General features: G+C 42.1%; 3 protein-coding genes across 3 annotated transcripts; 1 reads left to right on the forward strand and 2 right to left on the reverse strand.

Moving 5' to 3' along the window:
* Positions 1-2,902: 2,902 nt before the first annotated feature.
* Positions 2,903-13,147, reverse strand: LOC142658786 (germ cell nuclear acidic protein-like). The gene is made up of 11 exons (XM_075834403.1): positions 13,040-13,147; positions 12,641-12,728; positions 8,017-8,071; positions 7,703-7,773; positions 7,491-7,604; positions 6,755-6,794; positions 6,401-6,545; positions 6,083-6,212; positions 5,712-5,919; positions 5,056-5,300; positions 2,903-4,239 (listed from the first exon to the last, which is right to left on the reverse strand). Exons 1-10 carry the CDS (start codon positions 13,118-13,120, stop codon positions 5,069-5,071), a joined length of 1,164 nt encoding a protein of 387 aa, XP_075690518.1. The 5' UTR covers positions 13,121-13,147; the 3' UTR covers positions 2,903-4,239; positions 5,056-5,068.
* Positions 13,148-28,508: 15,361 nt separating this feature from the next.
* On the reverse strand, positions 28,509-37,200 carry LOC142658787 (transcription initiation factor TFIID subunit 9-like). Its single transcript, XM_075834404.1, has 7 exons — positions 37,038-37,200; positions 36,281-36,362; positions 34,467-34,603; positions 33,218-33,352; positions 31,452-31,533; positions 30,228-30,341; positions 28,509-28,883 (listed from the first exon to the last, which is right to left on the reverse strand). The coding sequence occupies exons 1-7, from the start codon at positions 37,170-37,172 to the stop codon at positions 28,717-28,719; spliced, it is 852 nt and encodes a 283-aa protein (XP_075690519.1). The 5' UTR covers positions 37,173-37,200; the 3' UTR covers positions 28,509-28,716.
* A 7,646-nt stretch (positions 37,201-44,846) lies between these two features.
* Positions 44,847-56,976, forward strand: LOC142659997 (growth hormone secretagogue receptor type 1-like). Its single transcript, XM_075836648.1, has 2 exons — positions 44,847-45,603; positions 56,675-56,976. Exons 1-2 carry the CDS (start codon positions 44,847-44,849, stop codon positions 56,974-56,976), a joined length of 1,059 nt encoding a protein of 352 aa, XP_075692763.1.
* The last annotated feature ends 6,282 nt before the right edge of the window (positions 56,977-63,258 follow it).

Here is a 63,258-nt window from a genome sequence, read left to right on the forward strand (position 1 = left end):
AAGTTGTAGTTTTTCATGGCACCATTTATTGTACCGCATAATGTACTGGGAAGCTGAAAGAAAATTATTTGTGGGGTGAAATGCTGCACGTGCATGAGGTTTTGACAAACCCCATTCACATGAGTTGGGGCTTATTCAGACTAACGTGTTAATCGTCCGTGTGAAGGACGTTTTTTTTAATGGCCATAACAGGCTGCGTGTATTTCTATGGGGTTATTCACATGGTCAGTGTTCTAACGGACCGTGTGAAGGGCCTGTAAAAAAATAGGACGTCCTATTTTTGTGCGTTTTCATGGATCCCTCAATAGAATCAAGTCTATGAGGGATGTGTGAAAACGGGTTCCGCAGTATGGGACAGCATTCCCGCGGAGAGGCAGGGACTCCCAACAACATTGATAACTATGATGCTAGGAGTCCGGCTCCATGAATTGTGGTCAGCCTGGGAAATACGACCTATACACGCTCCGTATGTCACGGACTGAACGCGGCCGTCTGAATAAGGCCTTAGTCTAGTTACACAGTGCGGTCAAATCCCATTTTTTAGCCACAATTTTTGCAAAATCGCGGTAAAAACGTGATTTGACCGCACTGTGAGAATATAGCCTAACAGCACTTTTCATGTTTTGTATTCTTTTTTTATGCAATTTTTGTAATTGCGGCACAAATCACGCTGTTTTGCCGCGATTTTTATATAATCGCCATTTTCACGCGATTCACGCGGCCAATAAAAAAAACGCTAGGAAAACGAAAAAATACCAAAAAACATTTTAACATACTTTATACATTCTACAAATTGGTTCAGAGGGAATAGGAAGCAGGATGGATAGGGGAAAATACTCACCAGCCTGCAGGTCCAGCCGGCAGTGTAGAGGAGTCGGCTGAGGGCGGGATCTCCACACGGCGCTTCTGCATATGCTGCATCTTTCCCATCCAGTATGCGAAGCTACAACAGGTATGCAGGGGGTGCCGCGAGTGTGCTAGGGGCGGGGCGCGAGCATTGCTAGGGGCGGGGCACGAGCGTTGCGAGGGGGGCCCGCGAGCGTTGCGAGGGTGGGGCGACAGTCCGAGGGGGGGGGCGACGGTACTGCCCTGATGGCGGCCCTGAGCGTGAGCATTAGATCCCTGGCTGTTTTACCGTGTAAGACATTTAAAAAGGGAGGTGCTGTGGAAAATAGATCTCACGCCAGGAATACTGCAGTCCATGATTAGATGTTACCCCAATGACACTGTGTGATGTGTAAACATAGGTCAGGTTAATAAAAATGACATGTTGTTTGATGCTATAAACCTCACCGACTGTGAGGGAAAAGACACAAAATATGTATATTGTGTGGGGGTAAAAGCAACTGGCAGCACCCAGTGCTCCGAGACAGCTAGAAAATGGGGGATGCAGAGCCTAGAAAGTGCAATACGAGGTAATCTAACTGATAAAGGGGTTGGCATCGATGAATGCCACCGGACGGGACATGATCTTGTTCTCCTGGATTGCAGGAGTGTTCAGGGAGGCGCTTCCACCCAGCACATACTTCATATATGTGGGTTTAAAGCATTTAATTAGTTGCCACCCAGGAGACCAGGAGTATGTACCCTAGTTTAGGCTACATTCAGCTACTTAGATAGAGATATATTATATTTAAACTTGTAACATGTTTGATTGCAAAAGTATCAGCAGTTAAGAAAACAGCACAAGATATTAAAGTGCATGTGGTCCAGACCACCCACCAACCAAAGAACTGAGTAAGGAAACATTCAGAGCCACCTGTTTACATGACACTGAATGCTTCCGCACCTGATAAAGTTATCTGTCAAGCCGTAGCACAACACCAAGATGGATGGCATTGTCCTAATAGTGAAACCTGTAATTCCCTAAATCTTCAGGTGTGTACAGTATGTAACGCTGTACACGCACCTATTGCTAGACACGTATACTGAGTACCTATCCAGAAGTGAATGGCACAACGAGGTGCCCTGATTCAGGGGATCTAATTAGAACATAGTCTCGGGTGAGTATTCTAATACATGGCTAAGCAAATTTATGTGCAAAAGAAGGGAATTGCCAGAAATATTTTAATATCTTTATATGTGTGAACCTAAAAGTGCTATGAATTATCTACTGCTATGAACAGGTGTCACTAGGGCTCACAGAACTGCTGAAAACAACAGCCTACAGGGGGGATGGCTATTCTATTCTAAGTCGTTTGGTTTATGACTTTGCATTCAGCTGTTACAAAGGCAACGTGACAAAATGTGATGACATTGTATTTCTTATGGCTAAAGATATATACTAAAGAGGAGATTGGGATTCTGTATATTACCATATGTAGAATATTTATGTTTGCAAGTTGAGGGTACCGCTTACTCCCATTTTCTTATAAATAAAGATGGATCCGCCCCCTAGGGCAGAGACTGTTTGAACACTGACGCTGCGTGTCATGGTCTCTCTCCGGCCGGCCGGCCTCTCTCAGATCCACCATTGAGAGAGCATTCATTAATTTGGAACTCATAGACAAATGCAGATAATGTCCAAAGTTAACGGACGAAGTAAATTCTGCAGCGACATGGTGGTTTAATGGCTCCAAACCATGACAGGAATAGAATTTCATGCGTTGCCAGAGTAATTTAAGATTGCTTTGTGTGAGCAAGTATATAAAATAAAATAGAGTGATGTACTTAAAGTTTAAACTTTTCTACTATTACCAGTAAACTAATAATCCAAATTGTGAAAAAGAAAAAAATGATTATCCCTTAAGGAAGGTGCTCCTGCACTTGTAGATTAAATTCAACTAAAATCCCAGTCGGGACAAGATATCAAATAAAGGTAAAACATTTTTTTTCATTTTTTAAAAGATATACATGATGTGTCATAAAATTAGAATAAAAGCTACACGTTTCGACCCTCAACCAGGGTCTTCCTCAGGCTTGAAAAAAGACTTTTACTTTACTTTCCATAAAATAGTTCTTCAGACTCCATGATTTCTGAAGGGAAGAAAGTCGGTGTCCTAGAAAAAGATTCAGAATCACTGTAAATTTTGTGTTTTTTTTTTTTTATTGTTATTTAGGAACAGGAGTGGGGTAAGGGTTTTGACCACACTCTTCTTTCCTTACTTCTACAGGCTCATAGCTGGTATTTATGTTTGCTTTTCCTGATGTGATAAGGGATGGGGAAGATAATAACAGTCTATATAGATCTTTGTTCAGTTGTTTCAGGCATAGTCGATAATAAAGCCATGTAAACTGCGATGTTTGCAGAAGCCTTCCCCCAAATCCACAACTTCCAGAAAAGTATCCAGCACCAGAGCATGATGTTTAGTCCTAGAAGAAGAGGCAAAATTCTTGATGTCAAAGTTTTTTTTTCAGTTTTTTTGTGTTTTCTTCACCTAGGCACACTCTTCTCCGTCTACTGCATTAGGCCCATAGCTGGTATCTACATTTGCTTTTTCCTGGCCTGATGGGGACTTTGGCTTAGATTACATAAATGGTGATAAAGCCATGTAGTCTGCGATGTTTGCAGAAGCCAAGTCCCCCAAATCCAAAGCCTTTAGAAAATGATGCAGGGCCGAAGCAAGATCTTCAGTTCTAGTAGACGAGGCGCATTCTTGTTGGAGAAGGTTTTATTAAAGTCTTGATTTTTTTGTTTATCTCCAGGGTACACACTTTTTCCTCTACTGCAGTAGGCCCATAGCTGGTATTTACATTCCTTTTACTGAATTGATGGGGACTTTGGCGCAGATAACAACTGTCCATGAAGATATTTTTATTTTCATTAGCAACAGGCAGACTTGATGATAAAGCCATATAATCTGCGATATTTTCAGAAGCCAAGTCCCCCAAATCCACAGCATTCAGAAAAGCATGCAGGACCTGAGCAGGATCTTTAATTCTACAAGAAGAGGCGCATCTAAATTGGAGAAGGTGGGTTGTTTTTTTTAATTATTTTTTTTCAAATTTTTTTTTTTGGTGTGTTTTCTTCTTTTAGGCACAGTCTCCTTCATCTACTGCTGTAGGCCCATTGCTGGTATTTACATTTGCTTTTTCTGACTTGATGGGGACTTTGGCGCAGATAACAAGTTTCCAGGTAGATAGTAAATTTTCAGTTGTTTCAGGCATAATTGTTGATAAAGGCATGTAGTCTGCGATGTTTTGGAGATGCCAAGTCCCCAAATCCACAGCCGTCAGAAAGCAAGCAGGGCAGGAGCAGGATCTTTAGTTCAGGAGAAAAAGTGCCTCATTGTTGGTATTCTGTGCAAAGATGAGGATAAAAAACAATTGTATGTACAATAGTTAAAAATTAATATATAGTTTATATGTTTCACATTAAACATCATACATATGTATATGATAATAAGTAAAAGCACACATCCAGAAGATGGCCTCTGTGTAAGAACAGTATGTGGGCCCTATATTTCCTAAGAGATAATTTGTTAAGATTAAGGTGGTCATCGTAGATCTCGTCCCTCATGACTGTTTAGCATATCCCACCAATCCTAGTGTGTCAATTTCTTTGGTATATGTTTTGTTCTCTATTGATGGTATTGGCCCTCCTGACCTATTGGGCATATGGTACTTTATGTCTGCCTCTGGGAGTATGTGACCACAGAAAAGACTATGAATATCATAACTTTTCTTTTCAGTACTTATGTTTTTATTTTTTGCTACAGACTTCAGATTTAATCAGAATTTTGGATTCTTGAGCTATTGTGCTAAAGCAGACATGCTTCCTGTTGACCGATATATAATATTCTAGTTCTACAGCAATTTGGTCAGAAAGAGCAAATCTCAGGGACCATGTGTAAATGGGCCATAGTCAGTCATCGAGAAAACGTAGACATATAAAGAGCTCTACATATGCATGACCGGTCCATTGGCATGCTGGATGTAAATATACAGTGCAGTCACTGAAGACCAGGCACCAGAGATTCGCTTTTATGGTGTAAATTGCTGCAGAAGATACTGAGCCCTATGGAGATAAACATGGACCTCAAGATGGTGGTTGATGTTGCTATCTGACTGGTGTTTCTGCTATCATATTGAATGGTAATTAAGACATATACTCACAAAGAAAACTGAATTAGTCAGAAAATTTTCTTTTGATGGGAAATCCAGGACTGACTCTTGGATGGCTGTTTCCATAGGCTGCTTTCCTTGCTGGACCATGGCTCTCCCTATAATTCTTTGTGAATGGACTGACATGACTAGTAGATGGATAGTTGTCATGTTCGGTGGTTTTGAGTATTAACAGTCCACTTTCACAGACACGGCAAAAGGCTTTCTTTGCATTAAGAGCTGCAAAACGTCCAACGCTATGGAGATGTAATAATATTGGTTATCAGAAAGGAATTGGCAAAAAATAATAATACTTAAATGATGAGCATTGATGTACACAACAATAGGACATTTTTCATTTCATGTAATATCTCTGGCTAACAAAATGTAAGCAGCATTACTGGTGTTTGCTGCATTTTTCCTTTGACTACACTATGTAGAAAGTAAGATAAGGGCAGTTTACTCAGTTTTCTTAGAACCATGTAGTGCCGAGGCCATAAGGGCATAGCAGATAATAGTTGTCCAGAGGTTCCCATGATCAATGTAGCAAAAGGCCAAAAATACAAAACCAAAATACCATGAATTTCCCATCAATCATTCCATAGTTATGGTGTTCTTTATAAACTAATGAGCCTTTGTATGTGCACTAAAATAAAATATCACCTTACCTGTGTTGACACCGGACACATTCATAGGTGTATTTGTAGTTTATGTCATATGTGTGACAGCGGGTCACTGCCGGTAATTCTGGGTGCACACGTGCGACGTTTTCAGCATGAGCCGTCCATAATGGACCATGTCCAGCATTTAGAGCTCCATCTATCAGCCAGCAGGCTGCATGACACATTTCATGTATCAAGGTGTCTCGAAGTCGCTCTAAAGACAAAGGGAAATTATATTTACATTGTATAATAAAGACACATACATCACAAGTACCAAACTGTTATTTCTATTGAGGACGGACAATTGTAAAGAAGCTTCCTAACATACGTTAAGGCTCTTTTACAAAGCTGTAAAATGGATGTGATTAGGGACTTACCTACGGAATCACAGACTTTATCCGATAATTCAATGGTGGAAATTCTGTCCATGCCATCCATCCCGCTAATACATTGGCCAGATGTTGATCTCAGCCTTTTGTTCCAGGAAATACGCAAAGTCCGAGGAAGCTAAAAAACAGCAAAAATACAAAATGTAATACAATCAGAAATCATTTTCAACCTCATTTTCAAAATCTTGATGTAAACCCCTGGGATTGATAATAAGATACCTTCTTCTTGGGAGGGGGAGGTTGTTGTTTTCATGTATGTAAAATGTGAAAATGTTAATAAAAAATTATTTGATTAAAAAAACATACCTTGTTCTTAAACACGGTACCGTTGTATAGTTCATATAGCCGTGCTGTCAGGTCTTCCTTTGTCTCCTGGAAATAAGTCCGGTAAATGGATGTGGGCGATGTTATTTCTTCTAGGAAACAGCCATGTATGTTACACTGAGGTCTCCTGGTAAAAATACAGAGAGAATATAAATGATCAAGCTTTGGGTATAGTCTCCGAACACACAAACATCTATTCTGTTCATAATCCCTTTATCCTAAATTTAAATTGAAATTTCCATCCCATCCGTCTCCAGCAAGAAGCAAAGTGGAACCCTAGTCTTTCTAACAAGCTGTGTTGGGTATCAAGAACATAATGTGGTGGACATAACTCACCTTTCCTCTGCAGTAGATCTCTCCATACAGTCAGTTGGTTCTGTATTTATGAAGAAATATAAAGCAATAAAATTAGGTAAAAAATGTGGGTTAATTTTGATAAAATCATTACTATAAGGCTCGATGTGCACCCAGGAGGCCACACCACTACCATATTGGTAAAACCAGAGCTATAACTACGGTATAAGGTGTAAATTGGGTGCTATGCATGGGATCGGAATCCCGCCATGTGTAATAAGAATCGCCTTCCCCAAAGCTATTTATGGCAAAAGTATTTTCTGAATATACATGATGGGATCCTATTCCGTATTTAGGCTCCTACACAAAGCTGTATTACGGGCTTCTAGATGCAGCCATACTGCCTAATAAATACATGTAGTTTTACTAGTTTTGCTGCATGTTTTAAAGACAGAATTTTAGAAAATGTTCCTAGATCTGCTTTTATATAAAATGTTGTTGAAATACCAGATATAAAATCGATAACTACATTTTTTTTACATTTGGTTTTTATTATTGAAGTCAATGGGGAATACCACTGCAAATGTTGATTGTGAAGATGCTCTGAACTGTCAATGGGCTGAAATCTAGCTTGTTTACTTATAGGACAAGGAGAAATCTGTTGAAAGCAGAATATGCTATCAATAAATCCAAATGCGTCTTCTGACTCGTCAAGAGATCTTTAAAATGTAACATGCATCATATTCACATAGTAAATGCTGTATAGTTAAAAATTGACCTGTGACAGCAGTGCCTGGTGTAATGTTGTATTGATCTTCATCACTGTCACTGATGACCATTGGAGAGTCCAGTTGCATTGAGGTTTCTCGAGACCCTGTGTCAGTCCTGATCCCTATAAATAACAGATAACAGTACAGGGGACTGAGCAATGTTCTGTGTCCAATAACATAAACCTGGATTGTAACTAGAAAGCAGCTCATTATAACTTACTTTTACGTGTGGAGGTTTCTCCAGCTCTAGTATCATTGTCATCATCGGATATTACAATGAAATCATTGAAACTGTGAAAACAACATTGAAATATAAATATTTGGGCCTTAAAATTCTTGCATATAAATATAATAAAAGAAGAAACCAGTAGATCAATGCAGACACATAATACAGAACTGAGGAACCATCAGGATCCTTTAAGAGTCTAGATGATGTAATCTCATTGCCTTCTGTTGAAATAAGACCCCAATGGGACCTCAGCTTCTTGGCTCCTGGATTTGTTTAACACCGGAGATAATATATATTTAACATACCTGTCGATTTCATTGTCCAAATCAATTATCGCTGTTGGGATTAGCGCACTCAGATCTGTTAAACAAGGTGATAATTAATGTGTTAGCAAACCTGGCCACGCACATACTGTATACATGACAATCAAACAGCGGAATCTGATCATTTATTAGCGGGTCATATATAGTGAAATAACCCAGTGAACCCATGCATGATGGGTGAAATATCTCACGTTCTCAGACATTAAACTGAGACGTGATCCTCGCTCTCCCGATCAGTCTTGTTTAGTAATTCCCACTATATGTTGCAATTTCTGGTCTGACCATTTACTTATTAAGGCTCAGTTCACATCACACCAAAGCTTTCCGCGTATACGCTAAATGTGTCCATAGGGCTTTATTAGACGAACAGAGTGTCCTTATGGTCTCTATTAGGCTGATATACTGTACGTTCCTATGCCTATTTTTTCAGGTATTGAATAGAGTGAAGACTGTTATTCCATTCTGCAGGATCTTACAAATCAATGTTTACCGCCCGATATACGATTTTTTAACATGGTAGCCCATGGGTGACATATTCTACAGTATGGTATACATCACAGGCATCCGTTTAGCGTGTACATCATGAACTTTTCAACAGCTTTTCATACATATACGTTAAATGGATGACATAATAGTCTAGTGGTGTTGGATAGAGATCGGCAAATTTGAACAAAATTGGTTTGGGGTCAAATTTGGTTGATTCGGCCGTCCAATTTGATTTTGTCCAAATAAATTTGCTGCCATTAAAAGTTCCCCTATAGCCCTTAAAACTTGTGTCTAAATCTCTGATATCTTTTATGACTGTATCCACTTTTAAGCTTTTTAATGCCAAGCTAGCATTAGTAATGTCATCCACCTATACCCCTCATGATTGGCTGTGTTAGAGGGATAGGATAACCGTAGTGCATTCTGCAAAGGCTGCCTGCAAGGCTTTATAGGAAAGTCCGCTCGAGAGCATGTGATCCATTTTTGAACCAGTAAAATGGCGGACGGTGCTCGCAGGTGGCCGCCATTTTGCTGCGATTTGTGCGCTATGAACCTCAAAAGTTTTGCCATTCGCTGAATCTGAAACTTTTTGGAAATTCATACCGAATTCAATTTGTGTAGAATCGATACACTCATCTCTAGTGGCGAATTCCTGTGTGAGAGACGCCTAACAGTGGCCTCCATCACCCATAGAGTACAGTAATATCAGTATGTGTCGTGAAGTCTTATGACCCCTTTTCATGATGTATCCGTTCAATGAATACTATTATAGCCTATGGGTGACGGACCCCACTGTTAGAACTGTGTCACAGCCTAAGTCTAATGCATATGTTGATACCTTATCCCGGCGTATACGTGAAAAATAAGCGAATAAACATCATGTGAATTGGGCCTAGCGCATCTCATACTATTTATCTCACTGGTATGTGATGCGTGAAATTACAATTTAAGATTTGCTGAATCTGTAAACCAAAAACGACACAATACATTGAAAGTGACCAAGTATTTTATTGATATACTACATCCCCATATTGGGCTTCATGTATCAAAGCTGTCTAACACAACATCTAACCTTGTTACCCATAGCAACCAGTCACAGTGCAGCTTTCATTTATACAAAGTAGTTCAAATAGAAGTTGTGCTCTGATTGGTTGCTATGGGCAACAAGGGCATTTTTTTCTGTTAGACAGTATTGATGAAGTTTTTAATCTAATCAGTAATGTCCGCGGCCGCAGACTGCAGACTCCTCCCATTCTGCCAACACCTTCCTTCCTGGAGTTGCCAGCACATGTGGCCGTCCTGGCCCGCAGTGACCACTAGGGTGCCCACGCGAGCTCAGTCCCAGCCTTAAAGGGCCAGCGCGCACAAATGTTTAGAATTGTCTAATCACCCTGGACTATAAGAAGGGCCCTCGCCCCTTCACTAATTCCCTGAGCGTTGTTGTGTTTTCCTGTGTCAGTCTAGCAAATGGCCCCTTAGTGTTTTCTTGTTCCCAGTGTTCCCATTCCTGCTACCTTGTTCCTATGCCTTAAAAGAGTTGGAGTCGTGTTGGGTTACACCACGCCTGGTGTCTGCTGCCAAGGTCCCATCTGAGCCTAGCCATCGCTACTGTCTGTACTACCACAGGTACCCTTGCTCGGACTGTAGACTTTACTTGGTACACTGTTTAGCCAGCTGCTATCCCGCTATGGCGGTACGGCCCAGTGAGTCCACATACCCACAGATCATGACATAATCATTCACAATATTCAGACATGTTTCTCCTCGGAATATCTTTACCATTTTTACATATAGGACATCCATATACCCCCATCAACAAAACCCTTGTGTACAGTATTTTACATTTGCAGTTATCCAAGTTACTACCGTATTTTCCGGACTATAAGGCGCACCGGATTATAAGGCGCACTTTCTATGAGCGCCTTATAAGCAATCATGTTTCATATATAAGGCGCACTGGATTATAAGGCGCAGCACATTACCGTTAAATAAACCATTGCTCAGACTGCAAGTCAAAATTTATTACACTTTTTAACAATAACTTGCAACTGGTTCAGCTGTAATTGCAAATCAAAACGTTTAGGGTATGTGCACACACACTAATTACGTCCGTAATTGACGGACGTATTTCGGCCGCAAGTCCCGGACCGAACACAGTGCAAGGAGCCGGGCTCCTAGCATCATACTTATGTACGACGCTAGGAGTCCCTGCCTTGCTGCAGGACAACTGTCCCGTAGTATAATCATGTTTACAGTACGGGACAGTTGTCCTGCAGCGAGGCAGGGACTTCTAGCATCGTACATAAGTATGATGCTAGGAGCCCGGCTCCTTGCACTGTTCGGTCCGGGACTTGCGGCCGAAATACGTCCGTCAATTACGGACGTAATTAGTGTGTGTGCACATACCCTTACCGTACTTTTTCAGTTCATTCCTCCACCAGAAATCCATCAAATCCGTCATCTTCAGTGTCGGAGTTGAACAGTTGGGCGATTTCGGCATCAAGCATGGGGTCCTCCTCTTCATTATCCGAGTCGGTCTCGTTGCTGCTGCTAGGCTCTTCAGTGGTGATTCCAGCCTTCCTGAAAGCTCGGATGACACTGGAGACTGATACATTCTTCCAGGCATCCACGATCCACTGGCACATAGTGGCATAACTCGCACGGCGTTGCCTCCCTGTTTTGGTGAATGTGTGGTCACCTTCTGTCATCCAATGCTCCCATGCAGCTCGCAATTTAACTTTAAATGACCTGTTGATGCTGATATCTAGCGGCTGGAGCTCTTTGGTTAATCCACCAGGGATGACAGCAAGCTCCGAATTAGTTTTCTTCACTTGGGCTTTGACAGTATCGGTCAAGTGGGCGCGCATCGAGTCACAGACCAATAGGGATGGGGATTTGTGAAAAAAGCCACCCGGTCTCTTGACGTAGACCTCCCTCAGCCACTCACTCATCTTCTCCTCATCCATCCAGCCCTTTGGGTTAGCCTTAATGATGACACCAGCAGGAAAATTTTCTTTAGGCAAAGTCTTCCTCTTGAAAATTACCATGGGTGGTAGTTTCTGGCCATTAGCCTGACAAGCGAGAACTACAGTGAAAGATGACTTCTCATTTCCTGTGGTACGTATAGATATCGTACTGGTCCCTGTTTTCTCAACAGTACGGTTTACGGGGATATCGAAAGTGAGGGGAACCTCATCCATGTTAATAATGTGTTCTGGCTGGATATTCTTTTCATTTATCTTGGTTATGCAGTAGGTGCGGAAAATGGCCAGCTTCTCTTCATAATCCTTTGGTAATTGCTGGCACACAGTAGTTCTGGTGCGAATGGAGAGATGACGCCTGTTCATGAAACGAAAGCACCATGAAGGACCTCCTCGAAAGTCCTTGATCTCCATGTCACGTGCTAAAGCAGTGGCTTTGAGTCGAATAGAGACAGTGGAGACGCTTCTACCTGCGTTTCTCTGTTCCATAACCCACTGTTCTATTTTGTCCTCCAACTGTGGCCACCTTGCTTTGTTTCCTCGGAAACTCAGTTTGGTCTTCTTTACTTGGCGGAGGGCATCTTCTTGTTTTCTCCACTTACGCACCATGGATTCATTAATGTTGAATTCTCTTGCAGCTGCCCTATTTCCATGCTCTACTGCATAACTTATAGCTTTAAGCTTGAAACCTGCATCATAAGCATGTCTCTTAACAGGAGGCATTTTTTGGGGTAGTGGGTATAGTTAACGCTAAAGCAAAGATATATTGCAAGGATCCTACAGAGCTGTAAGTATCACTCAGTGTGGCTCCTGACTACGGTGGCCGTAATGCTCAATCCATTTATGGATACTGTAAAAACCCAAGTGAAGAATAAATTCATAGGCGCACGGGGGGGAGGAGCATGGTGTGTGCTGTGGTATGCCGCCGCCGACCCCTGCCGCCCACGATAGAGGTAAAGGATCCTGTATGAACCCCTCTCTTTACTGTCGGGTTCATATATAAGGCGCACCGGATTATAAGGCGCACTTTCTATTTCTGAGAAATTCTCAGCATTTTATGTGCGCCTTATAGTCCGGAAAATACGGTATATAGAGAGGTGTCACTATATCAGAACCTTTCCTGAATTGGAGCACAGTACCTCGTTCATCGAGTGATATCTGAGTATTGAAACCACATTCCTCTTCCAGGCCTGGAAATTTTGGAATTGGCTTCTTCCTTGGATGAGACTGGAAGAAAGAAATAATAAAAGGCTCAAAACGAAATCTAAGAAATCAGTCTAAATTTTGTTGATTTAAATTGTATTATATATTTGTAGTATAGGGTATAGGGTTGGGGTCTCCTTAATAATAGTTACGAAAGAACTTTACTGCAAAAGTAGCATCATTACTAATAAAGAATGGATTAGGCCGGGTTTACATTTGTAAGTTTATGACCAGTAAATTGAAAACCTCCCGTAAAAACGTGCATCTATTTAAAAATACGCATGCGTTTTTTATATATGTGTTTTTTCCCAACATTTCAAAAACGTGACGCTCACCTGATGTAAGTTGTCATCATCACTGCTGTCCTCTGAGTCGGACATGACTATTATGCGCTTGCAGCGCTTTCTCTTAGCCATAGCTAAATCAATCACACAGAACAATCCTCGCTCTGTAAACTCCTACATACACCCTCAACGGAACTTTGCGTGGCTGGACTTTTATCTCTTCCCGTCATATGTGACATCATTAGAATCATTACTTCTTTTGTGACAAGAATGACATCAACTATGTTGATTTTTTTTTTGTGTGTGTATATATATATATATATATATATATATATATATTCTCTATACTAAAAAGTATATATTTCATATTTACACATATATTTATAGATTTTTTTTTTTAAAAGAATGAAAAGAGAGCAGTACCGTGTCTTATGCAATTACAAGTACAAATGATGAAAACATAGGAAACACTTTAAACTTCAGTGAAAAATGTTATATTCTTTATCCACCCAACATTTCATCCCATACTCATGGGGCATTTCTCAAGCTGTGTAGATATATAATATATAATAGTATACCACCGATGCCTGCTGAACCCCATTGATTTACGATAGGATCTGTCAGGTTCGATCATGATATCCGTTGTTTTGACAGGAAGAATATCGCGGTGTACATCGCTGTTCTTTTAGTCAAGTCTGAAGGAAATTGCAACGGAGCCTTTGATGCACATGTAAACACAGCCTTATTTTCCTACTGTGTTTTTTACACTAAAAGTAAATTTTCTATAGGAATAAAAATATTTGGTGAAGTCTCGAATCTATATTCCAGGGAAACAGGAACAGGTTATAGCCAAGAATGGAGTTCCTGGAGTCTAGAAACAATAAAAAAGACCTAGTTAGTTTCACAAAAAAATCTAATTTCTTTGATTTGATTTAAAATATTCTTTAGGGGTTTCAATGATTTTGACCAACATGTTTTGAAAAAATACTTTAAAAAAAATACTCTTGAAGGAATGCTATTTCAATGGAATGAAAAGCATTACGATTTTTAGGAACATTTGAATCATTCTATGTATTGTTTATTTTATATGACTGCTTTTCCCATAACCATTGCTGCCTGCAACAAATGTTGCACAGGTAACAATAAGGTTTTCCACCCGTCCAGGGTTATCATTTGAGCTCTTGGAGCTCCAGCTCCAGGCCCCGCATTCCCCCTCGCTCAAGGGGGGCCCCGGCCCGGTGACTTCCATGTTCAATTGCATTTGCATCCTCAGGACGCAGAAGCAATTGAAAACAATGGCGTAGCTGCAGGCTCCCTTGTCCGCTATTCACTAAACTAGGCGGCCTGCAGCTGCTGCCTATATCAGGAATTGGATACCTGCGCAGATGCGATTATGTCATTGCGCCTGCACAGGGACTGGATCTCTCAGGCCTAATGTGGTTGAGTAGGCTGGAGCTCCGTTCATCGCAGGAACAGCCCGGACTAGGTGAGTACAGGTGTTTTTTTTCTTATTTCTTGGAACGCTATGTACAGGGAGGGGTGTGTGGCAATCTGCAATCTACAATTTGGGGGTGTCACTATCTTTAAGGGGATGTGTGATACAATCTACTTTTGGTGTGCATGGCACTATCTACAAGAAGGGCATTGTGTGGCACCATATACAGATGACTGTGGAACTATTGACAGGGGACTGTGCTCTATTGACTGTGTGTGGCACTACAAGGAGTGCATTGAGTGGCACCATCTTCAGGGGGTATGCGTGTGTGGCACTGTCCACAACGGGGGTATATGACACTATCTACAAGGGGGGTATATGACACTATCTACAAGGGGGTATGTGTTGCATTATGTACAAGAGGTGTGTGGCACCATCTACAGAGGCCACTGTGGGCACTATTGACAAGGGAGTGGTGTGGCACTAGCTACAAGGGGTTGTGTGGCACTAGCTACAGAGGGCTGTGTGTGACACTAGTTACAGAGGGCTGTGTGTGGCACTAGCTACAGAGGGCTGTTTGTGGCACTAGCTACAGAGGGTTATGTGTGGCACTTGCTAAAGAGGGCCGTGTGTGGCATTAGCTACAGAGGGCTGTGTGTGGCACTAGCTACAGAGGGCTGTGTGTGGCACTACCTACAGAGGGCTGTGTGTGGCACTAGCTACAAGGGGTGTGTGTGGCACTAGCTACAAGGGGTGTGTGGCACTAGCTACAAGGCGGTGTGTGGCACTAGCTACAAGGGGTGTGTGTGGCACTAGCTAGAAGGGGTGTGTGGCACTAGGTACAAGGGGTGTGTGGCACTAGCTACAGAGGGCTGTGTGTGGCACTAGCTACAGAGGGCTGTGTGTGGCACTAGCTACAAGGGGTGTGTGTGGCACTAGGTACAAGGGGTGTATGTGGTACTAGCTACAGAGGGCTGTGTGTGGCACTAGCTACAGAGGGCTGCATGTGGCACTAGCTACAGAGGGCTGTGTGTGGCACTAGCTACAGACGGCTGTGTGTGGCACTAGCTACAGAGGGCTGTGAGTGACACTAGCTACAAGGGGTTGTGTGGCACTAGCTACAGAGGGCTGTGTGTGGCACTGGCTACAGAGGGCTGTGTGTGACACTAGCTACAGAGGGTTGTGTGTGACACTAGTTACAGAGGGCTGTGTGTGGCACTAGCTACAGAGGGCTGTTTGTGGCACTAGCTACAGAAGGTTGTGTGTGGCACTTGCTACAGAGGGCTGTGTGTGGCATTAGCTACAGAGGGTTGTGTGTGGCACTAGCTACAGAGGGCTGTGTGTGGCACTAGCTACAGAGGGCTGTGTGTGGCACTAGCTACAGAAGGCTGTGTGTGGCACTAGCTACAGAGGGCTGTGTGTGGCACTAGCTACAGAGGGCAATGTAACCCTATCATATATGAAAGGTCTGCTTATCCGCTGTATCTAAGCCTATCATGTGATATTGTCTGTTAAGCTGTTGTATCTAATCCTATCATGTCTGATACTGTCTTCTGTATCTATTTTTATCCAGTGGTATAGCTATAGGCGTCGTAGTCTTTTAGATATATATATATATATATACATATATATATATATATACATATATATACTTTTTTTTTGGGGGGGGTGCATGGTTTGGGCCCTGTGCCCTTGATCTTATAAGACCCCTAACAACGCCCCTTGTATAGATACATATTATGTTTCTATACATCGTCTCCCGGCCAGGGAGTTTACAACTGGTGAGTAGATGTTGAACCTATGTGTAGACCGTGTAGCCTTGATCAGAGTGGGGTAGGTCAAGATCACTTTTATCAATTGGAAAGTGATTTTGAGGGATGGGCTCATACTTCATTAGTTTGGTGCAATTGAAGAGGATGCTGCTATGTAAGTAAATCATGAGGTGGGGCAGGTTAGGAACTGACTAATCTGTTGAGGAGTAGCTGTATTAACATATGTAAATTTTTCTTTAGGTGACGTGAAGAACCTGACCACTACTTGGTATGCGTAAAGATTCCAGGCTCCTTCTACCTACATTTCCTGTGTACCGGCTGCCGAGCAGGCATAGAATTGAACTTGTCCCTTCGGTGTAGTTTACAATTGGTGAGTAGTCAATTGGCTTATATATAAGACTGTACTAGATAGGAAGGGGGTGATTTCTATATTGTGTTAGGCTGATGCCATTTATTTCAGCCAAACGCAGGAGTGCATACAAAAGAGAGACATATCCGTTTTTTCTTTAACCCCTTCCCGACATTTGCCGTACATGTACGTCATGGAAAGCATTGACTTCCCGCATCTTGCCGTACATGTACGCCGAATGTTTGGGACCGGCTCAGAAGCTGAGCCGGGTCCATCATCACCGGATCTCAGCTGTATCTTACAGCTGATATCCGGCTGTAACGGCGGGGACCGAAATTAGCTTCGATCCCCGCCATTAACCCCTTAAGTGCAGCGCTCAAACGCGATCGCTGCACTTAAGGTGTTTGCAGCTCATCGGAACCCCAGTAATGAAATTGCCGGGGTTCCGGTGGCTGCAATGGCAACCGGAGGCCTAATACTGGCCTCCCGGTCTGCCTAGCACCGAAGCCGGTCAAGATCCGCCCGGCGGCGGAGCCTGATCGGCTTCCGTAGCTGCCGGCAAGATGGTGCCGGGTCAGGAGCTGATCCGGCGTCATCAGCGGTGGAAGTCAGCTGTACTGTACAGCTGACATCCACCTGTAACGGCAGGAACTGGAGCTAGCTCCGATCCCTGCCATTAACCCCTTCGATGAAGCAATCGAAAGAGATTGCTGCATCGTAGCAGTTACTAGCAGATCGCCAGCCCTGAGAGGCAATCGGGACTGGCGACTGCTGTTATGGCAACAGGAGACACAATGGTCTCCTGCTCTGCCATTACGGAAGCCGATTTAGGCCCCGCCGGGAGGCGAAGCCTAATCGGCTTGCTGTCAGTGAATGACTGACAGATCTAATACATTGCACTACATAGGTAGTGCAATGTATTAGAAAAAAAAAAATCTGACCGTTGGACCTTCAAGTCCCCTAGTGGGACTTGAGAAAAAGTGTAAAAAAAAAGGATAAAAAAGTGTAAAAAAAGTGCAAATAATAAAAGTTTGAAAACAATAAAAGTTTCAAGTAATCAAATAGAACACAATCCCCCTTTTACTCTTATCAAGTCCTTTATTATTGAAAAATAATAATAAACCATATGTGTTTGGTATCACCGCGACCGTAACGACCTGAGGTATCAAAATATTATATCATTTATTGCACGCGGTGAACAGCGTAAAAAAAAAACGTAAAAAACGTTACCAGAGTTTCTGTTTTTTAGTCACTTTGCCCTACAAATGTTAGAATAAAAAGTGATCAAAAAGTCGCACGTATCCAAAAATGTTACCTATAAAAACTATAGCTCGTCCCGCAAAAAACAAGCCCTCATACACCTCCGTCGACAAAAAAATTAAAAAGTTATGGTTCTCACAACTTGGCGACAGAAAAAATACATTCTTTTTACAAAAGTAATTTTATTGTGCAAAAAGTTGTAAAACATAAAAAAGTGCTATAAATTAGGTATCGCCGGAATCGTACTGACCCGCAGAATAAAGTTAACATGTAGTTTATAATGCGTGGTGAACGCTGTATAAAAAAAAACGAAAAAAGCTGTGCCAGAATTGCGTTTTTTTGTTTACCTGGCATCCCAAAAAATAGGATAAAAGGTGATCAAAAAGTTGCATGTACCCCAAAATGGTACCAATAATAACTACAGCTCGTCCCGCAACAAACCAGCCCTCATACCGCTACGTCTATGAAAAATACAATTAGTTATGGCTCCAATAAGTCAGGAAATAAAAAAATATGCAGTTGTGCCCGAGGGGAACATTTCTTCTGTTTGAAGAGGCGCTTTATCAAGGACCTAAAATTAGGGAACCAGGAAAGGGAGGGCCCAAACATATCCGCTGCAAGCGGTGCCCGTATTATACCAGGACAACACTTCCTAGCAAAATTCCCCAAACTACAAAGGCGGATCAAAGTGTGGATCAAAAGGGGGATAATAAAGGACGCCATATATCAGTGCGACACCGGCCTGTGCAGAAAGGATTGCTTCACAGCGTAACACACATCTATGGATTATTTTATTGGTTTTTTTTACCACATTATTATACCACCTGACTATGCCACTTATATACTCCGCCCAGCTTACATATGCCCTACATTATAAACGGAAACACCAGTAAGACTCCAAACAAAACTACTACCAAGCAAAATCCACGCTCCAAAAGCCAAATGGCATTTCCTCCCATCTGAACCCTACAGTGTGCCCAAACAGCAGTTTTCTTCCACATATATGGCACCGTCATACCCGGGAGAACCCTTTTAGCAATTTTTGGGGTGTGTGTCTCCAGTGGCACAAGGCATATTTGCCACTGAATGGTATATCTAGGGAAAAATATAAATTTTTAATTTGCACCATCCACAGCGCATTCATTTATGGAAAAGACCTGTCGGGTGAAAATGCTCACTACACCCCTTAATAAATGCCTTGAGGGGTGCAGTTTCCATAATGGGGTCACTTATCAGGGGTTTATTTTTATTATTTCACATCTGAGCCTCTGCAGTTGTGAACCAATACTTTGTAAATCGCCAAATTAGGCCTCAATTTTACATGGTACGCTTTCACTCCTGAGCCTGGTCGACTGTCCAGGCAAGAGATTAGGGCCACATGTAGGGTGTTTCTAAAACCAGGAAACCCAGCATAATAATTAGAGAGCTGTCTTGTTATGGTGGCACAAGCCGGGCACCACATATTGTCCACATATCTGTGGAAAAAATCCCATTTTCACTCTGCAACATCGAGTTCACACTAATTTCTACAAAACACCTGCAGGGTTAACATGCTCACTACACCCCTAGGTAAATGCATTGAGGGGTGTAGTTTCCAAAATTGGGTCACTTCTGGGGGGTTTCCACTGTTTTGGGCCCACAGGCGCTCAGAAACCAATCCAGCAACATCTGCACTCCAAATGGCGGTCCTTCCCTTCTGAGCCCTGCCGTGTGCCCAAACAGCAGTTTATGACCACATATGGGGTATTGCCGTACTCGGTAGAAATTGCTTTACAAATGTTGGGTTCTTTTTTTTCTTTATTTGTTGCGAAAATGAAAAAATTTGCGCTAAAGCTACGTCTTATTGAAGAAAAAGGATTGTTTTTATTTTCACTGCCCAATTCTAATAAATTCTATGAAACATCTGTGGGGTCAAAATGCTCACTACGCCCTAGATGAATTCCTCAAGAGGTGTAGTTTCCTAAATGGTGTCACATTTTGGGTGTTTTCATTGTTTTTTCCCCTCAGGGGCTTTGCAAATGTGACATGGCCGCCGCAAACCATTCCTGCTCAATGTGATCTCCAAAAGCCAAATAGCGCTCTTTCCCTTCTAAGCCAAGCCGTGTCTCCAAACAGGCGTTTATTACCACATGTGGGGTATTGTTTTACTCGGGAGAGATTGGTTTACAAATTTTACGGTGCTTTTTCTCCTTCAGTCCTTGTGGAAATGAGAAAAAATTAGCTAAACCTACATTTTCTTTGAAAAAATTTAGATTGTAATTTTCAGGGCCTATTTCCAATAATTTATGCAAAAAACCTGTTGGGTCAAAACGTTCACTATACCCCTAGATAATTTCCTCAATGGGTGTAGTTTCCTAAATGGGGTCACTTGTTGGGGGTTTCCACTGTTTTGTCCCCTCAGGGGCTTTGTAAATGTGACATGGCCTCCGCAAACCATTCCTGCTAAACTTGAGCTCCAAAAGCCAAATAGCGCTCTTTCCCTTCTCAGCCCTGCCGTGTCTCCAAACAACCGTTTATTACCACATGTGGGGTATTGTTTTACTCGGGAGAAATTGCTTTACAAATTTTACAGTGCTTTTTCTCCTTTAGTCCTTATGGAAATGAGAAAAAAAATCGCTAAACCTACATTTTCTTTGAAGAAATGTTGATTTTAATTTTCACGGCCTACTTCCAATAATTTCTGTAAAAAACCTGTGCGGTCAAAATGCTCACTGTACCCCTAGATAATTTCCTTGAGGTGTGTAGTTTCCCAGATGGGGTCACTTTTGGGGGATTTTTACTGTTTTGGCACCGCAAGAGCCCTTCAAACCTGACATGGTGCCTAAAATTTATTCTAACAAAAATAAGGCCCCAAAATCCACTAGGTGTTCCTTTGCTTCTGAGGCCAGTGCTTCAGTCCAGTAGCACGCTACGGCCACATGTGGGATATTTCCTAAAACTGCAGAATCTGGGCAATAGATATTGAGTTGTGTTTCTCTGGTAAAACCTTCTGTGTTATAAAAAAAATTGTACTAAAAATTTATTTCTGCAAAAAAGTATGAAATTTGTAAATTTCACCTCTACTTTGCTTTAATTCCTGTGACATGTGTAAAGGGTTAAGACATTTTCTAAATGCTGTTTTGAATACTTTGAGGGGTGAAGTTTTTAAAATGGGGTGACTTTTTGGGGGTTTCTAATATATAAGGCCCTTAAAGCCACTTCACAACTGAACTGGCCCCTGTAAAAATGGCCTTTTGAAATTTTCTTGAAAATGTGAGAAATTGCTGCTAAAGTTCTAAGCCTTGTAACGTCATAGAAAAATAAAAGGATGTTCAAAAAACGATGCCAATCTAAAGTAGACATATGGGGGATGTTAATTAGCAACAATTTTGTGTGGTATAACGGCCTGTCTTACAAGCAGATACATTTAAATGGAGAAAAATGCTAATTTTTGCAATTTTTCGCAAAATTTTGGTGTTTTTCACAATTAAATACTGAACATATCGAGCAAATTTTGCCAGTAACTTAAAGTCCAATGTGTCACGAGAAAACAATCTCAGAATCGCTTGGATAGGTGAAAGCATTCCGGAGTTATTACCACATAAAGTGACACATGTCAGATTTGAAAAATGAGGCTCGGTCAGGAAGGTCAAAAGTGGCTAAAGAGGGAAGGGGTTAAACATTTCCATCTTTCAGGATCCACTTCTGTGTTTAGCTCAAAAAACTATGACACCAGACTCAAGGAAATATGCTAACAGCCCTCTGTCTATGGCCTGTCTCATATTTCAGTTCATCCACCTTTAAATTAATGGAACTGAACAGCAATACCAGACGCAGGCCATGGACCGACGTGATGCTGTTTAAAAAAAAACAAATCTGACACTTTTTTAGAGTCCTGGACAACCTGTTTAAAAATAGAAATATGCTGTCTAAAGTTCATACATTTAGTAAATACATTGCTTATCTTTAACTGATGCTGAGTTACTTTGTATTGGAGTTCAGAGCTGTTTAATATTGGTTGTCTGAGGAATGTTAAAATAACAAAAGCATCAGTACTCGCCTACTTCACATCCTGCCGCTTTACTGCTGTGTCGGTGAGTACTCATGCTTTTTTTATTTTAACATTCCTCCTGCTGATGGGTCCTTTTTTTTTTTTAATCTTGGACAACCCCTTTAAAATCTGAGTTTGGATCTGAAGTCTCCCAACATTCATTTGTGTCTAAATGTCTGAGCTTGCTTTGCTGATTTGCATTTTAACCAGTGTGGTATTTATTTGAATTACTGAGTATTCATTTAATGTATCCTGCATAATTATAGCAGCTCCTTTACACTGTTAGGTTTGGTGTCTTTTAGCCAGAATGCAAACTGACCTATAGAATTGTGAATGCAGCTTTGGACTAGAATACAGGCTGTACAAAATGAGCATCAGTGCAAGTTTCGACCATGCCAAGTTTAATATATATATATATACACTATCGTTAAAAAATTTGGGGTCAGCCAGACAATTTTGTGTTTTCCATGAAAACGCACACTTATGTTTATCAAATGAGTTGCAAAATGACTAGAAAATATAGTCAAGACATTGACAAGGTTAGAAATAATGATTTTTATTTGAAATAATAATTTTCTCCTTCAAACTCTGCTTTCGTCAAAGAATGCTCCATTTGCAGCAATTACAGCATTGCAGACCTTTGGCATTCTAACTGTTAATTTGCTGAGGTAATCGGGAGAAATTTCACCCCATGCTTCCAGAAGCCCCTCCCACAAGTTGGATTGGCTTGATGGGCACTTCTTGCGTACCATTCGGTCAAGCTGCTCCCACAACAGCTCTATGGGGTTGAGATCTGGTGACTGCGCTGGCCACTCCATTACAGATAGAATACCAGCTGCCTGCTTCTTCCCTAAATAGTTCTTGCATAATTTGGAGGTGTGCTTTGGGTCATTGTCCTGTTGTAGGATGAAATTGGCTCCAATCAAGCGCTGTCCACAGGGTATGGCATGGCGTTGCAAAATGGAGTGAATAGCCTTCCTTATTCAAAATCCCTTTTACCTTGTACAAATCTCCCACTTTACCAGCACCAAAGCAACCCCAGACCATCACATTACCTCCACCAGGCTTGACAGATGGTGTCAGGCACTCTTCCAGCATCTTTTCAGTTGTTCTGCGTCTCACAAATGTTCTTCTGTGTAATCCAAACACCACAAACTTCGATTGGTCTGTCCATAACACTTTTTTCCAATCTTCCTCTTTCCAATGTCTGTGTGCTATTGCCCATATTAATCTTTTCCTTTTATTAGCCAGTCTCAGATATGGCTTTTTCTTTGCCACTCTGCCCTGAAGACCAGCATCCCGGAGTCTCCTCTTCACTGTAGACGTTGACACTGGCGTTTTGCGGGTACTATATAATGAAGCTGCCAGTTGAGGACCTGTGAGGCGTCTATTTCTCAAACTAGAGACTCTAATATACTTGTCTTGTTGCTCAGTTGTGCAGCGGGGCCTCCCACTTCTCTTTCTACTCTGGTTAGAGCCTGTGTGTGCTGTCCTCTGAAGGGAGTAGTACACACCGTTGTAGAAAATCTTCCGTTTCTTGGCAATTTCTCGCATGGAATAGCCTTCATTTCTAAGAACAAGAATAGACTGTCGAGTTTCACATGAAAGCTCTCTTTTTCTAGCCATTTGGAGAGTTTAATCGAACCCACAAATGTAATGCTCCAGATTCTGAACTAGCTCAAAGGAAGGTCAGTTTTATAGCTCCTCTAAACAGCAAAACTGTCAAGTTTTAATTTCACAAGGGTTTTCAAGTGTTTTCTAATCATCCATTAGCCTTCTAACACAGTTAGCAAACACAATGTATCATTAGAACACTGGAGTGATGGTTGCTGGAAATGGGCCTCTATACACCTATGTAGATATTGCATTAAAAACCAGACGTTTACAGCTAGAATAGACATTTAGCACATTAACAATGTATAGAGTGTATTTCTGATTAATTTAATGTTATCTTCATTGACAAAAACTGTGCTTTTCTTTCAAAAATAAGGAAATTTCTAAGTGACCCTAAACTTTTGAACGGTAGTGTATATATATATATATATATACTGTATATATATATATATATATATATATATATGTTTAACAAAAAATAGACAAAGTGCCCTATACACTTAACATTACAGGATATCATAATGCAAAGGATATATAAAAGTGGAGCTGTAAAGAGACGCAAACAAAAGGAAAAAGCAGTGAAGATGACTGACTTTCTACAAAAGGTCCCTAGACTGTCAGTATTTTTTTCTAGGTCTAGCCCACATTCTACTAGTGATCAAAACAGAAAATAATCTTTATCTCATGAGGATGCAAGCACAAATACTGGTCATGTAGAAAATGTTGTAGAAGGTGTCCACAATGTAATAGATGATATCATTTCTGAGTTAGATGAAGCAACATATGGCGAGGTCACTCTGCCACCCATCATGATCACTCTACTGCCCATTATGACTCTGACACTTGTAGCGACACTGCCACCCATCATGACTCTACCACTTGTAGCAACACTGCTGTAAATTTTACTGAATGGTCAACAGATCCAGCATTGTGGCCACCTAATAGGAAGGCAGTGCAAAATTAATGGATCACCAAACGTGGTGTTACAGATCAAAATATTTCCAAATACAACTTTAAGGCTGGGTTCACACGACCATGTTACGTCCGTAAAGTACGGAACGTATTTCGGCCGGAAGACCCGGACCGAACACAGTGCAGGGAGCCGGGCTCCTAGCATCATAGTGATGTACGATGCTAGGAGTCCCTGCCTCTGCGTGGAACTACTGTCCCGTACTGTAACATGGTCGTATGAACCCAGCCTAAAGGTTCTGAACGAGAGAAGAGAAAAACCCTCAAAGCCCGCCATTGCTCTTTAAGTTTTTGTACATTTATATCTAAAAATGGCGAAATCCGTAAAAGGTAAGAGACGGAGAACCTATCTTTCAATTCTGGCTGATGGTTTTGATCAAGGAGAATATATCACCTCGAACGGCTTGTGATCTGTTACAATTTCAAATTCAAGGCCATAAAGATGTGTGAAACCTTTCACATCCCCAAATGACCGCTAAAGCTCCTTTTTCAGTCTGACGATAACATCTCTCAACATCAGTTAGGGATCTGCTTGCATAATGACCAGGTCTGTAGTCACCAGCATGTTGCCCCTGAACTAGGATGGCGCCTAAACCCACAGGGCTTGCATCGACAATAATTTGAGTTGGTGCAACAGGATCAAAATAGGCTAAAGTTGTTGCACAGGTAAGCCGTCTCTTTAATTCATTAAATGCACCTTGTGCAGCAGGACCCCACTTCCATGAGGCTGCTTTGTGAGTTAACCGTCTTAGAGGTTCACTGACAGTTGCCATATCCGGAATAAACTTTGCACAGTAATTCACTAACCCAAGAAAACTGCACACTTCTGCAGGGGTTTCCTGGCATCTGAGACAGCCTTGATCTTACTGTCCTCTGGACCAATACCTTTGTCTGACAGTACATGGCCCATCAAAGTCATTTTATTCATTTGAAATTTGCACTTTGTGTCATTGAGCGTTAAACCTTTCTCCTTTTAGCATTGAAGCACTGCACAAAGATGCTCATCTCATGCAGAACATCTTCAATAGTGGGTATTGGGTGCCTTTCTCAGAGCACAGCTTGATTAGCACATCTCATATCTACACAGATCCCAATGTCATTTCCCTTTGGTACAACTAAAGGAGACACCCAGGGAGTAGGTCCCTCCACTGGTTCAATGATATCAAGTTCCAGTAATTCAGCAAGCTTGTGCTCCACAGGGGTCCTTAGACTGTATGGGAGTCTGCGTGTTGGCTGTGCAACAGCCTTTACATGTGGGTCAATGTGAAGCTCCAACTGGAAATCCTTCAACTTTCCAAACCCAGAAAAACAGTCTTTAAATTAGTCTTTCAATTTCTGGATAGGAGACAGCATGTTGATCTCTGCATTGTTTGCATCAGGGCCAATCTTTAGTACCCCTAGTTCTATAGCTGTTTTGCAGCCAAGCACAAGCAGATGGGATTCTTTTCCATCAACCACAAAGAATTCAGTCTACAAAGCAGATCCAGGCCCATGTGTTTGGACAGAGGTGTAGAATTTGCCTTTAAGCTGCCGTGGATTACTGGAGCCATAAGTATAAATCTGCTGGTTGGTGCTGCACAACTTAATGTTGTTTTCTCTGCTTTTCAGAATGTTCCAAGAAGCGAAGTCCATAACATTGCAAGTAGCTCCAGAATCAATCAGGACTTTAAAATCTGTTACCAATCTTAATAGTTAATGTCCCAGCCTCCAGTGAGAAGATAAATTCAGTCTGATGTAGTCTCTGCACCTGTAGACATACGATTTACATTCTCCTCTTGTGCTTTAACCCTGTTTGTACTTTGCAGCTGTATGCAAAAGTGCAGCCTCAGTAAATCAAAGTGACGCATCTTTCCACAAGCCCAGCACGTTTTATTCTGTACCAAAGGGCGGTCCTGTCTCACGTGCCCCTCTCTGCCACATTTATTGCCGTTTGCAGAACTAGCTCTCTTTGGAAAATGTGCTTTTCCGCTCCTGAAGTTCCTATGATAGTAGGTAGGTTGACATTGCATTAAAGGGAAGGTGTCACGAAAAAAAATTTTTTATGTTATTGCTTTTAGTATGTACATTTTATTTGTGTTGTACTTTTTTTCTTTCTTTTACTTCTCTATGGGGGCTGCCTTTTTTTTTTTTCATCTTTGTATGTGTCGATTAACGACACAGAGATGGAATACGGCACATACATCCCCATAGAGAATGCGAACGGGAGCCATTCCATTCAATATAGCGTACGCCTTCTGTGTGGGAACGGCACAGTAAGCTGACGACTTCCGGTCGCAGCTTCCGTCCATATGTTCAGAAGCAAGGACTAGGAGCGGAGGGAGCAGCGGCGGCGACAGCTAAGTTATGTTTGTGTGTGTTCGTGTTATACTGTCTGATTACCACTGTATCTAATCCTCCTACACTGTGCATTCGCTCAAAAAAATGGCGGCACACAGTGTAGGAGATTTGAACATTCGACCCCCTCCTTGCTCCTGGCACTAGCCAGGATAAAGGAGGGGGGATTATTTGAGCACACTAGAGCGAGTGTGTCTTCTCCAATTTTTCAGCATAAAGTAATGAGGTTGCTTTACCACATGCTAATGCTGCAATTTTCTGAATTGCTCCCTCTAGTGACCAGCACAGGGAAATGTTATAAATTAGAATCTAATTAATAATATTTCCTGACTTGTGAAAAAAAAAAAAAAAATTAGAACAATGTGTAATCATTTATATACTAACAGTTTAACTTTAAAAAAAAATAATATTTTTCTAGTAAAACCTTCCCTTTAACTGATGAAGACTCTTTGTTTTAAAGCCTGTAACTCAGACAGTTCCAGTGTCAGATTGGGTTCTCTTAGCAATCTTCTTCTGAGGTGCATTTCTCAATAACCCGATCTGATTATTTCTTCAGTTACTGCACCAAAAATCACAAGAATTGCAAGATATTTCAACAGGGTCCGGTTCTGGCGTTCCACTTCTCCATTAGCCTATGGCCAATATGGGGTTGTACGACGATGTACACAATACTTTGCAAGATATTTTAACCAGGTCACATAACGGTCAATGGTTTCCCCCATTTCTTGTATGGCCTGTCTAAACTGATATCTTTCAAATGGAATCTTTTTCTTTGGGCCAAAGTCCTCACTCAGTCTGTCCATAGCGGTCTCATAGTCTGAATCTTCCCCCGTTTCTCCCAGGGTTTCAAAAATGTTCTGGACTTCTGGTCCCGCTAGATGCACCGCTGTGACAAACTATTGTGGTCCCCAGACATATCGAAAGGTCCAATTGCTGGTAAATCAATAAATCTCTCCATCCTCGTCCCCTAAACGTAGTGTAAGACACCTGTTATCAGGGCCAGACTTCAGGATGCTGCTTTATTCTCCAGCTAGGCCATACACAGACTGACCGCACCCAGCACCGTGGGTCAAGCCACATAAATTGCTGGCTGCATATTGTTACAATGTTAACACATTAATGCCCCAGATACTACAGGCTTCATGCTTAGTGCCAAAAATGGGACCTAAAACCCTGACAGACAGTTAGTGTATGTTCACACACTTAACAAAAAACTTCTGGAAATACGAAGCGGTTTTCAGAGTAAACAGCCTCTGATTTTCAGGCGTTTTTGAAGCTGAAAATGAAGCTTATTTTCAGGCGTTTTTCATAGTGTTCAATGGAAAACCAGCTACAAAAAACACTCAAGAAGTGACATGCTACGGAGCCTCTTTTTACGCTCCATTTTTTTAAAAAAAAAACAGCGGCGTAAAAAGACACCCCGTATGAACTAAATGCTGTTTTTCCCATTGATTTCAATGGGCAGATGTTCGTAGGCGTTCAGCTACCGTTTTTCGGGGCGTAAACGCCCTGAAATACACCTGAAAACACTGCGTTTAAACATACACTTGAACTACAAATGATATTATAGAAGAGCAGAGAATTTTACACAGAGAATATTTTAAAAATGCTATCACCATTGATATATACTACTTTATATATTTTGGATCTCTGTTCTGTTATATCCAATAATTTTACACCCATTTAAAAAATCAAATAAAAAAATATAAAAAATAGCCAGCCTAGCGGAGTCAGTATATTTCAGATCAGGGACTAGGTCTCATCAATAATATTTTATTTTTTTCCTCCAGGTAAAAGAAAAAAAAAAAAAATTGTAAAAGTTTTGTGGTGTATATTATTTCGTTTGAGGCCTCTGAAAAAAAAAACAAAAAAAAAAACAAACAAAAGTCCATGATTTTCAGATAAAAAGCACAAGTCCTCCTCCCACTTGCTGTATACTGTACAGATTGTTTACATACAACATCTTTATATTGTATCATAGTCCTCATCATCTTCATGCTTCCGCTTTAGTGAGTTGGATTCATTCACTGTGTTCTGTGAGGACACCATGTTCGTGGTGATGAGAATGTTCTTGGATCCAATCAGTGAAGGATTGATCAGGACGTTTTGAACTGTGGGTGTTGTAGGAGTGACTGAAAAATATGGGGGGGGGGAAAAAAAAAAAAAAAACTTTGAGAAAAAAAAGCACAACAACTATATAGTATATAAACCTTGAATATGTAGCATCCCGGCAAATTAGCAGGATTTTAAGAACCATTGGATACTATAAAGGTCCAAAAGAAATGCTAGAAAATCTGAAATTTGAAGAGCTAAACATAAAAATACTCTCCGCATCATTCTGTAACGCGTGAGGAGAGGGAAGGGTCTGCTCCAAGCTTGAGCACAAGTCAGCATTAGTCTACAACTTGAATATTTGCTGGACTGCACTATACATCAGAAGGACTCAAATTTGAGCCTCAGAAAATGTATTTATGGGTAGGAATGTAGGAAAGTTGAATTGTCCTTTAACGACATGTCACGTACTGGTACGCGGCAGCCGTTAAGGGGAAGTATGGAGCGGGCTCACGGGCTGAGTTCGCTCCATACACAGCAGGTGACGGCTCTGTTACGCAGCCGACACCTCACTGCAACGGGCGGAATGAAAGATCACTTTGATTCCGGCCGTTTAACACCTTAAACGTTGCGGTCAATCGCGACCGCGGAATTTATATTGTTAGAATCAGCGGGGCGCGCGCCCCCCCCCCCCCCCCCCCACTGCACGATCGGCCGTTTACAGTGGTTATTATGGCAGCCTGGGGGCCTAATAAAGGGCTTCAAAGGAGACTGTCAGAATCACAATATACTGCAATACATTAATATTGCATGATACAAGCGATCTGACGATCGCTGCTTCAAGTCTCCTAGGGGGAATAATTAAAACAAACAGTTAACAAAAGACTTTTATAATGTTCCAAAAAAATAAAAGGATACATTAAAATTTAAAAAAAAAAAATATCTTTTTTCCCTAAAGCAATGTCAAAAAATAAAAGTTAACATAACTGGCATCTCTGCGTCCGTAAAAGTCAGAATTATCGCAATATAGCGTTATTTAACCCGTTCGGTGAACGACGTAAAAAAAAAAAAAATATATATATATATATATATATATATATATATATATATATATATATAAAACATGCAAATTGCTATTTTTTGGTCACCTTAGCTCTCCACAAAATGGAATAAGAAGTGATCAAAATGTACCCCAAAATGGTACCGATGAAAACTCGAGCTCGCCCCGCAAAATTTAAGCCCTCACATCTCTAAATTGATAGAAAATAAAGTTATGGCTCTTAAGTCGTATAACATGAAACAAAACATATAGATTTGGTTTCGCCATAATCGTATTAACCTGTAGAATAAGGTGAATGTGTCGTTTTTACCGCCCGATCGACGCCATACAAATAATTATATAAATCTGAATAACATTTACTAACCTGTTTTAACTGTTGTCTGTGTAGTTGGTATCTGAACTGTAAATCTTTGGCCAGCGAGAGCCACTTGAGTGCCGCCAACTTTGGAAACAGACACGGTCTGAGCTCCAGGAGTCCCTGGGGGTGAAAATAAATAAAATAGATAAGCAATAATATAAAGTTTAAATTAAATGAGATTTTAGAGTGTGTTATTGGGCAATGTCTGTATTATAGATAATAGTCAATAGTTTTCAAGGCTATGTAAACCTTTGAAAGGGTTTTGTTGTTTTTTTTTAACAAGTTCAATCAGTGTGATTGGTGCAACTTTATAAATGAGTTATTAAAAATTCTCTTTACTTTTTTTTAGATACAGCAACTCTGTATCCTGTTCCTGTCAGGTCCGCGGGACCGATGGGTTCAGTGAAAGCGGGTCCACGCAGGATCCACCACATCTAAGTTATGAACGAAGATTACAGGTAGATGAGCCGCTGACACTGAACCCATCAGGTCCGCGGGACTGACGGATTCAGTTACTAAGAGCAGCTGTATCGATCGCGAAGTAAACAACTTTTTTTTAATAAAAACTAAATCGTTTCGCCAAATACACAGATTGAAAGGGATATTTTTTTATTTTTATAAAAAGGTCAAAGGTATACCGAGCCTTTAACCACTTATGGTCCTGCCTATTTTGAGTCTTAGAGGCTCGGTCACCAGTTTAATACGTCTCGATCTGCTACCTAATCTAATAAACGCTTTGATGCTGATAACTATTTTTATTTTATTTTTTTTAAACGTTTATTATTGACGAAATTCTGATCATTTTTAGATTTATGCAAATTTTTTCTAAATGCCCAACTGGGCGTTTTTTTTTCTTGTTTAACCAAGTGGGCGTTGTAAAGAGGAGTTGATGACGCTGACCAATCAGCGTCATACAATTCTCTTCATTCATGCCCAGCTTTATTCACAGCACAGCGTGATTTCCTCCCGCAGGTCCTTCACTGGAGCGACGGGAGAATGACCAGACATCGCCTCCAGGCGTGCCAGGACGATTATCCTTCTCAGCAGCAGTCCTGGCACGGCTGGGGGCGATGTCTGATCATTCTACTAAAAACATACTGATCAATTATTAGGCTCTCTGTGAAATTTACCCTAGTGCGTGTGCGTCATTCTCTCATAACAACAACAGGATCTGACAAATTCTTAGAATAAAAAGAGGGAAATTGACTTAATGACAGCTCTTATACTTACCTAGTGTAGGTGTACTGGGTCTGCTTGAAATAGTCCCCACACTTAACCTTGGGACGGTTATTCTGCTTGCCGATGATGGAATCTGTTAGAGAGATAAGCCATATTAAGAAAATGCAGGAGACGAAACAATACACAAACTTGAGGTGATTGCATATTTATTGCTATAGGGCGAGGCATCTGAAAGACCTCCCAGGAAACAATGAATTCCACAAGTTAAAAATTCAGCACTCATTCCACGATTCCCCAGATACAGTCCGGCTGCCGCCATACACATAAAATGGTTAGCAAATCCCACTGAAATCAGCAAACACTAATGTGTTTAGCCAACATAAATAAGAACTTTCATGGCTATTACCGAATGATCTTTTTCTGACTGGTGGCTTAATTGCTTAAATTTTAATTTTATCCTTGATGTACAAAAAAAAAAAATTCTAAATCTCAACACGCTCAGACTTCCTGCTTGTGCCTATAGGCAGCAGCTAATCTGAGCAAAAACAGCTGCAGTGTAAAACATTAGGGATAGATAGAGCAGCAGCCCAAACCCATGTTGAAATAGCAATTGCTTCAGACCACCGTAGATTTTTAAAGGGCCATCCCAGTTTTTTGGTAATTTATAGAATAGGAAACCATATCATTTTCTAATAATCTGCTCATATATTTCCTATACAAGTGCAGTGACAGCTGTAACTCCTACTAACTACAGCATAGGATCAGTTGTGTTGAGCATATAGTATTATAGGAAACAGCATTTACAGCTTTCCTAGAAGTTAGGCCTCAAAACTCCGACCCCCACAGTTCTACTGAAACAGCTTAGATTACCAAGATCTTCAGTAGACCTGTGGGTAGGGAGGGGGTCTAGTCCTGCTTCCGGAATGCAGACCTTAAAATACAGCTGCATTACTGCCGTCTAAGGGTATGTTCACACACAGTGTTTTTTGAGGCGTATTTCGGGGCGTTTACAATCATCTGCCCATTTAAATCAATGGGAAAAACAGAATGTAGTTCATTTGGGGCGTCTTTTTACGCCGCTGTATTAAAAAACGGAAAAGTAGCATGTCACTTCTTGAGGCGTTTTTTGGAGCTGATCTTCCATTGAACACTATGAAAAACGCCTGAAAAGAAGCTCCAAATTAAAAGAAGCTTCATTTTCAGCTTCAAAAACGCCTGAAAATCAGAGGCCGTTTTCTCTGAAAACAGCTCCGTATTTTCAGACGTTTTTTTGTTAAGCGTGTGAACATACTCTATGTTCACACAGAGTTTTTTGACACTGAAACCGCGCCGCAAAACTCGTCAAAAGCAGCCCTAAAATGCCTCCCATTGATTTCAATGGGAGGCGGGGGCAGTTCTCCCACGAGCGGTAAAACCGCATCGCGGGAGAAAGAGACATGCCCGATCTTCAGGCGTTTACGCCTCTGACCTCTCATTGACTTCAATGGGAGGCAGAGAAAGCTTATTTCTCTGCATTTTATGCCCGTGGCACTCAATGGAGTCAAAGGTTTGATACTTAATATCCACCTACGATGCACTGCGGGTCTGTCAGCAGACTATAGGCCACCATTAACAGCCTGCATCCACATATAGCACAACAGACTGCTCTAAAATGACTTGTATCTGCATGGAAACTGAGGAATTGGCGTTTTCCACTGCTATCCGGGATCAGAAGACCTGCTTAGAATTACTGTACACGCAATACCCCATTATAAAAAGATCGGTTCATAAACCTTTTATGGTCAAAACCCAGCCGCTGAATATTCCAATGCACGTACCTTTTTCTGTATTGTTTTAAGTCTGTAGTTTGGCGCAGTCAGGCAGTATCTATCTGGTGGCAGCCTGGGCCCAGCATATGGTTTGATTAATGGTAGAGGTGTCTGGTTCTTTTGCCTTGAAATATCTAGTAAAAACTGAGAAAAAGACAAAAACTATGTAAAAATTGTACATTTTACTGTGAAAAAATGTCATATACATCTACATTAAAAAAAAATGCAGGAACTTTGCAAATACTGCTTTTGAGTCATATAAAGAGGACCCGTCACCTCTCCTGGCATTTGTTTTAGTAAATACTTATTCCCTATAAGGGTCAGTTCACACAGTTTTTTGGCGCTGATTTTGATGCGGAAACCATCAAAAACCGTCCGAAATCAAAAAAGCCTTTTTTTTTTTGCAAAGGGTCCTCAATGACCGCGGGCGAAAATCACCAGGGCAAAAAAGCGCAGGCAGTTCAAAATTGCCTAAAAATTCCTGAGGAAGTTTTGAGGCAGACTTTCTGCCTGCAAAATACTCAAGTGAATTAGGCCTAAAACAGCAGTTCCCGAGCATCGTTTCTAAAATCTCTGCATCGTGCCTTTTCCGTTATAATTGACAACTGGGTGTTGCCAGTTGGGGGGGTGTTGCTAAACAGTCTGACACTGTCAGACCGTAGGGACACGCCCCTTTAACAAGGGAATTGTAACACCCAGTTGTCAATTTATTTAAATTTTTCAGGAGGAATAACAGGAACGGCACAATGAAGAGTTCTAAGAAAATATGTTTCATCGTTGTTATTTCATGGGGAAAACGGGAAAAAAATTCCAACATTTTAAAACAATCTGCAGGGATCTCAACAGCTTGGATTCCGGGTTGATACTAGTTTACTCAGTTTTTACAAACATTGATTTGTAGCAAACTATCAGGGCAGAAGAGAGAAGAATTGTGCTGATGGCTCAGAGAAGATTACCTAGAATGAATAACATTTTAGATACGTGGTTCTATATGGGTTTTTAGCCTCTGGAAGTAAAATTGAATATTCACATTCACCGACAGCAAGCAGGACTCTTGAAAAGGTGAGGAAGTTAAACACAAAGTATATTAGAAATGTGCAGAACTTTTCACTATACAACAAGTTTTATTTACGCAGACCTAGAAAACTCATTTATCACCACATCACTGAGGTTCTTCAGCGTCTAGGTAGACAGCAGTTTATTCCCAGATACACATCCTGTCGTTTACCTACACAAGGACACAAAATCCATTACTCACATCTCTTGGAGGAGGAGATGTAAATGACTGGTCTGTTCTACACTGAATGGCCAGTCTGACATCATCCGCATCAATATTATTCTTCTTAGCGTGACTGGAATAAATCTTGGCATCTTCCAGAATGGTCGTCACATATCCTAAATAAAAACAATAAAGATTTTCTTAAAACAAGCCAAATAAAAATATCTGTATGCATAAAGCCATGTTCACACCTGCATTGGACGCTCTTTTCAGAGCCTTCATTGCATATTGCATCAGATTTGACGGGGGAAAATAGCGCTGCACGCTGTACTATTCTTCCAGTCAAAACGGCAGATCCTGATGGACCCAACTGAGATCTGTCGGGAGTCCGTGTTATCCATTGTATATTCGGTCCGGCAGAGCTTCAGAGTGTGAACATAGCCTAGGAATCGACTCAACGGAGTGCAGTGCTGTACAACAGAAAACGATCATTCCTTGCCCTGGTCCAGGCTGCCACGCTGCGCTCTACATTCTGGAGTGGCGTGCGTACATGAGCGAGACCCTCAGGCTGAACGCTTCAATTATTATATCTGAGGGCCGAAGGAGGAATCTGCTGTTCTGAAAATACTGTGCCTATTATATAAAGGGAAGTGGGAAACGGTCAGCACCACCATGCTACTAAGCCATCATGCAACCTCAATGTTTCTCTATGGAAATAAAAGTTGTAGGCAACAATCATAAAAACCATTACATCGGGTAGAACTCTATGCATTGGCTGAAAGGTCACCAGCAACTTTGTTTCCAACAGGTCATCTGGCCATTCACATGCAACTTGTAAAGCTCCTGTCTGAAGGTTTAAGTAGCTTCACTATTAGGCTGGGTTCACACGAGCATGTTCGGTCCGTAAAGGACGGAACGTATTTCGGCCACAAATCCCAGACCGAACACACTGCAGGGAGCCGGGCTCCTAGCATCATAGTTATGTATGACGCTAGGAGTCCCTGCCTCGCTGCGGGACAACTGTCCCGTACTGTAATCATGTTTTCAGTACGGGACAGTAGTTCCACGGAGAGGCAGGGACTCCTAGCGTCATACATAACTATGTTCAGTGTGTTCAGTCCGGGACTTGCGGCCGAAATACGTTCCATCCTTTACAGATCGAACATGCTCATGTGAATCCAGCCTAAAGCTCTGTTAAAGGGACCTGTCAGCAGTTTTGAGGCCACAAGTCTGCTGATGGGGTGATATGGGGAGGACATTTTAAACGTACCTTTTTTCTCATTCATGCAAGTTCTCCTGCACTGCACGCTGAAGGCTCCGCCCCTCTGCTCTAAGTGACGGCTCTAGTGGTCTCCTGATTGATCGCGAGAGCCGTCACTCAGAGCAAGAAGGGGTACTAGCAACTGCCGCACCTGGGATATCAAACATGGTGATACTTTATATACTACGTGTGTTGATGTATCACCATGCTTGAAAAGGGTCCCATAGTAGGGCGGAAACGTTGCAGCTTTGTGTTGACTGAATAAAACTACACCTTTTGGAGCGTTGTGGGATTTCTTCTATTTATACTCTAAAATCATCTGAAATCCCCGCTTGCACCCACTACCTTTTTGGATTTCGACGCGGAGTGCATGCGCGTGTATATATATAAAATTATTTTTTCCCCCAAAATCCCTTTGTATAAAAGGTGGAGTTTAAAACAAAAAAAGAAAACACCTCATTGATGCATACAGTCTAGACATATACAAGGAGGAGATTGTTTTGCCATAAGTCTATGGATAGGCTCAGTATATATGTTGAGAGCATTTTAGTATACGTGGCAGACTGTGGTGTTACGCGTGTCTGATACTTACTGTATGTAAATTCCAGCATCTGGTTAATAACTCGTGGTTCATACTCTGTAATCCCCATATCCTTCAGAATTTGAGCCATAACCTGCAAAGAGAAAATGGAGTAAATATTACATGTTATTAGATGAGCAAACAATAATATTATTCAGTAATTGTTCTCGGTCAGGTTCTCCCCAGCAGATCTATTCTATACCCCCGAGGATGATCAGTAATATCAGGGTACTGTGGGGAAATGGAAACCCCACTAAAAAACCTAGTCTGACACGCTCCTGGACTAGTCGCCCTTTTTTCCACCTACATCGTGCTGAAGAGAACAAGTGGCGTGCACATGGGTCTGCAATCTGTGGGCTGCCAGGACATGATGGGAGTTGTAGTTTCTAACACGGTGGAGAGTCACAGGTCGACCAGGGCATATTTTGCAGAGGTCAAATGAACCCTGAACCCCATTTGTTAAGACAGGAACTCTGAAGCCAATATTTGCCCCAATCCAGCGCGGTGTCATAGACCTCCATTTACAGAGACCTGCACTCATCACCTCTGACCTGTCTCAATAATATACAAGACGCTTTCTGGAAAGTGGAACATCCCTTTAAGCAGTGGCTTCTGGAAAGTAAGGAGTTAACTCCCCACGGTCCGCAGGATGTGTAACGTTTAGCGCTGCCGGGAAATGTGCAACTGTAAATTCCGGCATGCTGGGGTTTGCAGTCCCCCGAGCCGTTCGCAGAGCACTAACCGCCGTGTTATTTCCCAGCCCCAGTACCTGGGCATCCTTCGGCGCACTCTTGGGAGACGCCATCTTCGCCTGCTCCATAGCGTCTAACATTCCGGAACTAAAGATGAGGAAACACAACAGAGAGGGGGCAACTTCAGACATCCGGCGGGAGATGAGCGCCATCTTTGTAGAGGAAGGGCGGCATTTCCTGTGTGAAGCGCCACCTAGTGGTTGAAATGAGAACTATACGGTTTAATCAGAATTGGTGAAGAGGAACGGTGTACTGAAGCTGCTCCATGGCACGTCTAATGCAGCTGTGCAGTGGCGGCCTGTGACAGGATGTGTAGTAGTGCTTCTCAGTCATGGTTTTCACCTGTTATGTGTATGCTAAGGGCTAGTATAGCGTCTGGCTTGGGCTACAACCTGTGGCTCTCCAGTTTCAAAACTACAATTCCCGCCACGTCACGGTTCAGCTGCGCGTTTCTCCAGCAGTGGTCACTCTAGGGGGAATGTCATGGCGGCCGTTCATTTACCAACATTTGAAACATATTTCTAGGGACACTTCGGCTATGAATTGAGAAGTGGCTTTGCCATGGTGGTTTGTCAGGGGTGGCGTATGGACAGTATACAGGGAATATAGTATATACAGCGAAGCTAGCAAATAGTACGTTATATACAGTATTCTCCTGTATATACTGCACTCCCTGTCAGGGTTGCCAACCGTCCGTAAATTCCTAGACAGTCCCTAAAAATAAAGGACTCTTTTTTTTCAGTGTCCGTGTCCAAAACTTGATGCGTCCGTGATATTTTTGACGTGCTATTGGGATTGTTATCGTTTTAGAAATCACAGCACGTGCTCCGCTTGAAAATTAGGAAATGATAAAATGCAAGAGGCGCTCCATAGTTTAATACAACCCCAATACATATAAATGAAAGGTGATCAATCTGTTCACTAGATGGAGTTGTGCAATCAGATACAATTATACGAGCGTGTTCAGTCCATGATATAAGGTCCGTATGTCGGCCGCATTTCCCGGACCGAACACACTGCAGGGAGCCGGGCTCCTAGCATCATAGCTATGTACGAACTACTGTCCCGTACTGAAAACATGATCACAGTATGGAACAGTTTTCCCGCAGCGAGGCAGGGACTCCTAGCGTCATAGAAATAGTGCCGTTTTTCCACAGCGGAATTTCTGCTCGTTTCTGTGGAATTATTGCAGAAATTTTCTGCAACAATTCCATTACGTGTGGACAAGCCCTGAGGCATAATGCACATGACCGTGGTTTTTTGTCTGTGTGCTATCCACGGTTTTGCAGCCAGCACACAGACTCATTCACTTATATGGCCCCATGAACCTGACCGTGTTGTGGGGACTGCGAGTCCAGGCCGCAAAAACTCAGGACATGTCTCGTGTCTGTATTTGCGGCACAGACCCGCCCATCGTGCATGACCCTTCCTTCATTGATTGCTATTTCCTGTCGTCACATATATATATATATTAGATGTCTTGCTGTTACCATATGTTTAAGGCCTGATGAAGATGCATTTCCTGCGTCAAAACGCGTAGCCCTCAATTAATCCTGTTATTAAGCAGCAGCGCCTAGTATATTTGGTCCATTTTTTTCTTTTTTAATACTAATTTATGCTGCGGAATTGATGCTCTTTTGTTACAGGTCTTCATTATTGAATTCAATGGGTAGGTAATAACGGCAACAAATAGCATATGTTTTGGTTTTTGTGTCAGAAAATCACTGATTCAGTAGGACGGATTCCGCCAGAAAATCTGCACCAAAATTTGGTGCGGTTTCCCAGGCCGGAATTCCCTGCGGGTTCCAGGATGGATATGCTGTGTATTTTTACGCAGCGTATTCGCCCTGTGTGAGCCCAGGCTAAGAGGGCTAAATAAAGAAAGGATAAATCCCGCAAAACGCCTTTAACTCTTTATCTACGCAGGAAATTGGAGCTCTGTATCACAAAAGCATTGCACCGACCATTATAACGATATATTAAGAAATTGATCAGCACAGAATGTTGGACCTAAACACAACATAATATTAAAAGGTGGAAATTCACGTAAACTTCACTTTTTTCTTTGGTTGAGATAATAAAATAATCCCATTTTTATTATAATATATCGAAAAAAGGACTAAAGTGTCACCGACTATTATTATTACTATGACCTGATATTCTTATTCTAGGCTGGAGGTATCATTAACCCCTTCCCGACATTTGCCGTACATGTACGTCATGGAAAGTACTGACTTCCCGCATCTTGCCGTACATGTACGCCAAATGTTTGGGACCGGCTCAGAAGCTGAGCCGGTCCCATCATCACCGGATCTCAGCTGTATCTTACAGCTGACATCCGGCTGTAACGGCGGGGACCGAAATTAGCTTCGATCCCCGCCATTAACCCCTTAAGTGCAGCGCTCAAACGCGATCGCTGCACTTAAGGTGTTTGCAGCTCATCGGAGCCCCAGTAATGAAATTGCCGGGGTTCCGGTGGCTGCAATGGCAACCGGAGGCCTAATACTGGCCTCCCGGTCTGCCTAGCACCGAAGCCGGTCAAGATCCGCCCGGCGGCGGAGCCTGATCGGCTTCCGTAGCTGCCGGCAAGATGGCGCCGGGTCAGGAGCTGATCCGGCGTCATCAGCGGTGGAAGTCAGCTGTACTGTACAGCTGACATCCACCTGTAACGGCAGGAACCGGAGCTAGCTCCGATCCCTGCCATTAACCCCTTCGATGCAGCAATCAAAAGCGATTGCTGCATCGTAGCGGTTACTAGCAGATCGCCAGCCCTGACAGGCAATCGGGACTGGCGACTGCTGTTATGGCAACAGGAGACACAATGGTCTCCTGCTCTGCCATTACGGAAGCCGATTTAGGCCCCGCCGGGAGGCGAAGCCTAATCGGCTTGCTGTCAGTGAATGACTGACAGATCTAATACATTGCACTACATAGGTAGTGCAATGTATTAGAAAAAAAAAAATCTGACCGTTGGACCTTCAAGTCCCCTAGTGAGACTTGAGAAAAAGTGTAAAAAAAGTATAAAAAAGTGTAAAAAAAAGTGCACAAAATAAAAGTTTGAAAACAGTAAAAGTTTCAAGTAATCAAATAAAACACAATCCCCCTTTTACTCTTATCAAGTCCTTTATTATTGAAAAATAATAATAAACCATATGTATTTGGTATCGCCACGACCGTAACGACCGGAGGTATCAAAATATTATATTATTTATTGCACGCGGTGAACAGCGTAAAAAAAACCCGTAAAAAACGTTACCAGAGTTTCTGTTTTTTGGTCACTTTGCCCTACAAATATTAGAATAAAAAGTGATCAAAAAGGCGCACATATCCAAAAATGGTACCTATAAAAACTATAGCTCGTCCCGCAAAAAACAAGCCCTCATACAGCTCCGTCGACAAAAAAATGAAAAAGTTATGGTTCTCACAACTTGGCGACAGAAAAAATACATTCTTTTTACAAAAGTAATTTTATTGTGCAAAAAGTTGTAAAACATGAAAAAGTTCTATAAATTAGGTATCGCCGGAATCGTACGGACCTGCAGAATAAAGTTAACATGTAGTTTATAACGCATGGTGAACTCTGTATAAAAAAAAAAACGAAAAAAGCTGTGCCAGAATTGCGTTTTTTTGTTTACCTGGCATCCCAAAAAATAGGATAAAAGGTGATCAAAAAGTCGCATGTACCCCAAAATGGTACCAATAATAACTACAGCTCGTCCCGCAACAAACCAGCCCTCATACCGCTACGTCTATGAAAAATAAAATTAGTTATGGCTCCAATAAGTCAGGAAATAAAAAAATATGCAGTTGTGCCCGAGGGGAACATTTCTTCTGTTTGAAGAGGCGATTTATCAAGGACCTAAAATTAGGGAACCAGGAAAGGGAGGGCCCAAACATGTCCGCTGGAAGCGACGGTGCCCGTATTACACCAGGACAACACTTTCCTAGCAAAATTCCCCAAACTACAAAGGCGCGGAGTGTGGACCAAAGGGGGATAATAAAGGACGCCATTTATCAGTGCGACACCGGCCTGTGCGGAAAGGATCGATCACAGCGTAACACACATCTATGGATTATTTTATTGTTTTTTTTTACCCCATTATACCACCTGACTATGCCCCTGATATACTCCGCCCGGCTTACATATGCCCTACATTATAAACGGAAACACCAGTAAGACTCCAAACAAAACTACAACCAAGCAAAATCCACGCTCCAAAAGCCAAATGGCGTTTCCTCCCATCTGAACCCTACAGCGTGCCCAAACAGCAGTTTCCTTCCACATATATGGCACCGTCATACCCGGGAGAACCCTTTTAGCAATTTTTGGGGTGTGTGTCTCCAGTGGCATAAGCTGGGCACGACATATTTGCCACTGAATGGCATATCTAGGGAAAAATATAAATTTTTAATTTGCACCATCCACAGCGCATTCATTTATGGAAAAGATCTGTGGGGTGAAAATGCTCACTACACCCCTTAATAAATGCCTTGAGGGGTGCAGTTTCCATAATGGGGTCACTTCCCAGGGGTTTATTTTTATTATTTCACATCTGAGCCTCTGCAGTTGTGAACCAATACTTTGTAAATCGCCAAATTAGGCCTCAATTTTACATGGTACCCTTTCACTCCTGAGCCTGGTCGACTGTCCAGGCAAGAGATTAGGGCCACATGTAGGGTGTTTCTAAAACCAGGAAACCCAGCATAATAATTAGAGAGCTGTCTTGTTATGGTGGCACAAGCCGGGCACCACATATTGTCCACATATCTGTGGAAAAAATCCCATTTTCACTCTGCAACATCGAGTTCACACTAATTTCTACAAAACACCTGCAGGGTTAACATGCTCACTACACCCGTAGGTAAAAGCATTGAGGGGTGTAGTTTCCAAAATGGGGTCACTTCTGGGGGGTTTCCACTGTTTTGGGCCCACAGGCGCCCAGAAACCAATCCAGAAACATCTGCACTCCAAATGGCGGTCCTTCCCTTCTGAGCCCTGCCGTGTGCCCAAACAGCAGTTTATGACCACATATGGGGTATTGCCGTACTCGGTAGAAATTGCTTTACAAATGTTGGGTTCTTTTTTTCCTTTATTTGTTGCGAAAATGAAAAAATTTGCGCTAAAGCTACGTCTTATTGAAGAAAAAGGATTGTTTTTATTTTCACTGCCCAATTCTAATAAATTCTATGAAACATCTGTGGGGTCAAAATGCTCACTACGCCCCTAGATGAATTCCTCAAGAGGTGTAGTTTCCTAAATGGTGTCACTTTTTGGGCGTTTTCATTGTTTTTTCCCCTCAGGGGCTTTGCAAATGTGACATGGCCGCCGCAAACCATTCCTGCTCAATGTGATCTCCAAAAGCCAAATAGCGCTCTTTCCCTTCTAAGCCAAGCCGTGTCTCCAAACAGCCGTTTATTACCACATGTGGGGCATTGTTTTACTCGGGAGAAATTGCTTTACAAATTTTGTGGTGCTTTTTCTCCTTCAGTCCTTGTGGAAATGAGTAAAAATAAGCTAAACCTACATTTTCTTTGAAAAAATGTTGATTTTTATTTTCAGGGCCTACTTCCAATAATTTCTGCAAAAAACCTGTGGGGTCAAAGAGCTCACTATACCCCTAAATAATTTCCTCAATGGGTGTAGTCTCCAAAATGGGGTCACTTGTGGGGGGTTTCCACTGTTTTGTCTCCTCAGGGACTTCGTAAATGTGACCTGGCCTCCGCAAACCATTCCTGCTAAACTTGAGCTCCAAAAGCCAAATAGCGCTCTTTCCCTTCTCAGCCCTGCCGTGTCTCCAAACAACCGTTTATTACCACATATGGGGCATTGTTTTACTCGGGAGAGATTGGTTTACAAATTTTACGGTGCTTTTTCTCCTTCAGTCCTTGTGGAAATGAGAAAAAATTAGCTAAACCTACATTTTCTTTGAAAAAATTTAGATTGTCATTTTCAGGGCCTATTTCCAATAATTTATGCAAAAAACCTGTTGGGTCAAAACGCTCACTATACCCCTAGATAATTTCCTCAATGGGCGTAGTTTCCGAAATGGGGTCACTTGTGGGGGGTTTCCACTGTTTTGTCCCCTCAGGGGCTTTGTAAATGTGACATGGCCTCTCAAACCATTCCTGCTAAACTTGAGCTCCAAAAGCCAAATAGCGCTCTTTCCCTTCTCAGCCTCGCCGTGTCTCCAAACAACCGGTTATTACCACATGTGGGGTATTGTTTTACTCGGGAGAAATTGCTTTACAAATTTTACGGTGCTTTTTCTCCTTTAGTCTTTGTGAAAATGAGAAAAAAAATCGCTAAACCTACATTTTCTTTGAAGAAATGTTGATTTTAATTTTCACGACCTACTTCCAATAATTTCTGTAAAAAAGCTGTGCGGTCAAAATGCTCACTGTACCCCTAGATAATTTCCTTGAGGTGTGTAGTTTCCCAGATGGGGTCACTTTTGGGGGATTTTGACTGTTTTAGCACCGCAAGAGCCCTTCAAACCGGACATGGTGCCTAAAATTTATTCTAACAAAAATAAGGCCCCAAAATCCACTAGGTGCTCCTTTGCTTCTGAGGCCGGTGCTTCATTCCAGTAGCACGCTACGGCCACATGTGGGATATTTCCTAAAACTGCAGAAACTGGGCAACAAATATTGAGTTGCATTTCTCTGGTAAAACCTTCTGTGTTATAAAAAAAATTGTACTAAAAATTTATTTCTGCAAAAAAATATGAAATTTGTAAAATTCACCTCTACATTGCTTTAATTCCTGTGACATGTGTAAAGGGTTAAGACATTTTCTAAATGCTGTTTTGAATACTTTGAGGGGTGAAGTTTTTAAAATGGGGTGACTTTTTGGGGGTTTCTAATATATAAGGCCCTCAAAGCCACTTCACAACTGAACTGGCCCCTGTAAAAATGGCCTTTTGAAATTTTCTTGAAAATGTGAGAAATTGCTGCTAAAGTTCTAAGCCTTGTGAGGTCATAGAAAAATAAAAGGATGTTCAAAAAACGATGCCAATCTAAAGTAGACATATGGGGGATGTTAATTAGAAACAATTTTGGGTGGTATAACTCCCTGTCTTACAAGCAGATACATTTAAATTGAGAAAAATGCTAATTTTTGCAATTTTTCGCTAAATTTTGGTGTTTTTCACAATTAAATACTGAACATATCGAGCAAATTTTGCCAGTAACATAAAGTCCAATGTGTCACGAGAAAACAATCTCAGAATCGCTTGGATAGGTGAAAGCATTCCGGAGTTATTACCACATAAAGTGACACATGTCAGATTTGAAAAATGAGGCTCGGTCAGGAAGGTCAAAAGTGGCTAAAGAGGGAAGGGGTTAAAGCTTTGTGTTATGACAGTGTCACGAGACTCTCTTGGTGACGGGGGAGGGGGGATAAAACAAATGACTAAATTTGTATATTTATCTTTCATGCTTCATGTAAAGTGTAATAAAGACTTGTTAAAAAATGGTGACAAATGTGATTTTGCAAAAGGTAATGGACTGTTATGCGCGATTTTAATCCACTAATTGAGCATTAAAGTACATTACTATTATATAAGGTCAGATACTCTCTCAGTCCTGTAGGGCTTTCGTTGTGAGAACAATGTTCAAGACTAACACAGAAAAATGACTTGAAACAATACATCCAGCAGTCTACACCTCAACTGGTTGTGAAAAGACGGACCCGCAGATAATATCGGCCCAATCTTTCTCATAGTAAATTATATTTTATACATTTGTCTTCTTTTTAACTGCTGAGAACATATAACTAGACACCTGTACCAAAAACTGAATGTGGACATCGAGATCGTAAGCAAAAGATGGGTGTAAACCAAACCGACGTTGGACCTGGAAGTAATGGAACCGATTCTCTGGATAAGACGAGCGCACTTTTTGATATTAAGATATTGGTTCCGGTTACAATAATTTGCATTATGCTTTTTCTATTGGGTGTGACGGGAAATTTGATAACAATTTTGATCTTCAAGAGGTATAGGGACATGAGGTCCACCGTTAACATGTACCTCTCCAGTATGGCAGTGTCGGACATCCTGATTTTTCTTGGTCTGCCATCAGATTTGTACAGAATTTGGAAATATAAACCCTATATTTTTGGGAACTTTGTTTGCAAGTTTTTGGTTTACCTGAGTGAGACCTGCACCTACTGTACAATTCTTCACGTCACCACTGTAAGTGTAGAGAGATATCTTGCCATTTGTTTTCCCTTGAAGGCCAAAATCATGATCACTAAGAAGAGAGTGAAGATCATCATCATATTCTTGTGGATCCTTGCCTTCATCACTGCCGGACCAATTTGGTTTCTGTTTGGTGTAGAACATCCTTCTGAAACTCAACCAGAGGAGACCAAGGAATGCAAATACATGGAACACGCCGCCCAGAACGGTCTTCTTCGGATTATGACTTGGGTCTCAACCGTGTATTTTTTCATCCCTGTCTTCTTTCTTACACTGCTTTATGGTCTAATCTGTAGAAAGCTTTGGAAGAACAAGCAAGGAATACAGGTCCCTACTGCAACCAATAGAGGGAAACAACACAAACAGACAGTAAAAATGTTGGGTAAGTCACCTCCAGAAAATACTGCGTTCCATTAGAAAATTAGATAATACAACATTTAATACAGAAACAAACTGATTGTCACTACATACCAGTAAGGGCCTGTTCACATCAGCGTTGGCTTTCCGTTCCGGCTTTCCGTCGGAGGTTTCCGTGAACCCCGCAACGGAAAGTCAAACTGAAAGCACAGCTTCCGTTTCCGTCACCATTGATATCAATGATGACGGAAACATTGCTAATGGTTTCCGTTCGTCACCATTCCGGCAGGTTTCCGTTTTAACGACGGAATCAATAACGCACAATATCAATGGTGACGGAAACGGAAGCTGTGTTTTGTTTGACTTTCCGTTGCGGGGTTCACGGAAACCTCCGACGGAACCCCGGAACGGAAAGCCAACGCTGATGTGAACAGGCCCTTAATTGGGATTTTTTTTTTATGGACCCATGCTGTGATTCTAATTGCTATTCTTTCGTTCGAGTGGAATATCCGCCCTGGATTTACTGTAAGGCCAGATGCAGACGGCAGCACACAGAGTCCCTATGGTTCCATATTGCAGAGCCTTAAGCACTCTATGTGCCGCCATATGGTGCCTCTATATGGTACTATATTCTCGCCTAGAAGCAATGCTTCTAGGGAAGAATACCTCCATAATACAGCATGTGATTGGACACGCCACCATTTTTTCTCATGGATTCAATACAAATCTGAGGAAAAATCTCTGCATGCTTCTGTATGAATGTAGAGTCACACAGAGGCACAGTGTGGGCCCATAGATTTATTTGGATGCAATACTATGAATCCGTAAAACTCAGATCCATAACAATGATAGGTCCTTTTTCCTTCTTGCTGGTGTCAGCATGGAGATATTTCTGTCTACGGATGAAGACATCAGTATTTACACTCCCTCTTGCAATTTTTCACATTTATTTTATTACAAAACAGAATCACTCTGGACTTTTTTTTTTTAATATTGATCAACAAATGATCTACATTAACCCCTTGGAGACACAGCCAGTTTTCATTTTCTCATTGTCGTTTTTTCCATCATCCCATTCCAAGATAACTTTTTTTCTGTTGACTTAGATGTATGAGGGCTTGTTTTTGGCGGGACGAGTTTTAGTTTTTAATCATTTATCGTACCATATAATGTACCGGGAAACTAGAAAAAAATTATTTTGGGGAGTAGAATGGAAAAAAAAGAGCGATAATGCCATCGTTATTTGGGTTTTGTTTTACAAACAGTACGAACGACATGTTAACATTATTCTGCTGGTCAATACGATTATGGCAATACCAATTGTATATAGTTTTTTTTAATGATTTACTACTTTTATAAAGAAAACAAATTTGTTGCGTGTCGCCATGTTCTGTGAGCCCCAACTATTTTTTCAGCTGATGGAGCTGTGTGAGGTAGTTTTTATTGGTACAACTTTTAGCTACATACGACTTTTTGATGACTTTTTTTGGGGGGGTTTTTGGGGGAAGCGAGTTTACTACCAACAATTCTCGCATTGTGATTTTTTTCCCTACAGCGTTCACCCTGTGGTTTAAATAACTTTTAACAATAATATTTAATGGTTTGGACTTTTACGACAATACCCATGATGTTTACTTTTTTTATTTCTTGCATTATTTTGGATTTATTATTTCATTATTTTTTCTGCGCTCTGCCTGGGATTGCAGTTCTGGTCCCATTCAAGTGAATGGGGTTGAGCTGCAGAGAACGTCAATCCCTGGCACAGATAAACTATGAAAAGGCCGTGGTGTTGCCTTTGCCCCTTCAGTCAGCTAATCGTTGGGGTGCTGGGATTCGGAGCCCCTCCGATCTTTTATTGCTGACCTATCCCAAGAATAAGCTATCAATATATAACCCCTTTAATAATAGAGCACTGATGGCAGACCTGGGACCTTCAATAGCCCCTTCCCTTTGTCTAACGGCTCAGATGCCACAGTCGCTATTGACTGTGGCATCCAAGGGATTAAACGGCTGTTTAAACGGCCAGAAACTGGGCCCGCTCCATATTGGGGTATCGCACATCCGCCATACATATCCGGCTGATGTCGCTAAGTGGTAAAAAATAAATGCTCCGTGTGTAAAAAGCCTACTTCTTATACATTGAACTCAATATTAAAACAATATGCAGTAAACTCCCAAGCTCCCCCTAATGATAGCTGTGGGAAGCCAGAGTTTTATCATTTAAATGGACACTAACTTTTCATACAACTTATGCTAATCTAATAGTATATGCTACAAGCAATGGTGGCCTTGGATTCTGCCAAACCCTTGCGTGATCATTCAGGAAAAACAAAATGAGAAGCGAAGCGCCGAAACAGCTCAGTCGCAGTCAGATAGACTCGGACTAAACTTCCCAAAAACAATACAAAGCCAACTCCCTCAGATGAGATAGGGAGGGGTAAAAAGAAGGGAGAACAATCTCTTCATTGATTTGGAAGGCAGAGACTCCCTTCGGTAGGAAGGACAGAATAGGTTGAAACACTGCAGTATCCGTATGGATGATCAAAAAGGGGGGCTTGCAGGACAAGGCAGCAAGTTTCGAAACCCGCCTGATGGAGGTGACAGCCACTGGAAAAGCTACCTTCCAGCAAATAAGACTCAATGGAATGTCTCAAAGGTTTGGAAAGGAGACACCTAAAGAGCCCCAAGGACCAAATTAAGATCCCAAGGCTCAATGGGATGACACAAAGGAGGGACCACATGAGTCACTCCTTGCAAAAAAAGTTTTCACCTAAAAAAAAAGCCAAAGTTCTCTGAAAAAAAATGGACGGAGCAGAAACCTGACTCCTCAGGGAAGATAAGTCCTTGTTCAAGGCCTAATTGCGGAGGTGTGCAACATTTCATAGGATGGAAATAACTCTGTTTTCACCAGCGGAAATAAGTCTTCCACGTACAGTGGTACACCTTGGTTGGCTAAGGTTTTCTGGCCTTCATCATCATCTAGATAACTGGCTTGGAGAGACACAGGGTCCTCGAAACCTCGTCTTCAACAGCCATGCTAAAGCGGGGTGTTATAGTGGACCTTGGCAAAGGAGCTCGGGTAGAAGTGTAAGGGTATGTTCACACGCAGTGGTTTCAGATGTAATTCGGTCCGTTTTCACCTCGAATTACGCCTGAAAAAACGGCCCCATTACGCCTCCAAACATCTGCCCATTGCTTGCAATGGGATTTACGGTGTTCTGTTCCCACGAGGCTTAATTTTACGCGTCGCTGTCAAAATACGGCGCGTAAAAAGATGCCCGCGAAAAAGAAGTGCAGGACACTTCTTGGGACGTTTTTGGAGCTGTTTTTCATTAACTCCATTGAAAAACAGCTCCAATAACGGCCGTAAAATGCGCGAGTTGTTACAAAAACGTCTGAAAAACAGCTCCGTATTTTCACACGTTTTTGAGTTTGCGTGTGAACATACGCTAAGACACGAAGATGAGAACGAGGGCTAGGAAAATTGCTCTAAATTGCAGAAGGTAATTTGTAAGGATGTCTCCTCCTGCAACCAAGTGCCCTGAATCATGTGGAAACCAAAAACTGCACCGAACACGGACAAACAGGCATCCGTTGAGACGATCAGCGACTGGAAGGGAGAAAAAGACGACCCAGCTATGGCCCGGTGAAGTCTTCCACCATCGCAACACCTGATGAGACCAAGTGGGCAAGAGAATCAACTAGTTCATTGAGTACTGAGGCTTGTCCCATCGCGGTTCAGCTGCTTCCCTCACACTGAACAGGCCTTACTCACTCAGGCAAATGCAAAAGCCGTTTAAAAAAGCGGAGCCTGCGGCTGAAAGTAGATTTATCTTAGAAATCCAACCTTTTGTTAAGAGTGTCACTGAGTAAAGAAAACAGAGTATGGTTATGTTCACACAGGGCGGATACGCTGCGTAAAAGTACACAGCGTATAGGCCCTGGTCCCCGCAATTGTGGTGCACTTTTCCGGCTGCGGAAAACAGCAGGTAAAAAAAAAAGCCTATACTTACCCGTAGCCATGGTGACATGTCACTTGTCCTGCAGCCCGGCCTCCTGGGATGATGTTTCATCCCATGTGACCACTGCAGCCTGAGATTGGCTGCAGCACTCACATGGGATGAAATGTCATTCCTGTAGGCCCGGGCTGAACGCAGGAGCATAGAGATTTGGGTAAGTATAGGCATTTTTTATGGCGGAAATGCAGCTTTTCCGCTGCAAAAATCGCAACATCTGCTATTTGTTGCGGGTTTTACCTCTCCATGGACTTCAATGGGGAAAACCTGCAACAGAAAACTAGCGATTACGCAGCATAAATTGCTGTGGATTAAAAAAAACGCACCACAGGTCAATTTAGGAAAGGATTTTCGGTTGTTTTTTTACGCAGCGTGTGGATGAGATTTGTTCAAATCTCATCCACTATGCTGCTACTGTAATTCGCTGTGGATTTTCTGCAATGAAATCCGTTGCGGAAACTTTGCAGTATTTATGTTAAGTGTGGACCTATCCTGTATGCGTGTTTTGAAAAAGCAAAATGTCTGTCAGGATGTTTCTACTGTCAATGGGATCTCCTGCAATTTGCTATGGTTTGTTCAAATCTCATCCACATGGCTGGTACTGTAATCCACAGCATTTCCGTCTTGTGTACAGTAGGTCTTGACCTGTAGCCTAGGCAGTATAGGCAGATGCCTTTGGCAGACCTTTGTTAGGCCCCTGGCTGCCATGGTAACCCATCGGTATCCTGCGATTGTGTCGTGGACGGCTATTGGCTGACAGAGAGAGTCCCCTCCCTATGTCAAACCTTAGATGCTGCCATCAATATTGACCGGATTAAACAGTCGGGGATCAGAGGTTTTCCTGATCCTACTTCAGTGGGAGCCTGGCTGTCAATTACAGCCGGGCTCCCTCTGTGATTGCACGGGTGCAGCTTCTATGCCCGCACGCTCACGAGGACATACGATTACGTTCTACTGCGATTAGTTTACCGTAATTAGGATGTGACAGTACATCCATTTGTGGGAAGGGGGTTAAAGCTCTGGAGTGGCAGATCATTGAGGGTCCTTACACGTGGCGAGTGGCACCATTTTTTTTCTGTGTGGCCAATTACACTTGCCATAACTGTGAGGGTTTTACCGCCGGTTAGCAATAAGTTTTTGGCTGCATGCCTTCTACAGGTGAGACAAGATGAAAGAAAAAGACCTATCCATACAAAGCATATTACAAAGTGATGTCTGATAAATACTGGCTACAATTAATAGAATGCATTATTATTAATCCCCTTACAATGTGTGCAGATCTCTTTGTAGATTCCATATATCCAGAGGGTTCATATTCTGGTCAGATTTGATCACGTTTTCTTGGTTGTTCTCTGTCGGTATACACAGCAGCCAGCCCGGTAATAGAGGAATATTTATAGTGAAGGTTTCTCAGTTACAAAAAGAAATAAAGATAAAAGCTTTTCAAGTCTTGTTCTACAACCAGGTCATCGCGTAGTTTCACGATTGCTCTGTCCAGAACACACTGTAACGAGATGATCAAAGACATTCACTGCACAGTGTGTTATGCCAGCTGTGTAGCCAACGATTGCTAGAAGGTACTGTTCATTTTTCTTTAGCGGTGACCTTCTTCATAATACATCCCAGTCTATTAACCCCTTCCCGCCGCAGCCATTTTTCAGATTTTCATTTTCGTTTTTTCCTCCCCACCTTCCAACAGCCATAACTTTTTTATTTTTCCGTCCATATAGTCCTATGAGGGTTTGATTTTTGCGGGACGAGTTGTAGTTTTTCTTAGCATTTATTGTGCCATATAATGTACTAGGAAACGGGCAAAAAATTATTTGTGTTGTAGAAAATGAAAAAAACAGCGATTCTTCCATTGTTTTTTGCGCTTCAATTTTACGGAATTCACTGTGCAATTAAAACAACATATTAACTTTATTCTGTGGGTCAATACGATTACGGCGATACCAAATATATATATTTTTTTCTATATTTTACTACTTTTACAAGTAAAAACCTAAGTGTAAAAAAGAAAATGTATTTTGTGCCGCCAAACTCAGAGAGCCGTAACTTTTATACTTTTCTGTCGATAAAGTGGTATTCGGGCTTATTTTTTGCGGGATAACCTGTAGTTTTTAATGATACAATTTTGGGGTTCATGCAACGGTTTGATCACTTTTTATTCAATTTTTTGTGGGAGATGAGTTGAACAAGAAATAGATTCTGGTGTTTAAATTTTTTTTACGGCGTTCACCGTGCGTGTTAAATAATGATATATTCTATTAGTTCAGACTTTTACGGATGCGGCGATACCAATTATGTTTATTTATTTATTTTTTTACTATGCTCTAGGGGGGAAATGGGAAAAGGTTTTTTTTTTACTTTTTAATATTTGTATTTTTTTTTACATAAAAAACCCTTTATTTTACTAATTTTTACTTTTTTTTTCTTAGTCCCCCTAGGGGGACTTCTACCAGCGATCGTTAGATCGCTTACATTATATACTGCAATACTAATGTATTGCAGTATATCGTGATTCTGACAGGCATCTAATAAGCCATGCCGGAGGCAGCGCTTAATAGGTGTACAAAGATAGCAGACCTGGGGGCCTTCATTAGGCCCCCAGGCAGCCATAGCAACCATCGCTGCGATTGCATTGCGGGGGGCGCGATGAGCTGTTAGAGGGGGTCACCCCCTCTTTCTAAGGATTTAAATTCTGCGGTCGCTATTGACCGCGGCATTTAACGAGTTAAACGAGCGGGATCGCGCTCGAGCGCGATCCCGTCGTTACTCTGAAGTGTCGGCTGTAACATACAGCCGACACCTGCATCGTATGGAGCGGGTTCACTCCGTGAGCCCGCTCCATACTTCCCCTACCCGACTTTGGCATATGGATACGTCAAATGTCGGGAATTAATAATAGAAAAAAAACTGTAGCGCATCCCTTTATGGCTTCAGGCAGAGACACGAATGTCAGTCATAAATGAGTAATTGGATAAAGAATTTATAAGGTCTATAAGATACTAATTGAGCAGAGCTGAGTTTGTCATTTACATCTTTAATGGCTGCATAACTTGTGCCTCAGAGTTGTCATGGAGACCACGCGTGGATTCATATCACCCTCAGGCCATATTTTTTACAAAACACCTGGACTCCCTGCATGTCTTTGAATTTAGATCACAATTATGTTCGTCGGTGATCTAGGTTTGTTCAGTAAAACTGTGGAGGTCTTGAAGCTGTAATACTGTAAGCGGCCTGTAGTGGTGGCTGCAGGAACCTAGCATGTTATCTATGTCTGTGCAGGAGGTTGTCTGCTCTGTATCAGAAAAACTTATATCTGACTACTATTAAGAAATTAATCAGCACAGAACTTGGGCCCTAAAAATTACATAATAAAATGGGGACACTTTAAAGGGAATCGGTCATGAGGTTTTAGGCTAAGGGTATGTTCAGACGTTTTTTTTTTAACAAATCGTGTTTTCGCAGCGTTTTTCACGGACTTTTTGGAGCTGTTTTCAATGGAGTCAATGAAAAACGCCTCCAAAAACGTCCCAAGAAATGTCCTGCACTTCTTTTGACGAGCCGTAATTTTACGCGCCGTATTTTGATAGCGACGCGAGAAAATAAAGGCTCGTGGGAACAGAACATCTTAATTCCCATTGAAAGCAAGGGGCAGATGTTTGAAGGCGTAGTAGGGGCTTTTTTTCAGGCGTAATTCGAGGCGTAAAACGCCCGAATTACATCTGAGACCACTGTGTGTGAACATACCCTAACAAACAAATGAATCTCCTTCTTTACCCTATCACATACTACTGTAGCGGTTTCAGCCGTTTGGTAGCCTAAAATCTGATGAAAGACTCACTTTAAAGCTGAGTTCACATGTGGCATAATTGTTACAGATTTTCCAGAAGTTCTGGAAGGGAGTTTGACTGCAAGATCAGACTACAGAGGAGTTGTTCGTAGTCCGTTACCATAGAGACACATGAGTCTGCAAAGAAGCTGTAAACACAGATTAGTACATGTTTAACCCCTTAATGACCAGACCAGAAAACGCCTTAGGGTCTGTTCAGACGACTTATTTTCTGGCCGTAAACAGCCTCCAAACGGCCGAAAAATAGGAAGCAGAACGCCTCCAAACATCTGCCCATTGATTTCAATGGGAAAAACGGCGTTCTGATGCGACGGGCTGTTTATTTACGCGGCCATTTTGAAAAAGGGCCGTGTAAAAAACGCCTGCGAAAAAGAAGTGCATGCCACTTCTTGCGCCTTTTTTGGAGCCGTTTTGCATTACCTCTATAGAAAACCAGCTCCAAAAACGGCTGTAAAAACCGTGAGTGGCTTAAAAAACGTCTGAAAATCAGGAGCTCCGTATTTTCAGAAGTTTTTGAGTTTGCGTGTGAACATACCCTAAAAACAGGTTGTCTGGGCACGGGACGTTTTTTCATACGGATGACCTATTCACAAGATAGGTCATCAGCAAATGATCGGTGGGGGTCCAACACCCGGACCCCACAGTGAACATCTGCTCCGGCTGCCTACGGGAACTAAATGTCCGTGCCGGAAGCAGATGGCTCTGGTCACAGTACAGCGGCTGAGCTGCAGTTCTGTTCTTAGTCAAGTGAATAGGAGCAGAGTTGCAATTCTGCTGCATGGCCGCTAGACAGTGTACGTTGTCATCTGCTTCCGGCACTGAACACTGCATACAATGCATTACATCCAGTGGCCGGAGGCAGCTGGAGCAGCTGATTGGTGCGGGGTCAGGGTGTCGGACCATGTCATCAGTATGAAAAATCGTCCCGTGCCTGGACAACCCCAAATTTTTGCCTCTTAGCATTTCAGCAGCCATAACTTTCTTATTTTTTCATTGATGTGGCTATAAGAGGACTGTATTTTTTTCTGCGTGGTTTGGGTGTAGAAAAAATTTACTGTGTGAGGCCCCATGCACACGACCGTGCCCGCAATCATGGCCCGCGATTGCGGGCACGGCCGGCCGCCGACTGACAGCCGCATTTTCGGGCCGTGCTCCCATACAAAGTATGGGAGCACGGCCCGCAAAATGCGAAAGAACGGACATGTTCCATAATTCCCGGAACATTTCCGCGGCACGGACACCCTTCCGTAGTGCTACGGAAAGGTGTCCGCGTTCAATGAAAGTGAATGGGTCCGCAAAAACTGAGGTTTTTTACGGTCGTGTGCATGGGGCCTGAGCTATATCATTTATTTTTGCGGCATGAATATAGGAAAAAGCGATTCTCTGCATTGTTTATTTTTGTTTATTTCGTATCCCGTTCATGGTTCCCGTTAAATATCCTGTTAAATTAATTCTTCAGGTTATTACAGTGTGTAGGTTTTTTGTTTTTATGTAATGTATGGGCAATAAAATATATTCTATGCAAAATAATGATTTTTTTTTTTATCCCATTAAGAGATAACATTATTTACAACTTTATTTTATACTTATAATGTATTAGCATACTCCTGTATGCTAATACATTACACTGTGTCACTACGAAATACATTACACTGTGTCACTACGACACAGGCTGCTGTTAGGCTGTGTTCACATTGAGTTTTTTGCAGGAGGAAAATTCCTCCTGCAAAAACTGCTCCAGACGGTTTTTGCACAGTGGTTTGACAAAAACTCGTCAAAACACTCGTCGAGGCGTTTTTTTCTCTTTCTGACTGATTGAAATGGGGTTTTGGAGGCGGAAACCGCCTCAAGATGGGTCATGACGCTTCTTTTTACCGCAACACGTTTTTTTTACTCACGGTAAAAAAATTCGTCCAACTCCCATTGAAATCAATGGGAGGCATTTTCGGGCGGTTTTTGACGAGTTTTGCGGCGCAGTTTCCGCGTCAAAAAACTCTGTGTGAACAGGGCCTTAGGGAAGCTCACAGTGTGCCCTAACAGCAGGCAAACCAAATAGACAACCCTGAGGTCCATTCTAGGCCGCCAGGGCTGACTGCAGAGGGATTACCCGGTCTTCGATCGCGTCACCGGGTTTCCCGTGATGCAATCGAAGAGGGGAGTCCCCTTTGATCATGCCGCGGTCACGGACAGCTAGGGTTGGAATGTTTTCCGATCCCAGCTGTGTTCAGGAGGCTGCTCTAAGTTCAGGAGCTGTTAGTTACAGTTCCTGCTTAGAGGATAAGTGCTCACAGGAGCGCTCATCAGCCTCTTCTACAGCGATGGCAAAAGACGTCGTTGTAGACTTGGGACCCGTACCACCTGACATCAAAAGACAGTGGGCAGTCAGGAAGGGGTTAATCAAGACTGTTTGCAAAAATGCTTGATTTTTAATTTAGGATGCATTGAAGCACTTTAAAAATGTTACGATTCTTACCGGAGAGGTTTGCAATCGGTTACACTGGGGTGCAGAGTCTAAGGAATCTCCCTGTTCTTCACCCTGAACCCCTACAAGGAGGTATGGGCTTTTCCCAGGTTGCGGTTCTCAGAATAGTTACTAGATGGCGGCGGCGGCGCTATAGCAGATTTATGAATGTAGCCAGGGTTCGTCAACGGATTAGTAGTCAGGAAGGAGCAACCTGAAGGACGAGATAGAACCGTAGTTAGGAGCCAAGCCAGGAGTCAAAACCAGGAGTAGAACTACAGGAACCAAGCAACAAATCCAAAGGGTGAGACAGAAGTGTAATCTAGGAACTGAGGTCAAAGTCAGGAACAGAGTCAGGAACAGAGTGTAATAGCAATATGAATAGTAGCCAAACAAAGGATGTACCTTGGTCTGCAGTGCGAGGAGTGAAGGCTGTAGTCACCTTTAAGTAGGTCGCCAGGATGTACATCATCTAGGACCACCGATTGCCCCAGCAACCCGTTGCTGCCGGCGAGCAGAGGAGGGTTGTGGCCGGAACCAGCGAGGCCACAGTAGAAGACGGGAATCGAGTCGGCTGGACGCAGTCAAGAAACAGCGAGGTAACAAAATGTATGGTTGTGAAGGAAGACAAAGCCTTTAAATGTAGGGATTTATTTGCAGTTAGACAGTTATCAGCTGATTGTATGGCAGCAGCAATATTACGCACAATGCAATATTTCCATATCAAAGACTTATATGTATGTAATGGCTTTGTGTTTTCCAGCTGTTGTCGTGTTCACCTTCGTGTTGTGCTGGCTGCCCTTCCACATTGGCCGGATCTTGTTTGCCTGGGCTGGACTAGAAAAATACATTCTTTATAACCTCACACAGTACTTCAACCTCATCTCTATGGTTCTATTTTACCTGAGTGCGTCCATCAACCCCATGCTGTACAACATTATGTCACAAAAGTACAGGGCCGCTATGACTAAAATCCTCAGTCGAAGGGACGATCCACAATCCAGGAACACGCCAAGGAGCGAGCAGTCTTCTCTGGAAGGAACAGAGATTACGTCTTTCATGTAGTTTAAGTTCATCCAAAAAGACAAAATTATGTCACCCTTGTTGAAGAGAAGCATTGCAATTTATTAATCTGGATTAACAGGACCCATTCAGACCCTTCTATCTTTTAGACAATTTGTGATTGATAAATCATCTTGAATGTTGAATAATTGCTTTCCATTGCACCACTACACGAGCAATAAGATCATTGGTACCAATCATATAATCCTACAGCCATTTACATAGGGAATATACACATTTCAGGCATAACATTAAAACCACTCACATGTGGTCATTACAATGGCATCTGTCAAGGGGTGGGATATATTAGGCAGAAAGTGAAGTCCGTTCTTGAAGTTGATGTGTTGGAAGCAGGAAAAATGGGCAAGTGTAAGAAACTGAGCGACTCTGAAGAGGGCAAAATTGTGGTGGCTAGATGACTGGGTCAGAGCATCTCCAAAACGGCAGGTCTTGTGGGGTGTCCCTAATATGCAGTGGTCATTACCTACCAAAAGTGGTTCAAGGAGCCCAGGCTGCCATGGCAACCATCAACACCACGCAATTGCATCACGGCTGATGGAGGGGGCAAGTCCCCTCTTTCTGACAACTTAAGATGCCGCGGTTGCTATTGACTTCTGCATCTAAGTGGTTGAAGAGGAACTGTCAGTAGTTTATTCATTCCCCATCTCCTAACTAATCTAATAGGCGCTATGATGCTGATAAATGTTTATTTGCAAAGTTATGAGCATTTTTCTAAATAAGCTAATTTGGCTATACTTGCCACATGGGAGGTTACACTTTCTTTTCACTCTGGGCGGTGTAATGTTTTCTGTATACCGCTGTCCAAATAGCGTCATAGAGTTCTCCTCTTCCCAGCAACACAGTGTGATCATATTGTATACAGTTTCCATTCCCGACTGTTTTCAACTGGTGATACCCCCGGTTGTTTCACAGCTAGAACCGCGTGCCATATGAAAGATTCGAATCTCATCTTTCATATGCCACCAGAACCACTGTTCTAGGTGGTCCACAGCTCGAGATATAGCTGTATAAAGTGATCCCCCTTCCTCAGTCTCTTACACTGTGTGAAGCAGCTTCATGCTGATAGGACAGCGTCAGAGGCTGTGAGGAGGCTCCACCTCAGGAGAATCGCTGGTATTGACACCCACTTGTCTAGTATAGCCTGATTTGCAAATTTCGAAAAAAGCTCCCAACTTTTAAAATAATAAACTTTTTGGGACACAATTTTCACTAGCTTTATTAGTGTGACAGCGCCTATTAGATTAGCTAGGAGATAGGGCATTACTAAACTAGTGACAGATTGTCTTTAAACTGCTGGGATGTTATCTCTGATACCAGCCATTGCAGTGAGGTGTCTGCTGTAACATGCAGCTGACACCCACTGAGTATATAGCGGGCTGAGCCCAAGAGTCAGCTCCATATTCCCCCTTTGCAACTGGTGTCTCTTTATTGGTTGTACACCCTTCCTGTATTGTCTGTATAGACAATGAAGCAGGCCGTGTGCGCTTTATGGAAGCTGCAAAGAATGGTGGTAATTGACAGAAAAATATTACAGATTATTACAGTCTCCTGGATGTGATGGCGTATAGACCAGTGAGGAGCAGGGGAGCTGCATACAGAACCTGATCGGTGTATAGGGATACAGGCCTAGCTTATCTGTGTATAGGGATACAGGCCTAGCTTATCTGGGTTTCCAGTAATACAATAGAGCGGTCAATAACTTGCCCACCCTCTAATGATGAGATGATTCTAAACCTGGCTTAAAGGGAATGTACCACCTATATTTTTTTTCCTAATTAAAACCAGATAGTGAAACAACCTTTTTCTTTCTAATCGGTTTTTATTTTTTGATTGTAGATTTCTTTATTCTATTTTCTGAATATGAATATGGGGGCAGTCATTTTGCCAGAGCAGCATTTAGAGATATGCCTTACAGCAGCGACCTGGACCATAGGAACCTGTGAACAGGAGGGGACCCATTAACTTCCATGGAAGAATTTTCTGGGCATGCTCTGTCCTGTGCAGAGGTCATTGTGCATTGGGGGGAGGAGGGGAGCTGTGTCCATCACCTATTATCAATGGTGAATACTGTGTTATCTACATAGAAGGCCTAATTCACACAACCGCGTTCAGTCCGTGATATATGGACCGCACGTCGGCTGCATTTTCTGGACGGAACGGTGCAGGGAGCCGTGTTCCTAGCATCATAGTTATGTATGTCCCTGCCTCCCTGCGGAACTACTGTCCCGTGCTGAAAACATGATTACAGTACGGGACAGTTTTCCCGCAGTGAGGTAGGGACTCCTGGCATCGTACAGAACTATGATGCTAGTAGCGTCCCTCCATGTATTAGGTTCAGTCCGGGAAACGCAGCCGACATGCAGTCCGTAGATCATGGACCAAACACTGTCATGTGAATTAAGCCTGAGGGTGTGTTCACACGGCCTATTTTCGGGCCGTAAATGCCCGAAAAAACCGGAAGCAGAACTCCTCCAAACATCTGCCCATTGATTTCAATGGGAAAAACGGCGTTCTGTTCCGATGGGCCATTTTGAAAAACGGCCACGCAAAAAAAACGGCCGCGAAAAAGAAGTGCAGTTTCCCTTGAAACCAGCTCCGTATTTTCAGACGTTTTTGACTCAGTGTGTGAACATACCCGAATTGTTACCTTTCATTATAATCCTGCCTATGACAATAATGAAATGATTGCTGAGAAGTGATCTCTACAGAACAGGAAGGGTCAGATTTTAGAATTATTTTTTAATATAGAGGACATAGAAAATTAAAAATGATGACACATTCCCTTTATACAATATCTAATTTGCAGATTATACATGCTCTTTAATGGCAAACCTTTAATAAAAAAGCAAAAAAATATATAGAATAAGAATTTGACGTATTTTGTACTCAATAGAAATTCTGCACACCTGGAAACCCAGTTGCCACAACGTTATCATTTCAGCATTGTACAGTGTCTCTGTATAGTAAAATACTTTCTTCACACCACAAATGGTAATTTATTTTTATTATTAAGACTTGGGCATACCCAGCACCATTACAGGATTGTTGCCATGATACACATTTATGGCATATTGATAGGATCTTAAAAAAAATTAAAAAATTAAAAAAAAAAAATTGCATTTTTTTTGCAGGGGTGGGGGTCCAAATGATTGGTAGCTCAACCATTCTTTTTCCTCAACTAATCAAAAAAACAACAAACACAAAACAGGCTCCCTGTAACCCCCTTGTGGCTGCACGCGTGTGGTCTACAGAAGTGTAATTCAAAGCTCCTGTGCAAAATCTGTAACCGGGCCCCCACCCCACTTACGAGGTTCCATATAAAATAATGGGGTCTTTTGTGGGAGAGGGTCTCTTGGGTTCTCTCAGGTACCAGGGCCTTGGTGCAACGGCTAACTCTGCACCCCTATATGTACACCCCAGGTGGTCTTTTTAGTAAGTGGGACATGTAGACATGTGTGTATGATCATGTGGCCATTTCTGTATCTCCCATAGAAGGAAAAAGAACGTGTATGTGCAGCCACCGCTCTATTACAAACTGCATCATAAAGAGGATCTGCCATGTCCCCAAAAACGTTAATCTGCTGCCACACATACATTGCTCCCTTCCCAATTCCAGCTCCGTTTATTTAATTTCTGTAGATGCCTCGCTTCCCTCTGCATTCAATCCATTCATATCAGAGGCGGATATGTTAATTTATAAATACATTGACAACTGGGTGTTTTTTTTCTGTGAGCGCGGCTTAGATTCACGCCCTGTTGACAAGTGGGCAGTGGAGACCGCCTAGTTGTCAATTTATTCATAAATTAGAATATCACCCACCGACATGAATGGGCTGAACGCAGGGGGAACGAAGACGGATAACAGAGGAACCGAGGCACCTGCATATCTGAAATAAACAGCGCTGGAATCTTGTGGAAGGGAGCAATGCATGTGTGGCAGCAGATTAACATTTCTGGGAAAACGACAGGTCCGCTTTAAATACATTGGCAGTCCTCATATGAAGTCAAGGGCCACTTCTGAGGGCCGCATGTATTCGATTGACCAATACGTTTTAGTATGTTTTGGAGAGTGGGAGGAAACCCACGCAAACCGCAGATCATAAAAACACCATGTAGATGCTTCTTCTGGTCAGATCTGAATGACTGAACCTAAATCTAGGATCTGTTCCTTTAAATGCCAATATAATGCTCAGTATTAGGCTCTAAAATTACCTCCCACTGCACTGAGAGGATCATTATCTGCAGGGTACAAAATGTTCTTAGAGGGGAAATACATTTTTATTACACAAGTCTGCACGGACTGACCACCATTGTAGGGCCTCATGCACATGAACACATTTTTTTCCTCCCGTAAATACGGGTCCTTGGTCACACATATTCGACCCGTATTGCACCAGTATTTACGGACCCATGCCCGTAAATACAGGTCCGGTGTTACCAGTATTCCACCCGTATTTACGGGCAAGTTTTCACTGCAGAATTGCACTGCAGTAATCGGCAGCCCTTCTCTGTATCAGTGCAGGAGAGAAGGGACAGCCCTTTCCGTAGTAAAAATAAATTCATACTTACCCGGCCATTGTCTTGGTGACGCGTCCCCTCTTTCGACATCCAGCCCGACCTCCCTGGATGACGTGGCAGTCCATGTGACCGCTGCAGCGGTCACATGGGATGAAACGTCATCCCGGGAGGCCGGACTGGAGGAAGAAACAGGGAGTTCTGTGTAAGTATGAACATCTATTTTTTTACACGTTGATCTATATTGTGATCGGTAGTCACTGTCCCAGGTGCTGAGTTACTGCTGATCGTTTAACTCTTTCAGCACCTTGGACAGTGACTATCCAGACGTCACCTAGCAACGCTCCCGTAATTATGGGTGAACACACGTAGTCACCCGTAATTACGGGAGCACCATAGACTTCTATGGGCCTGCCCGTGCCGTTATTACGGCCTGAAATAGGACATGTTCTATATTTTTCAACGGCACATGCACCTTCCCGTAGGCATACGGGGAGGTACCGTGGCCAATAGAAGTCTATGGGCCCGTAATTACGGGCGTTTTTACATTCGTGTGCATGGGGCCTAAGGCTGGATTCACACAGGATGGGAATCCTGCGGATCGGATTCACATGGAACGGAAATGCTGCAGATTTTGTGTGTGAAAAATCTGCAGTAATTAGTCTCAGCCACGTTGAAATTTAAACAAATCTCACCCACGTGCTGCAGAACATTTTCCGTACGGAAATCCGCAGCATGCTCGTTCTGTTCTGCAAGTTCACTGCAGATTTCAGCTATTTCAATGTAGAAGCGGTGAAATCCAGACCAAAATCCGCACGCAGCACATGCAGATTTTGATGCGGAAATGCTGCAGAAAATCAGCACCATTTCCGTATCGTGCGAATTAAGTCATAGTGTAATATACACGTATTCCAAATTAAGTCTCAGGGCCGCGTTTGAGGGAGCAACTGTGTTCGTGTATATAGCGCATCCTTATGGCTGTGAGTAAATGAAAATACAAAACATAAAAAGATAATAAAAATGTATAACAATGCAAATACAAGACAACAGTAACCAATGTAACGTCTGTCATTTACGGAATGTGATAAAAAAATAAACTTGGGAATAGAATAGACAAACTCTCCTACAGCCATTTTTATACTTTTTATTAGACATTAAATATATTATCTATTTCAAAGTAACAATTTAGTAATACATATGCAAGGCAATCTTATATTGTAGAAGATACCTCAAATAAAAATGAAATACAAAGCAACATGTTTCTTACAAGAACACCACTAGTACTTAAGACTGGAATGTATAATTTGTAAAAGGTGAAATAATAGGAAGCCACATTTATGAAGGTCAGAAATGCGAACATTTTAGAGCTCCATATTTATTACAAAAATCGTTTTTGCTGCATCATCTTGAAAAATATCAAGCCAATATATCCAATTTTTCCCTTAATAAACATGGCCAACAATGTTTTGTATAAATAAATAGCAGTGTGCTAAATGAATTAGTACATTGAAAAGCTCTCATTTATTTTCTAAACAAAGTAGGTATGAAGTGTAGTGGAGATAGAAAAAAAAATAAAATAATATAATAATTTTTTTAAAAAGTCCTAATGCTTCGGGTGCGTCCTCAATTTGTGTTTTGGAAAAATAAAAATCCTTTGGCTAAGTTCACACGTCGCGGATTTAACCGTTTTTCAGCGCAGATTTTACACTTTGCAATGCAATAGGGTGAGATCTGCGTCAAAACCGCAAC

Source organism: Rhinoderma darwinii, chromosome 8 (genome assembly GCF_050947455.1).
Source record: "Rhinoderma darwinii isolate aRhiDar2 chromosome 8, aRhiDar2.hap1, whole genome shotgun sequence".
NCBI lineage: Eukaryota > Metazoa > Chordata > Amphibia > Anura > Rhinodermatidae > Rhinoderma > Rhinoderma darwinii.

What these genes read in the sequence shown, in the direction of transcription:
- LOC142658786 (XM_075834403.1), bottom strand. Translation starts at nt 13,120, where the DNA reads ATGGCTAAGAGAAAGCGCTGCAAGCGCATAATAGTCATGTCCGACTCA. An exon ending in GTACCGTGTTTAAGAACAAG is followed by an intron (nt 6,213 to 6,400) that starts GTATGTTTTTTT and finishes GCTGTTTTTTAG; the next exon opens with CTTCCTCGGACTTTGCGTAT. An exon ending in TAAAGTCTGTGATTCCGTAG is followed by an intron (nt 5,920 to 6,082) that starts GTAAGTCCCTAA and finishes CTTTGTCTTTAG; the next exon opens with AGCGACTTCGAGACACCTTG.
- LOC142659997 (XM_075836648.1), top strand. Translation starts at nt 44,847, where the DNA reads ATGGGTGTAAACCAAACCGACGTTGGACCTGGAAGTAATGGAACCGAT. An exon ending in ACAGACAGTAAAAATGTTGG is followed by an intron (nt 45,604 to 56,674) that starts GTAAGTCACCTC and finishes TGTGTTTTCCAG; the next exon opens with CTGTTGTCGTGTTCACCTTC.
- LOC142658787 (XM_075834404.1), bottom strand. Translation starts at nt 37,172, where the DNA reads ATGGCGCTCATCTCCCGCCGGATGTCTGAAGTTGCCCCCTCTCTGTTG. An exon ending in GTGCGCCGAAGGATGCCCAG is followed by an intron (nt 36,363 to 37,037) that starts GTACTGGGGCTG and finishes TTCTCTTTGCAG; the next exon opens with GTTATGGCTCAAATTCTGAA. An exon ending in ACAGACAACAGTTAAAACAG is followed by an intron (nt 28,884 to 30,227) that starts GTTAGTAAATGT and finishes CATATTTTTCAG; the next exon opens with TCACTCCTACAACACCCACA.